Here is a 60,948-nt window from a genome sequence, read left to right as displayed (position 1 = left end):
CATATCATGATCTCATACCATTTCATCATTAATTCACATCACATATCATTTATCAATTCATATCATGCTTGTTTCTACTATATTTAATTCAATCCAATTCATGACATTAGATATTATCATGTATAACTGAGTCAAGAAGCAGTAATAAGCTTACCTCAATAGGTAAATTTGCAACAATGGCATATGTGTGTATATATATATGCATACGTATATGTATTTATGTATTGAACTTGAATCATAAAAGTACGAATTGCAATTTTCGTCACTCGTCTCTCTCTTCTCTCGAGATGATCTGGCGTCGTCTTTAGCTTCATTTGATAACTCAATTATAAAACAATGTTAGTTCACATCCCGATCACATTAAAATACATAGTCAACATATTTTTCATTTTATTCATTTCAGTCCCTATATTCAAAATACTTGTTTTTTTCCATATCTAACATCGGATTAAAAATTTGATTTCACGTTCTTTCATTAGAGACCTTATACTTTCTATCTATTGCATAATTTCATAGCTATTTTCAATTTATCCAATTTAGCCCCTAATGTCACAAAGTTATCTAACAAGCTTAACCTAATTTCTAACTTAGTCCTTATCAAAATCTAAGTCTACTAATTATCAATTTCTTCAAACCGAGTTCAAAATAATCAATTTCATTTTAACGGCAACTTACTAAATATTTAACAATTGAAGAAATTAATACATGAGTCAGCTAAATCAAGCTCTCATAATCATAAATCTATAAAAAAATTCAAGAAAATGTCTTGATTACCTTAAGAAATTTGAATGGTCGAATGCTTAGTTACTAGCTTGATGTTTCTTTCTTTCTTTGAACTTGAACGACAATAGTATGAAAGATGAAGCTTTCATCTTTTGCTCTCCACTATATTATATTCATACTAATATTAATTAACCAATTAATCTTATTTAACTAATTTAATTCAAAATTTAACCATTAATTTTATTTACTTAAGTGATTAACATTAATCATAAGTGGATTCCCATCAACATCCACTAACTCAATTCACCATAATGGTTAAGTAGCCATTTAGGCCCTTTGAATAATTGTTAACTAGGTCTATAAGCATTTTCTAAATTAAAACTTAATAGTAATTGAAATTTTATAATTTTGTTCTTGAACTTTAATTAATGATTTTTTCAATTAAATTACTTAACCGACCTGTAATACATTTTCATAATAAATGTGTGTCTTTCTATTTCATCCTTAAAAACTTGGTTACTGAAATGGGGTTCCGAAGTTGCATTTTTTGACACCGCCTAAAATCAAGTCGTTACTAAAAATGCTTATGATTAATTGAGAGTTTGAATGGAATTAGTGTCGGGTTAATTGAGAATTATTATTTGGTAGTTAATTAGTGTGATTATTAGACTTTAATTGGAGTTAATTTAGTGGAAAGAGATATTATGACTAAATTGTAAATTTTACAAAATTGTTGGGGGCAATTTTATAATTTTAAAAGTTGATTTTTTAAAGTTTGAGGGTTTTAAGAGGTAATTTCTCCAAGGGCCTAATAAAAATTAGACTCTTGGTAGGTTTTTTGGCAAAAGCACTTTTTCTCTACACTTTCTCTTTCGAAATTCTCTCAAATCTCGCTACAAATTTCTTCTTTCAAGTCTTTGATTTCTAATTATCAATCATGAAAGAAAAATTGATTTTCCAGTAAGATTCTTAATGCTTTCAATATCAATCTCACTTTTCTTTTCTATTTTCTTCATTTTTGTGTTTTTTTATTTATTTATAAATTGGGGGTGGGAAACGGAACTACTTGAGATTGAACCTAATTTCTCATGCTTACAATATAATACCCTTGCCACTAAACTAAAAGGTTGTTGCTAAGAATGATTTTTGTGTTTTAAAGTTATATTTAAGTTTATAAGAGTGAAACCAAGGTTAGATTTGAGGTGTGATAAGTTTTGGTTAGTGTTCTCGAGAATAGGCATTAAAGCGGGAAAATATATCACTTGGTCGCATTGCATGTTTTTGTTCGATTTTAGAGGCATTGATTGTTAAGTCTTGTTGTTCTAACTTGATTTATTATGTCAATGTTAATTTGAAGCAAAAAACAGTGGAGGGAATTCCAAAAGCAAAGGAAAGGGGAATATCATTGAGGCATGATGGTTTTCCGTTTGTGCTAGCTTAATTCACTTTTTTTATTTTTTTTTTATGTGTTTAAATTGCTTGATTTAGCTTAGAAATGTTGATAATTTAAATATGATTCATGCTTAGTTAGCGGATGTTTAGTGAAAAGTTTATATGGATGTGTGGTATTGATTCATGGTTGTGGTCAATGCGACATATTTTTATAATTCGTTAATAAATTGTGACTTACGTATCGACACATTACTTAAAGTATCAGTACATAGTATATATGTATAGATACATAACTCTTGATTTTGTATCATTGCACAATTAGTAATGTTTCAGCCCACCAAAGCTCATACTTAGGGTGTGTTCTCCATTGCTTTTGAGATAAATTTTTGCTAAAAAAAGTACTTTTCTCTTAAAAGCAATGAAGAATACATATCATTGAGGCAATTTTTTTAACTTTTGGGATGAACTTTTTTAGAGATGAAAAAGCAGTAAATTTTAGCTTTTTAGCCAAAAAGCACTTTTGACTGTTATTTTACCTTTTTAACCTTACTTTTTGATTTAAAATGTATTTGATGCTATTATTTTGTGTTCTCTTTCTTGGTTATTTAATATGAGTTTTACAAATGTGTTAAAAGCATTAATTAAAAATAAAAAATATTTTTTAAAATGATACAATTGTGCCAATATCTAATTACAAATATTTAATTATTATATTTAAATATTTAAATATAGTTTATATATTCAAATTAAATTTAATAAATAATTAATATTAATTACTTAGAAATATTTAAAATTAATATTATATATTAAAATATTAACAATAAGTTATAATAAATTATTTTTTATATTTTTACTAAAATATCATAATATTAACTAATTTGAACATTATTTAAATATATATTTATTACTTTATAATATCATGTCTAAAATGAACATTTTACTTTTCAAAAGTACTTTTTGACAGCAATATCAAACACTTAAATTTTTCTAAAACACTTCTTAAAAGTACTTCTCAAAAGTACTTTTCCACAGCACTTTTCCACAGCACTTTTCAAAAGCAATGAAGAACTGGCCCTTAATCTCGAACATTTCCAACCATCCACTAAATGTTTCTAAATAGTTTTATGGATCTAAATCCAATGGTTCTATTAAACTATTTCAAAGTTTGATTTCTTTAAAAAAAATTCAAGATTTGTTTTGCAATATATTTATGCTCTGATGGTATCTTCCATTTGGACTAGATGTCAAGATTGGTGAGGGATGTTATAGAAACTCTCCAATATTTGCAATCAAAGCAAATGCTATTCTCATGGTCTTGTAACTTTTATAAAATAGAAACCAAACTAGAAAAGAATACTAAAATCTTGAAAAATAAATTTACATAATACACATATTGTGACATCCAATATTTAACCTGATCGTCAAATCCAAATGTGTGACATCAAATTACTTGTCGAAGCAACTACAATTTTAACTCATCACTGAATAGAAATCATTCAACAACAATTTAGGTTTGGACCATGCATTCAATAGAACAAATTAGATTTAAAACCTTTTAGAAGCATTTATGCTTCTCATCCAGGTTCTATCTAAACTTACCAAAGTCGTCGCAAACCATTGGTAACAAATGAAAGTTAAAAAGGCAAAAATAGACGAAGCAGTGGCCATGGCTTATGCTGGAAGCGACTTTGGAGACAATTACTAAATATCGCAATTTCAACAGAGCAATATCGCAACATTGAGTTCAGGCTGCAAACCTTGTGGACCTCATGTATACTCAAATGATGCCTGACACTGGAGCCAACATTTCAGCGAACTATACATTACAGCTAACCATGGATAGCTGACAACCCACCAGCGGGCAGCGAACCTCAATTGACTTAAGTTTTTTTTAAAAAAAAAAAACAAAAACGTCAAGTGATAAATGAAGTGTACTTAAATTCTTCCGAGGGGCTTTAATTAACTACATGTCGCCTCCATTATCATAGCCTATAAATGAACCTTGTCGTTGTCAGCAAATTGTTGTAGCAACACCAAAAGTTTCCTGCCAAGCACAATAAAAATAAAACCATTAATTTCCTATAGGCTGCAATGGCAAGTTTGAAGGTTTATGGTACACTAGCAATTGTGGTCATAATGGCAAGTGGAGCAGTGAATGCAGGAGATGTTGATCCAAAACTAGGCAAATGATTGTTAGAATCAGAGCAAGATGAACTTGCATTGTATTATCCAAGTTTTCAATAGCATATTGAAAGTTGGGAACTGTCACGAATGAATGTTATCAGCTTGCGAATTTGGGTCTAGTATATCATGAAGCATTGGTGAAGAGAACTCTTGGACTCCCTTCCTTCAAAAATATTGATACATCGGTAATTTTATCAAAAAGTGCATAAAGTATGGAATCATTGCACTTTTGTTGGTGCTGTTTCACCCAATCCTTCTCCTTGAGCAGCTTGATTCTGATTTTGTGAATTTAAGATTTAATTATTTGTTTTAATTTGGCATAATTTTATCAAATTGATTTGCTTTAGACTTTTAAGTCTCCCATCACCAGCCTCTTCCTTTCGTCCTTCAACGTTGGCCTTTCCCTCCTTCCGCAAATTCCTCAGAACATGCTTCGTTACTTTTATTATTTGTAGCCTTAGGAGGTTTCATTGTAGTATTATTGCCTCTCCAAACACCCCTGTGTAGCCCTATAATAACAACTTCCTATAAATACTCCACCGTTGACATTTTCCTTACTCATGGCAGCTCATTCATTCCATCTATTTAGCTTTTTCCAATGTGAATCTGTCGGATTTTACTTCACAACATCGGCTCTTACAGTTGAAAAACGCAGCCCCATTCAAACTTTTAATATCCTCTCTTTCAAATTTTTACTCTATAGTTTGATCAAAAAAAAATAATGGACCATGACGAAACGTCGTATGGAACCATACTAGTTATTATTATTATTTGGGATCATACGCTCATACTCTTGCCATTACTTTGCATATAATTTTTTACAATTGAACGGCGAGTTGATGACCACTTTATTGGCTACTAATTCATGTACATATACTTCAATGTTTGTAGCTTTTGTCATCTATGAAGGTTTTGTTTGTATACAGACAATGGCTTAGTATCATCATACTCTATATACTTACAGTGACAAAGCAAGAGTCAAATGAGTTTAAAATTTAATCTGCACCCTTAATTTTATCAGTTTAAATTTGATATTCTAAAAGATATATCTCCGTCCAATATATTGAAAATGATAAATAAAATTACCAGCAATTACATTTAATGCAATGTAAATATATATCTATGTCTAATATGATAAACTGACAATGCCAATCTAACAGCAACAATTTAAAGGAAAAAGAGACAATCATAAGCCACCAAAATAGCGAACAATGCCTTGAAAAAGGTTCATTTCTTGTATATTTGAGCAGTCATTCAAAGAATTTAATATCTTATTTGGTTTCTGATAAGCATTTTCACCTATAAAAGGATGCTTTGATGAACACTTTAAGCATACAAAACGATTCCAATACTAGCAAAGAAAGATGGCTATTAAGTCTGCAATCTTACTTGCATTTGCCACCTCAGTGATTCTGGTGCTAGTTACCGGTATCGATGCTGGTGGCATTGCAATCTACTGGGGTCAGAACAGTGACGAGGGCACATTGGCAGAGACATGTGCAACCGGCAACTATGACTTTGTGAACTTAGCATTCCTTCCAACATTTGGCAATGGCCAGACTCCAATGATCAACCTTGCTGGTCATTGTGATCCTTATAGCAATGGATGCACTAATTTAAGCTCAGACATCAAATCATGTCAAGCACAAGGGATTAAAGTAATACTTTCACTAGGAGGAGGAGCAGGGAGCTATTTCCTTGCCTCATCCGACGATGCCAGACAGGTTGCGGCCTACTTGTGGAACAATTTCTTGAGGGGACAATCGGCCTCTCGACCTTTCGGTGATGCCATTTTGGACGGAATTGATTTTGATATTGAAGGTGGAACGAACCAACATTGGGATGATCTTGCGAAGTATCTCTCCGGGTATAGCCAACAAGGCAAGAAAGTATACTTGACAGCAGCCCCTCAGTGTCCATTCCCTGATGCTTGGGTTGGGGGTGCCCTTAAAACTGGCCTTTTTGACTATGTTTGGGTACAATTCTATAACAACCCTCAATGCCAATGCACAGATGGTGATATTACAAACCTTGAACAAGCATGGAAGCAATGGACTAACGATGTTCCGGCTACCAAAATTTTCTTAGGACTCCCAGCATCACCTGAGGCAGCTGGTAGCGGATTTATCCCTATATCCGATCTAACTTCTCAAGTACTCCCTGCCATCAAAGGTTCTGCCAAGTATGGAGGCGTGATGCTGTGGTCTAAGTACTATGATGATCAAACTGGATACAGTTCTGCCATTAAAAATGATGTCTAAGAAGAGTTTCTATCTGTTATATTTGTATTGATATCTATGTTTAACCATGTTGTTAAGGTAATGGAAGTATGTATGCGAGATGTTTGAACTTCGAATCTTTCTGTCTCTTATGATCCCACTTCTGAACTTGAAACTCATTCAGATTTGTGAGCTTCTCATATAATTAGGTTCTTCTCAACATCAACAACAACAACAACAAGGCCTGTGATTTCAGAAAAAGTTACCTGAAATTACAAACTTTTAATACATGGATCATACATCATGTTGGATCATCATGTTCCAAGTGCCCAAATATGTGCTGCTGCTACATCTTATTTTGCTAGAAGAATGCATATTTGACACTCATATCTGATATACATTCAAACATGGGTAAAGGGATATGATTCTCCAACTCCAAGAACACTCCAAATACATGGACAAACTTTTTAAGAAAATGATCTTATAGGTGTGAGACAAATATCATATTTGACACCGACATCCAACCCCTTAAACTTTTACATTCTTTGGTGGAGCAAACCATGTCCATGATGGTGTTGAATGTTAGAATTTATAAAATAAATCTACAATATAACTTAATAAACCAGGATCTGTCATGTCAAATCATTAAGAATAAATCAAGAACAAAACTAGATGCGGAATCATACCTGAATCCATGGATTCCTTGAAACTTTCTGGGACTTGGGGATTTGATCTTCCAAATTAGCACACAAGAAATTCAGAGAATATCTGCTCTCTATTTCCTATAATGAGATATTAGAGAAAATATCTTGTGTATAATTTGAGGACTATAACCTTAATATTTATAACCTTAGCATATTAGTTCTAATCAAATTCTAATTAACCCATCATTAATTAGAATTTGATTAGAAGAGTATCTATACATATTTGACCCATACTTTATTTAATAATTAAAATCCCAATAAAATTCTAACCAAATTAGATCACTTTTAATTTGGGCTAAACTATCATGATAGTAAATAATAACATGTAATTATCCTTATTATATATGTGATGTCCAAATTTTCCAACATTGAATCCACCAATTCTAAATTCTTACACCAAAAAAGCAAAATAAATTTGTATATATGGAAGTATAATCAAATCCATCAAGAAATAGATAAAATAGAATTAAAATATGTTGTGATAAATTTGCAACAACAAACACATTAGTTGGCAAGTCTGTGTAAGCACACAATTTATCTCATGAAGCTCTACAACGTCACGTTTGTACCAAACCTGTCAAGACACTATAAAAACATTTGTTTCAGCTAAAGCATCTTATTGACTCGTCTAGAGTGTCACTAGATCTTTTAACGTGAAAAAAGATGACAATCAAAACATCCATTTTAATTACTCAATTAGTCACAACTTTAGATGAATACTAGTTTATTATGATCAATGAAGTAAGTAAATTGCTTAGAATGTCAAGTTGATTTTTCGACATGATGATAGATGAAAACTCAAGCACCTCGTACTCGATGTTGGTCGTGCGAAAGTATTGTTGTATGCCCTATATGAAATTGTTGACTTCCTTTACGTCTTTTGAACCCTCGAACTCTTTTGGCTTTGTGATTCCCACGTGATGCCCTGGTACACCAAGCACACCATCCAAGGCTTTAACTCTTAGAGCTTCCCCTTGAGCTCCAAGATTTCGCTGCGCAAGGCCTCTACCAAAGCTGCCAAGGCTTTGTTCTGTAAAGCTAAGTCACCTATAATCTTGACAGCGCCATCCATAGGGCTATCGGTAGTCTCCAACCGAGTCTCCATATCTTAGTGCTTCGAAACTACTTTCTTGTCCTTTCATGACATCCCACACTCGACTTGGTCGTTAATTCCAAATGTGAGATGTCACATTAAGCAACTTAGACTATTACCGAGCATTCCATAAGAAATTAGATTTAATTCTAAAAATTTTACAAAATATTTGAAAATAGTTAAACTAGACTTTAAGATTTAAAATCATGTTGAAATCATTTAAAATTAGTTTTTAGGTGTTCAAAAGTATCTGAGATCAAAGGCAAAACTCAAGAGGTCAAAAGGGTTTAAAATAGTACAAGGACCTATGTCAGAAACTTTGGCATCAACACAAGCCCTTAGTTGTACCGATACAGGTCCCCTATATTGTAGCTTTTTGCATTCTGATTTGTTTTGATACAACTGACCCCTTATACCAAAAAAGGTGTCTAGACTCAAAATTTACCTTAAAATTCACCTATTTTAACCCTAAACATTACCAAATCAAATCCATGACTTGTGGTACTCAAAATTCATGTTTTAAAAACCACTTAAACTCACTTAATTACATTCAAACAATATAACACCAACTTGATCACAAGTTACCAATGTCCAACATCAATATTAACTTACTTGGCATGCAAGCAACTCATGTTTCATAGCATAATATTATATAAAGATCATGCATACCAACATGACCATATAATCATGCCATCACACACACACACACACGCATATATATATATATTGATAACTAGATTACAAATCCACTAATGTCATCAAAAGAGACTCCGAACTAATATTGGTCCTAGGTACATGCCAACTCAAAAATAACATTCGAAAGTTCATATTAACTTTGTTGAGTTGAAATTGAGTCCTGAATGTTGTCAACCTCCTTAAATCTTTGAGACCTAAATGTCACCTACATACAAAAATAAACGAATCCACATACTGAACAAAAGAGTGTAATTCATCACTACTTGATGTAATTCATTATACCATACAATCTCAATTTCATTTCCATGATACATTTAACATATTCACATTTACATTCATATATCATTTTTACCAATTGAATCCATTGATTCATTTGATAACATTATTGGCCTTTAAAGCTTTATTCATTTCATTTGTTTTTGTATTCAATTGATGTATTCAAGCATAAGTTACTCATTCACACATCAATTTTTATAATCAATCATATAAAACTTATTTTGAGGTCCTTATTAATCAAACACGAACTCAAAATAGATACATAGATTAACCTACCATCACATCAATATAAATTGCATACAATACATCATCGATACGTTCGAATTCTATGCGCTTTACCCCTTATTGTTATAAATCGAAGTAATGTGTGTCTAGCACTTCATCAATATATCTGAAACAATATATATTCTGCATCTCATCTGTATAAACTAAAAAAATTTCCATATAACTAATTTTATAACAAGTCAACTATACCCAAAATATCCAAAATCATTTCGTAACAGTTGATAATAGTTTCCTTACATTATCATTCTCTCATATATTTTTTCAAGCATTCCAATACATTTTCATCATAACAAATTATGAACTCAGAAGCACATATTCAAGACATTTCTAAGTTATTTATATATATATTTGAATTTTAATAGAGATAATTTATAAATTTTAAAAATTATTTTTTCAATTATGATTAAATTAATATATATCATAAAAATTGATGATTATATTAGATAAAAGAATATCGATTAATTAAAAAAAATTGACTAAAAATAAATGGACTTGGATATTTTTGGTGTATATTAAAGTGATTAGCCATTGATGTGATTAGCTGTGGTGTATATTAATAAAAGGGGTAAAACGTCATTACTTCTTAAATTACATTACCTTGTTCCCCCGCAAAGCCGCCTTTCAAAACAGTGAATCACACACTTCAACTCTGTCTCCAGATCTCTCTGTCTCCCCCTTCTCTTTCTATCTGAAACCAAATAAAAATAAATTCGTGAACACCATGTCAGTCTGCTCGTCTTCTTCTTCAACAGGTAAAGCTTGGATAGTTCACAGTATTTTAGCTGGCACAGCAATTGCGGTAGCCATTGGTGCCCATGCCTATCTGGGTCGGGCTAGGAAGTTTCGGACACGGGTCGTGGGAATTATACCCGCCAGATATGCATCTTCTCGGTTCGAAGGCAAGCCTTTGGTTCATATCCTTGGGAAACCCATGATCCAGGTACCCTTTTGGCTAAAGCCCTTGGATTATATCAGTTTCTTTGTTGCAGCGTTTGGGGACTGTGGTTTTCTAGGGAAATTGGTTTGGGTTTTTTTTTAATGTAATTCAGGAGAGTAAAGTGTTTTTTTTTTAAATTTCTAATACTAATATTTGGACCAAAATATTAGGCAAAAGGCAAAAGATCCAATTTTTTTTAATTATCTGCAAGCATGTTATAGTTGTTCAATGAAGCATTGTAATTAATATTTAGTACTTTGATTACTTTCCTAAGAACAAGAGGATCAATATTCTGCAAGTAGGAGAATGAATACTACAGATTATGCATTTGTTATCTACAGGGCTTTAGATTTCTTTGTGATCTTGTATAGGTTGATGAATATCTGAGAAGGAAGATGATCTATATTACATTTGGTTTAAGTTGAGCCATATTTGAACTTGGAAATTCCGGTTTGTTTGATAACAATGGATCTTGAGATATTGGTTTGGACAAAGATCTGGGTTTCATATTGTGAGATGGACTTTATAGGTTGAAAATTAGTTTCTACTGATTGAAGTATCTGTTTGCTTATGTCCAAAGCCATGACATGTATATGCCTGCATTTAACTTCGGTGAAGTTTAAACATGATCACCAGCTTTGCCTCCCTAGATTATGAAGAAGAAAACTTGTCAAAAACTTGGTTTTCAGAAATCAGTTTTTATTGCCGAATTTTAAGCACTTCTTGTCTTCTTGCTTCGCAAAATTTGACCATATTACATGTTTGTGTCTTGACATTTCTCTTGGTCTTAAATAGAGGACATGGGAGAGGTCAAAACTGGCGACCACACTGAACCATCTAGGTACGTTTGCTGCATGGTTCCCTTTCAATTTTGCTCATATCCAAGTATGTGCTTAAATAATTTGAGTTTTTTATTCACGTTAATGTCTATGGGCTAGAGCTGTTCATATTGCACGCTGGACAACTGGATGATATAATCCAAAAGAGTGAATTTAGGTTCAGGCAGTGATTGATGACTGAAATTTCATCTTGGTTCTGTCTTGTTTATCACGCATCATATTGGCAATGGAATCATGCAATATCCTTTACCTATGTGATTTGTACTTTAGGATTAGTGTTATGAACAAAATATGGGAGCATAAAAAATAGGGATGTAATAATGGTTGCCTTTGATCTTCAGGATGGATAGTTTAGCGTTTTGTCTGAAATTTTAATGTCCTCTTGACTTTTTTGTGTCTGAATTGCCTTCTTCATTCAGAGCATTTTATGGTGTTGACATATTTATTTTTCGGATGCAGTTGTGGCAACAGATGATGAAAAGATAGCAGAATGCTGTCGAGGATTTGGCGCTGATGTGATCATGACATCAGAGTCTTGTCAAAATGGTGGGTCCATGATTATCGTCATATTGCTAATTTGTCATTTATTCTTGGTTAGCTGAAGTCGTTGATCCGTTCTTTGGCACATTACAGGCACCGAAAGATGTAATGAAGCTCTTGAAAAGCTAGAGAAGAAGTATGACATTGTTGTGAATATTCAGGGAGATGAACCTCTTATTGAACCTGAGATAATAGATGGAATTGTTAAAGCTCTGCAGGTTTGTTATTCTGAGTTCTGTAAATTAGCATCTGCAGCTCTTTTTGTTTTATTTCAATGATATAACTTGTTCCTTGTACAAGTGCTTATCGTTTCATGGGGTGTCAAAATGGTCTTTGTGCTGCAGGCAGCACCAGATGCAGTGTTTAGCACTGCTGTGACTTCTTTGAAACCAGAAGATGATTTTGATCCAAATAGAGTGAAATGTGTGGTTGATAATCGTGGTTATGCTATTTATTTTTCTAGAGGACTAATACCATTTAACAAGTAAGATTATACATTTATATGTGCACGTCCGTGTGTATTTTAGTTGTGATATCTTTTGTTTTAATTGCATTTGCACTAATGTATTTGTGGATCAATTTGATGTAGATCTGCGAAAGTCAATCCACAGTTCCCTTACATGCTTCATCTTGGAATTCAGGTATTAAGAAGCAATTTTTTATACTTTAAAATTAAAAATAATTGTTTCTCCTGTAATTAGTACTGATTTATGTCCAAACAGAGCTATGATTCAAAGTTTCTGCAAATATATCCGAAGCTTCAGCCTACACCACTGCAACTAGAAGAGGATCTGGAACAACTTAAGGTCCTTGAGAATGGCTATAAGATGAAGGTATAGCAAGAATCTTATACTACTGTTTAATCCTTTTTCTGGTCACATAAAATTATAGAAACTGCGGATGCTGCTTTGCTGCATGTAATTTTTGTCTTCTTTACCACATTTGGACCATCATTTTCACTTTATCACGCTTGAGATAATGTGTTATGTGCTATTAAAACTTCAAAATTCACTTGTCTTTATCCCATAATTTCAGTTAACACCAATATAACCAGGTAATATACTCGAACATAAAAATGAACCAAGGTTCTAGGCTAAATCTTTGGTTATGTCAGCTATATCTATAATGTAGCTGTCCTCACACGGCAGATGAATGGATGCCTAAAATGACCTTAGTTGCATCAAATATATTAGTGTGGGGTGAGTTAATAGTGCAAACGAATCGGAAGTCAGAACCCCTCTCATTATTTCTTTTGGTACAAAGGAGTCTATTCTAGTGATAAAGGAAAGGGATTGATGTGGTTTAGAGGATATCAATAGAATTTGGGCTGAGCATACAAGTAAGAAAGAGGTTGAAACTCTAGAAATTGTATGGTTATAAAAACCTCTAGTTTCTTTCTGTTAATTCAAGAAAATAATAAGAATAGTACTGTTGGTTTTAAAGCTTACAACTTATTTTATAGCCTTTCTTTTTTGCTAGTAAAATTACTAGGCTTTCTTGCAAAGAAAGTTTTATTTTAACCCTAGATTTAAACCCTTAATAATCCTAGTAGCCCATAATATATAATACTTAATAAATAAAACTAAAATAATAAAATATTATAAAATAATTAAAAGCTCCTATGTCACTCTTAGAGGTGTGCACGGGTCTTCTGAGTCGGACTTAACTAAAAATTTAGGCTTGTTTGCTAGGCCCGGCCCGAAAAGTGGGTCTAAATTTTTGCCTAAATCCGACCTAGATAAAAATGCTAAAACTCGGGCCCAACTTGGCCCGCGCATATTAATTTTTATATTATTTATATAATTTTAAAATATATATAATACATCAAAAATACTAAAAGCTTCAAAATAAATATTTCTCAATAAATTGAAAATAAATTTTAAAAAATATTTATACTTAAATAACATTAAGATAGATGCAACTTAAAAAAGTAGATCTCTCTAAAATAACAAAATTAACAAATTTTTTAAAATAATAACAAAATTAATAATAAAATAAGTTTTATACAATATTCAAACAACAACAACAAAATAGTCGCAACATGATAGTAAAATGGTAGCAAAATAGGGAGAAAATAATAAAAAAATAATATTAAAAAAATAGAATTTTTTTGTCCTTTAGTGAATTCGGGCCGGGTTGGGTTGGGATCGGGCCAAAAATGCCTTACTTGGGGCTTGGCCCGTTTTTTAAATGGGTTTTGCTTTTTTATCCAAGCTCATTTTTCGGGCCTATATTTTTATCCCAACCCTCCTACATTTCGGGCGGGTCTCGAGTCGGGCTGGGTGGCCCGACCCATGATCAGGTCTCACTCTTCAGCTTGGAAAATCAACTCCAATAAGAAAACTTTTACCACTTTAGCATACATTTTTTGACCAGTTCTCTGCATCACTCGTTGCACCATCCAAGAACTTTGACTAGCTGTTTTGCCTAACCATTTCACCAAAAGTCCATTATATAGATTACGCCCTCTAGACCTAGCTTTTTTGACATTGACCACATCTTCAATAACCACTTTTTTGCCTTGGGAAGTTGCAGCATCTTATCTGAAATTTCATCATCATCTATGGTGATGTTATTTTCAGCAGTATTTGTTGCCAAAACAATTTTTTTGCTTCTTAGGTGGAGCATGGTTAAACTGTTCTTCTTGATTAATGGTGAGCACGGAACCATGTAGAGGAAAAATTAGAAAGCTTGCTAAGATTTCCTTGAAAATTGTTTGCTTTTAATCTTGTCACGGAGCTTAGAAGTGTCCTCCCAAACTCTGAGGGATACAAGAATAGTTCTATCAGCTTCATAATGGGAAATATGTTCAATTTTGATCCCCCGCAAACCCAAATCACTCTGTGAACCTGAATAAGTTCTAGTGAATGTCTTGTAGATGCACTGTAGTTCAGAATCAATGCCAATATCCTTTGCTTCAAAAATAAGAAACTTCCCCGAACCAGATTCCATGAACTTGGGTGAAGCAATAACAACACTTTCACTGTTGAAGTGTTGCTTGAACCTGTTAGAACTGGATGTTCTCTCCAACTGATCAGCTTTACCATTATGATATTTTTTACCTTAAAGTAACTTATGTTGTTTCAAACCATCCAACAAGACTTCCAGCATATCTACTTCTCTTAGGACTTTGTTCTATTGCTGGTCAAATGATAGGAACCTTACAAAAATTGAAAGGAGGGTGAGCTTTAACTGACGTAACTGGTTGATGTAATAGGCAACATAGAGACAACATTTCCTGTTTAGGAGCGCAATTCACTACTTTTGCAGTATATTCAAGGATTTTCAAGATTATCTCTTGCAACAAAGAAGGAAATCCAGCCATGTTTAAGGCCAAGAGAGGAACAGTCTTTCTTTGCTGACCTAACTTGTAGTTTCCAAGATGACTTGAAAATATATTAAACGATCTATTTAAAAGTTCTGGCTGCAGATCCCTGCTATTTGCCTTGAGAAAAATGTCTTGCAACATCTGGCAGCTTCAACGTCTTTATTTTGTTATTTTCCTGTTCCCAAATTTCATCACCAAGACTATCTAGTAAATGATGTTCGAATTCTACCATGGCCACTGACATTGGAGTGAGAATACTTAGATCTTTTGTCGTCAACAGGACTTGTTTGAGCTAGGTTAGCAAGAACATCAAGTAGCCTTCTCAAAGTGTGTGAGATATGTTCAAAAGAAGGGTCCTCTTTTCCTATGAAATCCATTTCCCCTAAATCATCCAAAACGTTAACACTATAGGAATCACTAGCTTTGTCAGCTTTATGTCTCAAATAAATTACTTCAATACATGGAAGTGATAACCATGGGCATCAACGTAGGAAAGGTCCCTAGAATCCAGATTAAAATCTTCGAAACAAGTAAAAGAACTATGAATGCATTTAATCAACTGGATGTTGGTTTGCAATGTCAAAACGTTGTTTACATACCTCACTCACGATCCGCATAAATTACATTAACACGAGTGTTTAAAAACAGTGGTCTTTGTATTTTATGCCTGTTCAGAAAATTTACATAATTGGATATTGTGCACGGATTTTAAAAAGAAAAAAAAAAGGATTAATTCACCAAGCGTTTATTATTGTGCAGGTGATAAAGGTTGAGCATGAGGCTCATGGAGTTGACACACCTGAAGATGTGGAGAAGATTGAATCATTAATGCGTGAGAGAAACCTGTCTTAAACAATGTCTCTTCGGAATAGGAAGGGTATACATTTTTCTACTATCTTTATTAATATAAGATTTGAGAATTAAAATTAATCAAATGTTTTCTGATAAATCTTAAATAATGCCGGGGGTGATTTTTTTTCAAAATTTTTTTACAGTACTTTTAATGGGTTAAATGTTAATTTGCATTTATTTATTGTTAATTATTAATAATTTTTTTTATAAATTTAAATTCTTGTTTATTTCACGAATTCATATTCAAATTTTATTCTTATTCAGTTTTTTATATGATTGAAAATGTTAAATTTGGAAGAAAATCATCACAACCCTTTTCTTGATATATATTTATTTATTTTTAATTATTTTCGTTGAGTTCATTTCCTTTAATTCATAACTAACTTTAGGAGTTTTAGTATTCGTGTAAACACTAAAGAAAAAATATCATATGATCTCATAATTATCACCGATAGTCATGTTTGTTTGGCTTCTTTTATTATTATTATTATTATCATCTTTTAAATTATATTTTTATACTATTTTCTGTATAAAATAAAAGTTGAAATAAGCAACCTAATTTGGTTAGATATTTAAATTTATTTTTTGTCAAAAAAAAATCTAAACTATAATTTCATAATTACTATGGCCTATACTATTATATTTGTTAGAATTCTTTTTTCAACTAATTAAAAGTTGATAGACAGAGAGTGAAGAACAAAGAGAATGAGAGAGTAAAGAGATCGACGTATTTTATTGATCAATTAAAATATTTACAATGTTTTTTTAAAGTCTATATTTATAGACATAAGAAGTATAAATGAAGTAGAGATTTAATTTAAATGACAATTAGAATTTAAAGTATATTAAAACTTATCTTGATCTTGATAAATATCCACGTAGTAAAATATTTATAACACTTCTCATTTGATATCAATTGATAGAAAATATATCTCGTTAAAACCTTATTAAGATAAAAATCTTGTGAGAAAAAAAAATTAATAAAGGAAAAATAGTACACATATGTATAATGCGCATAATATGTTAACTCATTAAAAACTTTACCAAGAAAATTTAATGGGACAAATTTTCGGTTAAGCAAAAAAGAGTATAATGCGTATTTACTCCCCCTTATGAAAACATCACATACTTTCTCATATTCTATATATTCAATTTTGAGTACTAGTTTGATTATTTGAATGCATTGTTAAGCATTTATATCATCAGTTTTTTGAAAGTCATGAGTGAGAAAATTTTAGAAAATATATGTTAATCTCTTCAAAGTTTCAATAATAATTATATCAAACTTTAATAATGATTCTTCTATAAAAAACAAATAGATATTTTAGATCATTTTATAATCTTCCTTCAACTACTATTAACTTAGTCAAATTTGCATGTAACATCCCAGAATTTAGGGTTAAAAGTTTTGAGGTTTGTGGTTAAGGTTAGTGAGTAGGTTGAACATTTGGGTTCAATTTCGCGTTTTAATGTTAGAATGGGCCTACTGGTTTGGTGGTTGCTTGTGTGCTAGTGTGACTCTAGGTTTCGAGTTCGAATCCCTATGAGTGTTTTGATATTTATCTGTTTTATGTTTTTTTAAAGAGGAAGTTACTTTTTAAAGAGAAAAGAAAAGTTTACGTTCTTCATCTTTTGTTTTTATTTTTTTCTTTCCTATTGTTCCCATTGTTCTTTTTATTTCTGTTCTTTCCAAATTTATTTCTTTTGATTTCTTGTTTCTTTTGTTTTATACTCACGTTACGTGTTGTCTGTCAAGACTGATCATCTTTGTGTGTTTTGTTTTACCGTAGACGAAGCGGGTAAGTTTTGTTCATGAGAGTTGTGGTAGAATTGTTGTCTCTATTATTTATTAATTGAAGTTCTTATAGTTTAAGTTATGTGTGAATTGAGATTTCAGAACAGTTGGTGAGGGCGAATTGATTGATCTTTGCTGCTTGGTATCGCGTTCTAAGGTGTGTATTTTGAAATGGTTTAACTTCGGTATCGAATTGCGATGAAATTCGATAATGTCTTGTGTGTTTATGAGATTGGTTATTTGAAGTAACATATTGTTTTTGAAGTGCATGAAATTCTATATGTTTTGGTATATTTCTGGGTTACCAATGGTTAGAGATCGTTTCGGCATCAAAAGCATGAATTTCGGGCTGTTTTGGTGTGGTTTCGTGACCACATAGGTGGCCATACGAGCGTGTGCCCTACATAGGTAGCTCACATGGCTATGTGAAATTGGGAATTAGGGTTTTTGGGTGAATTTTGGTGCCACACGGACATGTTATCCACACGGACATGTTATTGATCAATTAAAATATTTACAATGTTTTTTTAAAGTCTATATTTATAGACATAAGAAGTATAAATGAAGTAGAGATTTAATTTAAATGACAATTAGAATTTAAAGTATATTAAAACTTATCTTGATCTTGATAAATATCCACGTAGTAAAATATTTATAACACTTCTCATTTGATATCAATTGATAGAAAATATATCTCGTTAAAACCTTATTAAGATAAAAATCTTGTGAGAAAAAAAAATTAATAAAGGAAAAATAGTACACATATGTATAATGCGCATAATATGTTAACTCATTAAAAACTTTACCAAGAAAATTTAATGGGACAAATTTTCGGTTAAGCAAAAAAGAGTATAATGCGTATTTACTCCCCCTTATGAAAACATCACATACTTTCTCATATTCTATATATTCAATTTTGAGTACTAGTTTGATTATTTGAATGCATTGTTAAGCATTTATATCATCAGTTTTTTGAAAGTCATGAGTGAGAAAATTTTAGAAAATATATGTTAATCTCTTCAAAGTTTCAATAATAATTATATCAAACTTTAATAATGATTCTTCTATAAAAAAACAAATAGATATTTTAGATCATTTTATAATCTTCCTTCAACTACTATTAACTTAGTCAAATTTGCATGTAACATCCCAGAATTTAGGGTTAAAAGTTTTGAGGTTTGTGGTTAAGGTTAGTGAGTAGGTTGAACATTTGGGTTCAATTTCGCGTTTTAATGTTAGAATGGGCCTACTGGTTTGGTGGTTGCTTGTGTGCTAGTGTGACTCTAGGTTTCGAGTTCGAATCCCTATGAGTGTTTTGATATTTATCTGTTTTATGTTTTTTTAAAGAGGAAGTTACTTTTTAAAGAGAAAAGAAAAGTTTACGTTCTTCATCTTTTGTTTTTATTTTTTTCTTTCCTATTGTTCCCATTGTTCTTTTTATTTCTGTTCTTTCCAAATTTATTTCTTTTGATTTCTTGTTTCTTTTGTTTTATACTCACGTTACGTGTTGTCTGTCAAGACTGATCATCTTTGTGTGTTTTGTTTTACCGTAGACGAAGCGGGTAAGTTTTGTTCATGAGAGTTGTGGTAGAATTGTTGTCTCTATTATTTATTAATTGAAGTTCTTATAGTTTAAGTTATGTGTGAATTGAGATTTCAGAACAGTTGGTGAGGGCGAATTGATTGATCTTTGCTGCTTGGTATCGCGTTCTAAGGTGTGTATTTTGAAATGGTTTAACTTCGGTATCGAATTGCGATGAAATTCGATAATGTCTTGTGTGTTTATGAGATTGGTTATTTGAAGTAACATATTGTTTTTGAAGTGCATGAAATTCTATATGTTTTGGTATATTTCTGGGTTACCAATGGTTAGAGATCGTTTCGGCATCAAAAGCATGAATTTCGGGCTGTTTTGGTGTGGTTTCGTGACCACATAGGTGGCCATACGAGCGTGTGCCCTACATAGGTAGCTCACATGGCTATGTGAAATTGGGAATTAGGGTTTTTGGGTGAATTTTGGTGCCACACGGACATGTTATCCACACGGACATGTTATTGATCAATTAAAATATTTACAATGTTTTTTAAAGTCTATATTTATAGACATAAGAAGTATAAATGAAGTAGAGATTTAATTTAAATGACAATTAGAATTTAAAGTATATTAAAACTTATCTTGATCTTGATAAATATCCACGTAGTAAAATATTTATAACACTTCTCATTTGATATCAATTGATAGAAAATATATCTCGTTAAAACCTTATTAAGATAAAAATCTTGTGAGAAAAAAAAATTAATAAAGGAAAAATAGTACACATATGTATAATGCGCATAATATGTTAACTCATTAAAAACTTTACCAAGAAAATTTAATGGGACAAATTTTCGGTTAAGCAAAAAAGAGTATAATGCGTATTTACTCCCCCTTATGAAAACATCACATACTTTCTCATATTCTATATATTCAATTTTGAGTACTAGTTTGATTATTTGAATGCATTGTTAAGCATTTATATCATCAGTTTTTTGAAAGTCATGAGTGAGAAAATTTTAGAAAATATATGTTAATCTCTTCAAAGTTTCAATAATAATTATATCAAACTTTAATAATGATTCTTCTATAAAAAAACAAATAGATATTTTAGATCATTTTATAATCTTCCTTCAACTACTATTAACTTAGTCAAATTTGCATGTAACATCCCAGAATTTAGGGTTAAAAGTTTTGAGGTTTGTGGTTAAGGTTAGTGAGTAGGTTGAACATTTGGGTTCAATTTCGCGTTTTAATGTTAGAATGGGCCTACTGGTTTGGTGGTTGCTTGTGTGCTAGTGTGACTCTAGGTTTCGAGTTCGAATCCCTATGAGTGTTTTGATATTTATCTGTTTTATGTTTTTTTAAAGAGGAAGTTACTTTTTAAAGAGAAAAGAAAAGTTTACGTTCTTCATCTTTTGTTTTATTTTTTTCTTTCCTATTGTTCCCATTGTTCTTTTTATTTCTGTTCTTTCCAAATTTATTTCTTTTGATTTCTTGTTTCTTTTGTTTTATACTCACGTTACGTGTTGTCTGTCAAGACTGATCATCTTTGTGTGTTTTGTTTTACCGTAGACGAAGCGGGTAAGTTTTGTTCATGAGAGTTGTGGTAGAATTGTTGTCTCTATTATTTATTAATTGAAGTTCTTATAGTTTAAGTTATGTGTGAATTGAGATTTCAGAACAGTTGGTGAGGGCGAATTGATTGATCTTTGCTGCTTGGTATCGCGTTCTAAGGTGTGTATTTTGAAATGGTTTAACTTCGGTATCGAATTGCGATGAAATTCGATAATGTCTTGTGTGTTTATGAGATTGGTTATTTGAAGTAACATATTGTTTTTGAAGTGCATGAAATTCTATATGTTTTGGTATATTTCTGGGTTACCAATGGTTAGAGATCGTTTCGGCATCAAAAGCATGAATTTCGGGCTGTTTTGGTGTGGTTTCGTGACCACATAGGTGGCCATACGAGCGTGTGCCCTACATAGGTAGCTCACATGGCTATGTGAAATTGGGAATTAGGGTTTTTGGGTGAATTTTGGTGCCACACGGACATGTTATCCACACGGACATGTTATTGATCAATTAAAATATTTACAATGTTTTTTTAAAGTCTATATTTATAGACATAAGAAGTATAAATGAAGTAGAGATTTAATTTAAATGACAATTAGAATTTAAAGTATATTAAAACTTATCTTGATCTTGATAAATATCCACGTAGTAAAATATTTATAACACTTCTCATTTGATATCAATTGATAGAAAATATATCTCGTTAAAACCTTATTAAGATAAAAATCTTGTGAGAAAAAAAATTAATAAAGGAAAAATAGTACACATATGTATAATGCGCATAATATGTTAACTCATTAAAAACTTTACCAAGAAAATTTAATGGGACAAATTTTCGGTTAAGCAAAAAAGAGTATAATGCGTATTTACTCCCCCTTATGAAAACATCACATACTTTCTCATATTCTATATATTCAATTTTGAGTACTAGTTTGATTATTTGAATGCATTGTTAAGCATTTATATCATCAGTTTTTTGAAAGTCATGAGTGAGAAAATTTTAGAAAATATATGTTAATCTCTTCAAAGTTTCAATAATAATTATATCAAACTTTAATAATGATTCTTCTATAAAAAAACAAATAGATATTTTAGATCATTTTATAATCTTCCTTCAACTACTATTAACTTAGTCAAATTTGCATGTAACATCCCAGAATTTAGGGTTAAAAGTTTTGAGGTTTGTGGTTAAGGTTAGTGAGTAGGTTGAACATTTGGGTTCAATTTCGCGTTTTAATGTTAGAATGGGCCTACTGGTTTGGTGGTTGCTTGTGTGCTAGTGTGACTCTAGGTTTCGAGTTCGAATCCCTATGAGTGTTTTGATATTTATCTGTTTTATGTTTTTTTAAAGAGGAAGTTACTTTTTAAAGAGAAAAGAAAAGTTTACGTTCTTCATCTTTTGTTTTTATTTTTTTTCTTTCCTATTGTTCCCATTGTTCTTTTTATTTCTGTTCTTTCCAAATTTATTTCTTTTGATTTCTTGTTTCTTTTGTTTTATACTCACGTTACGTGTTGTCTGTCAAGACTGATCATCTTTGTGTGTTTTGTTTTACCGTAGACGAAGCGGGTAAGTTTTGTTCATGAGAGTTGTGGTAGAATTGTTGTCTCTATTATTTATTAATTGAAGTTCTTATAGTTTAAGTTATGTGTGAATTGAGATTTCAGAACAGTTGGTGAGGGCGAATTGATTGATCTTTGCTGCTTGGTATCGCGTTCTAAGGTGTGTATTTTGAAATGGTTTAACTTCGGTATCGAATTGCGATGAAATTCGATAATGTCTTGTGTGTTTATGAGATTGGTTATTTGAAGTAACATATTGTTTTTGAAGTGCATGAAATTCTATATGTTTTGGTATATTTCTGGGTTACCAATGGTTAGAGATCGTTTCGGCATCAAAAGCATGAATTTCGGGCTGTTTTGGTGTGGTTTCGTGACCACATAGGTGGCCATACGAGCGTGTGCCCTACATAGGTAGCTCACATGGCTATGTGAAATTGGGAATTAGGGTTTTTGGGTGAATTTTGGTGCCACACGGACATGTTATCCACACGGACATGTTATTGATCAATTAAAATATTTACAATGTTTTTTTAAAGTCTATATTTATAGACATAAGAAGTATAAATGAAGTAGAGATTTAATTTAAATGACAATTAGAATTTAAAGTATATTAAAACTTATCTTGATCTTGATAAATATCCACGTAGTAAAATATTTATAACACTTCTCATTTGATATCAATTGATAGAAAATATATCTCGTTAAAACCTTATTAAGATAAAAATCTTGTGAGAAAAAAAAATTAATAAAGGAAAAATAGTACACATATGTATAATGCGCATAATATGTTAACTCATTAAAAACTTTACCAAGAAAATTTAATGGGACAAATTTTCGGTTAAGCAAAAAAGAGTATAATGCGTATTTACTCCCCCTTATGAAAACATCACATACTTTCTCATATTCTATATATTCAATTTTGAGTACTAGTTTGATTATTTGAATGCATTGTTAAGCATTTATATCATCAGTTTTTTGAAAGTCATGAGTGAGAAAATTTTAGAAAATATATGTTAATCTCTTCAAAGTTTCAATAATAATTATATCAAACTTTAATAATGATTCTTCTATAAAAAAACAAATAGATATTTTAGATCATTTTATAATCTTCCTTCAACTACTATTAACTTAGTCAAATTTGCATGTAACATCCCAGAATTTAGGGTTAAAAGTTTTGAGGTTTGTGGTTAAGGTTAGTGAGTAGGTTGAACATTTGGGTTCAATTTCGCGTTTTAATGTTAGAATGGGCCTACTGGTTTGGTGGTTGCTTGTGTGCTAGTGTGACTCTAGGTTTCGAGTTCGAATCCCTATGAGTGTTTTGATATTTATCTGTTTTATGTTTTTTTAAAGAGGAAGTTACTTTTTAAAGAGAAAAGAAAAGTTTACGTTCTTCATCTTTTGTTTTTATTTTTTTTCTTTCCTATTGTTCCCATTGTTCTTTTTATTTCTGTTCTTTCCAAATTTATTTCTTTTGATTTCTTGTTTCTTTTGTTTTATACTCACGTTACGTGTTGTCTGTCAAGACTGATCATCTTTGTGTGTTTTGTTTTACCGTAGACGAAGCGGGTAAGTTTTGTTCATGAGAGTTGTGGTAGAATTGTTGTCTCTATTATTTATTAATTGAAGTTCTTATAGTTTAAGTTATGTGTGAATTGAGATTTCAGAACAGTTGGTGAGGGCGAATTGATTGATCTTTGCTGCTTGGTATCGCGTTCTAAGGTGTGTATTTTGAAATGGTTTAACTTCGGTATCGAATTGCGATGAAATTCGATAATGTCTTGTGTGTTTATGAGATTGGTTATTTGAAGTAACATATTGTTTTTGAAGTGCATGAAATTCTATATGTTTTGGTATATTTCTGGGTTACCAATGGTTAGAGATCGTTTCGGCATCAAAAGCATGAATTTCGGGATGTTTTGGTGTGGTTTCGTGACCACATAGGTGGCCATACGAGCGTGTGCCCTACATAGGTAGCTCACATGGCTATGTGAAATTGGGAATTAGGGTTTTTGGGTGAATTTTGGTGCCACACGGACATGTTATCCACAAAGATGTATGAGATCTCCACACAGCTGTGTCACTTTTACTCTTTATTTTTGGCATTTTTGGACAGTCTGTTACACGGGCGGCTCACACAGGCGTGTGTCCCTTTCACACGGACATGTGGGGCCTCCACATGGGCGTGTAGACCCCCACATGGCCTGGGCACATCCACATGGCCGGGGCACACAACCATGTGGCCCTATTTTGCAGAATTTTTGTTTTGAGTCATAAATTACCTGTTTTATGTTTTTATGTAATCTGACCATCAGTCAAGCCTCGGTAAGTGTATTTGGGACTCGGTTTAGTTGATTCATATATATATACGTGCGTTTATGGGCTTTACTTTTATTGCTCATTTTTGTAGCGAATAAGTATGAGTTTATTAGTTTTGTCATAATTGAACATTTGAATACAAGTATGATTAAATCTGAATCTGTTCAACTGGAAATTTTAATGTCCGTTTTTGTATAATATCTGCATAATGTGTGCATTGTTGCATAACATAAAAATTTTGGGATCTGACTATGAAGAAAAGGAAGATAGAATTAGCAGTTTTAATTGCGATACTTTTATATAGCGGTTTGCCGCACTATATTATAAGTATATCAGCTCAGCTGTATACAGTTACTTAAGTGGCATAGTTTCACGTTGTGGTGTGTATTATGGTTCTATGTGGTGTGCATGGTGGATGGGCCTACCATAGCCTTTATGTAGTGTGATGGATGGACGAAGTGGTTTTTGGTTGGTGGGGTAGGATTTTGACTTGTGCATCTGTTCGCATTTGAATATACGTCTGTTTGTCAAAACATTCTTTCTATTTGTATGAACTTCTGGTTCTTGACAACATATTTAATGTCATGTGATTTGATTTGATGATTGCATATGACTGAAAGTCATTTCTGTGGTTTGATATTGTATTTGATACACTGATTGAGACTTTCGTAAGTGATTTTTTATGCATATGCTTGTCTGAAGTATTCATTGTGTCACTCTGTTTGTTGTCGTCTGTTCATGTTTCGGACTCACACTGAGCTTGCATAGGTCATCTCCGTAGTGTCTTTCCTTTTAGGTACTTTCCGTGTTTTAAAGCTGGATTCGGCATACTGGAGGTCTTAGACAGATATGGTTTGATTCGCTTTAAGTAAAATTTTACTAGTTTTATATGATAAACTTTAAGTTGGTTTGTAAGATGATTATACAAACTGTGGACTGAACTTTAGAAATTGTGGATTTATTTCTGAATGTTTGACGCCAATTTAATATTGTTTCAAACATAATGAACAAATAAAGTTTTCTTGGTTTAAATTAAAGTTTGTTTCCGATCACTTCGGTGATCAATGTAACCTCCGAGATTCGGTCTAAACTTCTAGGCCGGGTTTTGGGGTGTTACATATCACACATGCTCAAATTATTTCAATTCATATAAATGAACAATTTCTTGAGAATTTTAATATGCGTCTAGCATTCTAAATCATTCAAGAATTTTAACATAAACTTTACTGTACAGTAATTCATAAAAGGTTGTAATAACAACCATTAGACACACATTAAATCTTTTATGAACTGCCAATTTAATAATATATCCAAAGGTTATTGTATTCACCACAAAAGAATATTATATCTTTTCATAATTAATGTCCGGACTTAGCGAAAAACTTCATATTTTTATTTTGCTTTTGCAAAGCTACTTCATTTGTACCCTTACCGGCTTTATACCTTCAGATATTTGGACTATTGGTCCAAAAACTCCATGAATTTAATTGTACTTGAGTTGTGTCTTTTTATTTTGAACAATCTACTCTATATCTATATTTCTCAATAGATGTATTTAAGATTCTCCTTTTATTTCATTATTTCAACAATAATATTGCATGCAAAATCATTGCCGACCACTTTTATTATCGATTAGACATTTTTTAGAATTGACATAACTTATCAAGATATCATATTTTCATTATTTTAATCTTCAGTTTTAAGTACATAGAGCTTTTTTGGAGTTTTACTTATTAGTTATGTCTTGGGACTCTTTTGAAGCACTTTCTTTTACTATATGACAATCTAGATTTATTACTTTCTTTTATGAGAATTTTCATATTTGGAACTTGTAATAAGTTATCCTTGTTGAACTTTTGATTCAAATTACTCTCCCCTTAACTCATTACAAGTGATTATTTCTCTCCCCCTAATGTCGGTAAAACTATCGCATCAAAATAGTAATCATAAATCATATCATAATTGAATCTCCAATATATTCAAAATATATAATAATACAAGGAGACTTATAATTAATATATATTTCTAGTTTTCCTTGAGAAATTGCTCATCTTTGTGTGTTGTGGTGGAGCAATTGGAATATATGCACATACGAAAGTTCAAAGACTAGAAATATTTAGCTCTTGACCAAAACTAATTGTAATGAAGAGTATTTATAACTTATTGTCTTAATGCGTACAACACATAAATCAACATAATCTTGTGTTGAAATAGGAAGTTTAGTTCTCATTGTAACACCCAAACTCGGCCTAAAAGTTATGGCCAAATCTAGAGTTGCTACATAGAATGGTTGTCAATTTAATTTTCATATATTTTGAAAACCAACAGAAACTCTTAAAAATCCTGGTTCATTCGAAAACATATCTTCTTTAACCAATTTAATTGAAAAGGTTGTTTGCTTACATTTTCTAAAAACTTATGGTTTTGGAGCGGAACTCTTTAAAAGTTATATTTTTAAAAACACAATTTGATATTTGAAACATCTGGTTTTTGTACAAAACAGTTGTTATTGATAAATCATTTAAACAGTATAATACAAAAACGGTAAATAATGTCAAAAACCCCAAACAGTCCAAAAAGTCTAAAATTTACAGAACACTTAAATTCCAAATTAAAATTATTAAAATAAATACAAAACTTATAACCGAATTCCTATTGTATCGACCCGCCTAAGTTTGAGGATTACTTGAAAATATTAGTCAAACAGAAAGTGAGTTTTCGAAACTTAGTTTATAACAAATAACTTTAAACAGTTAATGCATAATAGACAGATTTAACAGAAATAGAATCATATTAGAGTAATACAGACACAAACATATAACCTGCCCCTATCCGCTACACACCAACTCCGACCATCCCAACACACCATGTGGAGAATGAAACACCTACCCAACTTTACACACTGCTTAGTGTCAATATGACACTTTACAAAATATTTGCAATTGCGCTGCCAAACAATTAGGCGAATTATTGCCTTTTACAGAACACTTCCTCCACATATTAAAACTCATCCCGGAAACAAATATAATCAGAACAGAAATCATACATGCTACAGTTTACATGCATGACATATCAAATACAAATCACATACATAACATTTTTCAAGATTACTTATCATATGACATCTCAAACATACTTCCAAATAGCAGAATTTATACTAGTAGATAACTAGATTTTATTTTTTTGGTACATATAATAATATACCGATCTACGGAAGGCCCACAGTCGATCGAAATGACGTGTACGAAAAATTCAAAATTTTGAGACTACACACCCATGTAGCCCAGACAACCCAAATAGCCCAGACCGTGTCTAATACACAGCTTGTCACATGGCTGTGTGTCATACACAGCCTGCCACACGGCTGTGTGTCGTTAATAGTATCCAGTTTCGACTTTCGTCATTTGTTGTTTTTCGAGTTTCTCGTTAGATACCTGGTTCGATTTTGATGCGAAAACAATCGCGCAATATCCAACACCTAAAATCAACAATTAATTGCCCCCAAATCAGTTCCAATTCCTCAATTTACCAAAACAACCCACTCAACTACAATGTAACATAAACAATTCTAACACAAAAATTAAACTCTCAGACGTTCGAAACTTACCCGACATCCACAACAGCTTCAACGAAACGATCATACATTTTTTCCTCCTATGAACAAATTTCCTCCACTTAAAACGAGTTCATTTCGACTCCGTAATGGATAAGGGACGTCCGATTGCACTGATCATTGTAGAACCTTCCAGAATATAAAAACTGTTGGTCCTTTTACCTTTTAACAAAACGAGAGCCCTACAAGACACCTTAATGCCACTCGACTCGATGTTGATTTTGCAACTTTAGAGTCTAAAATACTCAAGGAGATGAGATTCTTTTGTAAATCAGGTACATACATGACATCTGAGAGTGTCATAATTGTCCCATCATGCATCCTAATTTTAATAGTACCAATACTGATTACCTTACTGGATGAATTGTTTACCATGTGCACAACTTCACCTTAATCCGAATTGTATGTGGAAAACCATTCTTTGTTGGGACACATGTGAAAATAACATCTTGAATTTTAGGATCCATTTGAACGTAAGCTCGGAGCTATCACTAGTTGGTACTAACAAGAAACCATCACCGCTTTTATCGGCCAAATTAGCACTAGCTACATCTTCCTCGTTACTCTCAACAACCCTTTTATTTCGCAGTTTATAACAATCTACTTTCAGGTGACCTAACTTATAACAATAGTGACACCTTTTGTTTCACTTCTTTGATGCTCCAAAACGAAAGCTTGTCTATCTGCCTTACTATCGGAACCAAACTCATTGTTGAGTTTGTCTTTACTCAACAAATGACATTTCACATCCCCGAATAAGAGTTTGTCTCTGCCATAAATCAGGGTCTCCCTGAAAGACTTGTATTGTAACACCCCAAACCTAACCTAGATGTTATGGTTGAATCTGGAGAAATTACATTAGTTTGTTTAAAAACCCAAAAGTTTTAATCCAACTTTAGAAATCGTGAATTCTGAAAATATTAACTTTTAACAAAACACTTACATGTTATTTTCGAAATTACGCATAAAACCTATTTATTTTATAGAAAAACTCTTAACTTGATCTCGTTTGAAAATTTTTGATTTCAGTGTGTATTTCAAAAATATAAAGATGTCAAAGCTCTTACATATTTTGCAAAGGGTTTAATATTGTGCAGGTAATAAAGGTTGAACATGAGGCTCAAGGAGTTGACACACCTGAAGATGTGAGAAGATTGAATCGTTAATGCGTGAGAGAAACTTGTCTTAACAATTTCTCTGATCAAATCTTTTGTGGAATAGAAAGATGTTGGGGATCAACCCAATTAAGTAACGAACAAGTAAAAATAATGGAAGATATTGAGAATTTAAACATGCAAATTTAACGTGGAAAAAACCCATCCAAAGAGGATAAGAACCATGGGCAAAAATAATTTTACTATAATGACAAAAGAACGAAGAGTATAAAAGATAGAGATAAAACTAAATCCCGAAACTCAAAAACAAAGAACCCTCAAAACGTAAACACATAACTCTACAAAAGTATTATGAGTTTTAATCTTTAATGAGTGCATTTTCTAATGTTATAAAAGAACCTATTGATAGGCTAAATCGTTAAGTCAAATAATAATAAAATAATCTAAACTAATTAGATTTCAACTAAAATAAATAAACATAATTTAACTAAAAAATTATCTCTTAAATTTAACTGAAATATGAGTTATACTCAACATATGGTTATACAATATTTCTACTATCTTTATTAACGTAGGACCTTAAAAACTGATTATACTTTACACAAATTAATCAATGTTATATATAAAAGCATAATAATATTTTTAAAATTAATTATAATAATTTTTAAACATATTATTCTCTTAAATTTTATTTAGTTGATCTCGACTCATATTCTTTTGCATTCATAAACTTAAACAAATAATAAGACGTACGGTATCATTGAAATCCATACATTTGTGTTTATTAATTTATTATTTGATCAACTTTAAATTAATTAATTAAAATTACTTTAAACATAAAAATAATTAATATTTATACCATTAAAATAAATATTATACTTAATATGAATTTATTTTATAATATGAGATATAATTATATTTAATACATATTATATTACAAAAAATAGTATTCATGTATATTTAAACTACGTATAATATATCATTTGTTATATATAAGTAAATATAGCATGCATAATAAATATTATACAATTAAGATATTATAATGCACTTTCTTTTATTAATGATATGCAACGTAAATATTAAATATGGAACTAATTTTTTGGTAAATTATACTATATAAATTAACATTATATACTTAGGATATTATAACGTACATTTTTATATTAATGATAGGTAATCTCAAATCTTAAATGTACAATTAACTTTATGGTAAATTATAATATATACAATTAGTACGAGTTAAGTAATTAAACTACTTCAGATTGTTATGGAACTTTGAATTTGTTTGAAATTTTTATGTTGAAGTTGTTAGGTATATTCATGTTGTTGTGGAATTGTTATGTTCGATTTGTTTGGATGTTGAAGATAGGAAAAATGGTATAATTTAGGTTGTGGGTTAAGAATAAAAATAAACAAGATTTTCAATATTTTATGGAAAACATGGTTATAATTTTGATATTTTTTTATTTCAATCAATATATTTTTCCTTTTTATTAGCTAAAATTACTTTTGATGGAAAAGAAATATACAAATCAAATATAAGATAAAACATATTACAAGAGAATCAAAGAAAGCCATCACAAATTTCTTAATATATAGAAATTAGAAATCATCAAAAAGACAAACATGTATTACTTTATAAACTTTTTTATTAAGATTTTCTCAGGTGCAGGAAAAATCACCTTCAGTTGCAGTTCTAATCAGACCTGAAAAGCAATCATATAGAACTTTGTTAATTAGTTAAGGATATATTTCTCAACATTGAAAGAACTTTGTTAAGGAGTGAAGAAAGTAAATCTATTACCTTGTGCAACTTGTTGAAGGAGCTTTGGTTCTCCTCACTAACCTTGCTTTCAGCAGAACAAATGAAACATAAACCCAATCCTTTGCATTATCCAGGTATGAATGCATCCATGAACGCTTGAAGAACACAACACTGCAAAAACCCCAGAAACCCACAGCAAATCCAAGTCCCATGCCAGTGTAAAACTATTTCATGAACTCATCACAATCTTCTTCACCTCCTACTGCAGGTTTGCTAGGAGGTGGTTCCACCATCGAGCAACTCGGTGAAACAGGAGGACCACAAAGTCCTCTATTATGGGAAAATGATGAAGGATCAAAGCTCTGTAGTTGAGTGCTGGTTGGAATTTTTCCAGACAAGTCATTGTAAGACAAGTCCAAGGTACTTAGAAATGTTAATTCTGACAAGCTCGTTGGGATATTTCCTGAAAACTTGTTTCTTGACAGGTCAAGCACCTCTAGTTGTCTTAGATGCCCAATCTTTTGAAGCATTTTTCCGGTAAAAAAGTTTCTTGACAAGTTCAATGCAACCAGTTCTTGAAGACGATTTAATTCTTTAGGAATCTCTCCTGTTAATTTGTTACAAGAGAGATCAATGGCTAGTAGCAGTCCAAGTTGTGGATAGCGTTGCTTTGTTCCCTTCCATGTAAACAATGCCTCGTCAACATACCTAAGCCGAGTGAAGGATACAAAAATCCCTTCATCTGAGAGGTGATGTTCAATCCTTCGATCTAAACTCACTTTTTCTGCCATGGAAGTGAAATTATTGATGCATGGTGGTATGGTATCAGAGATTTTATTTACAGAGAGGTCCAAGATTTGTAAATATTTCAATCCACAAAGTCGATGGGGAATCCTTCCCCTGAATTGGTTCCTTTGAAGGCTAAGAAAAACTAACCGTGAAAGCCTTTGGCCGATCCACATAGGAACTTCTCCTGACAATTATTGAAGAAATGGTCAGCATGCAGCAACCAAGACCATCGAAGGCTCAACATGCAGAAGTTGCTGGTTCATCTAGTCAGCAAGCTGTTTATGTTTCATTTTTTAATTTTAAGTTAAAGTAATGTAACTTAGTTGCTTTATAACTATGTTAGGTTTATGCTTGATGTAATTTTGATGTTGATTGAGCTGATAAATCAGCTTTGTTTATTTGTTCAAGCTAATTAGCACAAGTTACTATGTGTATTAGTGGTAGTAGGTGAAGTTTAGGTCAACCTACTGTTTTGTCAAGATTGTAAACTTGTTTATGTATTGGCTTTGTGCCATTTTTAAGTTAAGGAATGAATTCAACAAGTTTTCATCCATATGCTCTCCATTTTTAGTTTTACTTAAAAATCCATTTGAGTTTTTCTGCTTTGTTTCTCCTACAAGTCACGAGACTTGCCAAACAAGCATTCTGCTGAAGCTTGCTGCTGCTGCCTCTTGCTCCAACAATTGGTATCTAGAGCCGTATTCTTAGAGGACCTGTTGTAGCTCAACATCAAAACGATGGCATCATCAGGTTTTTCACCAGCTTCACCACCTGTCTTCAATGGAGAGGGCTTCAACATTTGGGCAGTTAAGATGAGGACTTACCTGCAGGCATTCGACCTATGGGAAGTTGTCAACTCAGATGCTGAGCCAGCACCTCTTCGAGCTAATCCAACAGTTGCTCAAATAAGGCAACACACTGATGAAAGAACAAAAAGGCACAAGGCCATGTCATGCATACAGAATTGTGTGACAGATGTGATCTTTATGAGGATCATGGCCTGTGAAACACCAAAGGAGGCTTGGGACAAGCTGAAAGAAGAATTTCAGGGGACTGAGAAAACAAGGCAACAACAGCTGCTCAATTTGAGAAGAGATTTCGAAAATCTCAAAATGAAAGAGGAAGAAACAGTTAAGCAGTACTCAGACCGGATTATGGCTGTTGTAAACAGCATAAGGCTCCTAGGAGAGCAATTCAGTGAAGCTAGAATGGTTGAGAAAGTCATGTCCACTCTACCAGAGAGGTATGAAGCTAAAATTTCATCCCTCGAAGACTCAAGGGACTTGACAACTATCTCTTTAACTGAGCTAATCAATGCCTTGTATGCACAAGAGCAAAGAAGAGCCAGCAGACAAGAGGAGCACCAGGAAGGGGCTTTTCAAGCCAAAGAAGCCTCGAGCATCAAAACTCATAAAGGCAAAAAGTTCTGGAAAAACAGGCCTAAGCCTGATGCTGCTAGGAGCAGTGACCAACTCTGTAGACATTGTAAAAGAGCTGGTCATCCAGAAGATAGATGCTGGTTTAGACCAGATGCAGTATGCCAACACTGCAAGAAAAAGGGCCATGTTGAAAAAGTTTGCAAGAATAGAAGCAAACCAAGACAGAATCAATTTCAGCAACAAAAAGAAGAAGCTCGAGTAGCTGAAGAAAGCAGTGATCAAGAAGAACATGTTTTTGCTGTGTCATGTGCAGCAAATCAGAAAAAGGGTTCAAAGGGCTGGCTTCTAGACAGTGGGTGCACAAACCACATGTCACCAGATGCAACTATCTTCAAAACCGTGGACAGAACCTGCAAAACCAAAGTAAAAATTGGAAATGGTCAGTTAATTAATGCTGAAGGAAGAGGAGATGTGCTGATTCATACCTCTACAGGTGGCAAAATCATTTCAAATGTACTTTTGGTACCTGAAATCGATAGGAACCTTCTCAGTATAACTCAACTACTTGAGAAAGGTTACTTAGTTGTTTTCAAGGAGAAAGAATGTCAAATTTTTGATCCAAGTGGATCAAACCTCATAACAGTCACCATGACTGATAAATGTTTTGAAGTAGACTGGCCAAATGACTCACATTCAGCCTGCATAGCCTCCACTGATGACTCAAGACTCTGGCACCAGAGGCTTGGACATGCAAACTACAAATCCATAGCCCGCATGGTCAATGAAGGTCTGGCAGAAAATTTCATCGATTCAGTGAAGAATGATGAGCTTTGTGAGATATGTCAGCAAGGAAAATTGGCAAGATTGCCATTTCCAACAAGCACAACATGGAGAGCATCCGAGAAGCTTCAGCTTGTGCATACAGATGTGTGTGGACCAATGAAGACTGAGTCTCTCAAAGGAAGCAGGTACTTTATTCTATTTATTGATGACTTAACAAGATACTGCTGGATTTATTTTCTAAAACAGAAATCAGAAGTTCTATCTGTGTTCCTGAAGTATAAAGCTGCTGTTGAAACTGAGTCTGGTTGCAAACTTAGAGCAATGAGGTCAGATAATGGAACTGAGTACACCTCAGCTCAGTTCCAAGTCTACTGTGAAGAAGCAGGTATCAAACACCAGTTGACTAATGTGTATACACCCCAACAGAATGGGGTCAGTGAAAGGAAAAACAGAAGCTTGATGAACATGGCAAGATGTCTTCTGTTTGAGAAGAATTTGCCCAAAACTCTGTGGGCTGAAGCTGTTAACACAGCAATCTATCTCCAAAACAGGCTCCCAACCAAGGCTCTGGCTGAAAAGACTCCATTTGAAGCCTGGTTTGGGTTTAAGCCATCACTGGCTCATCTCAGAACCTTTGGTTGTCTGTGCTATACTCAAGTTCCAGCTGAGAAGAGAAGCAAGCTAGATAAAAGAGCTCAAGCAGGGATCCTGATCGGCTACAGCTTGGTTAAGAAGGGCTACAGAATTCTAGAACCTGCTACAAACAAGATATTGGTTAGCAGGGATGTTGTTTTCAATGAAAAAGGACACTGGAATTGGGAGAAGGCTGAACCAGAGGCAGTGGCTGAAGATCTGGCAGTGGACCAAGTTGAAAATGATGAAAACACACCTGAAATGGATGTAGATGATGTTCCAATCAGAGGCACTCGATCACTGGCTGATGTTTATGAAAGAGCACAAGTGGCTACTGTTGAACCAAGTTGCTTTGAAGAAGCAGAAAACCAGGAGGACTGGAAGCAAGCAATGATTGAAGAAATCAGAATGATTGAAAAGAATCAGACCTGGAGTCTGGTTGATAAACCAACAAACAGGAAGATTATTGGTGTCAAATGGGTTTATCGAGTAAAGAACAATGCTGATGGTAGCCTAAACAAGTTAAAGGCTAGATTGGTTGTGAAAGGTTTCAGTCAAAGGTATGGGTCAGACTACCTGGAAACCTTTGCACCAGTGGCCAGGCTAGACACTATCAGACTGCTAGTTGCCTTAGCAGCACAAAAACAGTGGCTGATACACCAACTTGATGTAAAATCAGCATTTCTGAATGGATTCCTTGAAGAGGAGATTTATGTGGATCAACCTCAAGGTTTCAAGGTGTCTGGCAAGGAAGAAATGGTGTACAAGCTCAACAAAGCCTTGTATGGCTTGAAACAGGCTCCAAGGGCCTGGTATAGCAGAATAGATGGCTATCTGACCAGTCAAGGATTTGAAAGAAGTCTTAGCGAGCCAACTCTGTATGTTAAATCAACTAGTGCTGAAACTCAGCTCATTGTCTCAATATATGTCGATGACCTACTGGTGACAGGAGGAGATCATGAGATGCTAAGCAGTTTTAAAGTCAAAATGCAACAGCACTTTGAAATGTCAGACTTGGGATTGATGTCTTACTTCTTAGGCATGGAAGTAACTCAAGCTAAGAATGGGATTTGGCTAAGTCAAAAGACCTTTGCTATGAAGGTTCTCAACAAATTCTCAATGGAGAATTGCAAAGCAACCAGCACACCAGTTGCTGTTGGAGAAAAACTCTCGAGCCAAGACAAGCATGAAAAGGTTTGTGAAACAACCTATCGAAGTCTAGTTGGATGTTTGTTGTATTTGACTGCTACTAGACCTGACATAATGTATGCTGTGAGTCTACTCTCGAGGTTTATGCATTGCTCAAATGAAAGTCATTTTAGAGCTGCAAAAAGGGTTCTAAGATACATCAAAGGAACTTTGTCCTATGGAATGCAGTTTACCAAGGCTGAGAACTTGAAGCTAGTTGGATATTGTGACAGTGATTGGGCTGGTTCCTTGGATGACATGAAGAGCACTACAGGTTATGCATTTAACATAGGCTCTGCTATGATTTGCTGGAGCTCAAAGAAGCAGGGTGTAGTGGCTCAGTCGACTGCAGAAGCAGAATATGTGGCTGCTGCTGCAGCAGTCAATCAAGCCATATGGCTTAGAAAAATTTTGAAAGATATAAATCATGAGCAAAAGGAAGCAACTGAGATAATGTGTGACAACCAATCAGCAGTTGCTATTGCAAAGAATCCTGTTTTTCATGGAAGGACCAAGCACTTCAACATCAAACTTCATGCAGTTCGAGAAATGGAGCAAGCTCATGTTGTTAAGCTGATACATTGCAATTCTGAAGAGCAAATTGCTGATATTTTAACAAAAGCACTAAGTGTTTCCAAGTTTCAACATCTGAGAGCTAATATGGGAGTTTGCAACATGCTAACCAAGGAGGAGTATTGAAGAAATGGTCAGCATGCAGCAACCAAGACCATCGAAGGCTCAACATGCAGAAGTTGCTGGTTCATCTAGTCAGCAAGCTGTTTATGTTTCATTTTTTAATTTTAAGTTAAAGTAATGTAACTTAGTTGCTTTATAACTATGTTAGGTTTATGCTTGATGTAATTTTGATGTTGATTGAGCTGATAAATCAGCTTTGTTTATTTGTTCAAGCTAATTAGCACAAGTTACTATGTGTATTAGTGGTAGTAGGTGAAGTTTAGGTCAACCTACTGTTTTGTCAAGATTGTAAACTTGTTTATGTATTGGCTTTGTGCCATTTTTAAGTTAAGGAATGAATTCAACAAGTTTTCATCCATATGCTCTCCATTTTTAGTTTTACTTAAAAATCCATTTGAGTTTTTCTGCTTTGTTTCTCCTACAAGTCACGAGACTTGCCAAACAAGCATTCTGCTGAAGCTTGCTGCTGCTGCCTCTTGCTCCAACAACAATTCATTATCACTCAAGTCCAAAAATTTTAACTTGGTACAATTCTGTAAAGATGAAGGTAATTCTCCAGAGAATTTATTACCACGTAAACTGAGCATTTCAAGAGGAGTCAGAAATCCTAAGGAGCTTGGAAGTGAGCCTGTGAAACTATTATCAGCCAAATTCAAAGCTGTTAAAGACCATAATCTTTTAAAACAATCAGGAACCAGTCCAGAAAATAGATTATTTGAGAGATCAAGCAATTCCAAAAGTTCGGCTGTAATATTGCAAATTTGAGATACTGAACCAGTAAACTTGTTTTTCGAAAGGTTAATGCTCTCCATGAAGATTGAAGAAAAACTTGGCAATGGTCCTGAGAAATTATTAGAGCTTAGATCTAGATGTCTTACGGCGATAGATTTATTTAGAAAAGTACCACTGATTTGATTGAAAGACATGTTTATGAAATTTAATCCATGTAATGAGTCCCAAAACCAGTAGGGAAGAGAATCCGAAATTCCTGAAGCAGAAATATCAAGGTATTCCAAAACCAGTAGGAAGTCCATTTGAGTCCGAAGCCAATCTGGGAAACGTGGCCCTAACTTGCAAGAGCAAAGCTTTATTTGACTCAATTGAAAAGGAGGAATCCATCCGGTGTTGAATTTTAAAGTCAAAGAAGTGTACGATAAATCCAACTCCTGTAAATTCGGAAATTTTGAGAAATGAGCTTCGGAAATCACATCACCATCAAAAGAATTCCCTGCAAGCCGCAAGACTTGCAGGTTGGAAAGTTGTCCAATGCTTTTGCTTATGGATCCATTTAAAAGGTTGTACCCAAGATCTAGAACCCTAAAATCTGGTAGATTTCCGATTTCATTCTACCCAGAATCGCCCCTAACTTGATTTTCTGCTAATATAAAAAGATTATCACTCAGATAAAGTTCTTGAATAGCCATCATGTTCCCGAAAGCATCTGGAATTGGACCTTTCAACTGGTTACTTGAGAGGTCAAGAGAAACAAGGTTGCTGCTAACATTAAACAACCATGGATATATGGCAGAAGAAGGGAGATTATTATCAGAGAGATCGAGAGTGTTGAGAGATGTTGAAGAGTTGGTAAGGGAAACAGAAGAAGATGAGATGCTTGGAAGATCACAATCTCTCAGATTTAGTTTTTGAAGCAAAGGAAGATGGTTAATGATTTGGGACCAATCATTGGCATTGCTCAGGTAAGTGAAACTGAGATCAACCTCTTTCAAACGAGAAAGATGGGAAAGCCACTCAAGTTTTCCAACATTGAAAACTCTACTATTGCCACCCAATCTAAGAGTCTCCAACATTGAAAGATTTCCAAGTTGAGAAGGAATTGGACCTCTAAAATTAGCATTAGAGAGATCCAGTAATATCAAATTTTTCAAAGAACCAAAAAACTCTGGGATGAGACTTCCATTAAAATCATTACTGCTGAAATTTAAAGAAGTCAAATGATGTAGTTTAAGCAGTGAAGGGCTAACTGTACCTGCTACAACCAGGGATTGGTAGCCAAAATCGAGCATTTCAACGTATCCTGTAAAGCTGCTGCAATAAACGCCATCCCAAAGACAGCACTCCTCACTTATCCATGAAGAAAGGGCGTCGTCGCCTAAAAAATCCATAGCTTGAAGGCTGTGCTTAAATTCAAGTAGCGCTTTTCTCTCACTCTCGTTGCACTGGCTAGCATCGGTGCATTTCTCCTGAAGAAGAAGACAATATATTGCAAAAAATAAAACAAGTTTATGAGACCTCATACTTGACATAGTAATCATGAAATATGAAGCAAGAGCAAATGAGATTGTGTTTTGTTGTTGTAATTCTGAATGCTAATAGCTGAGGAAAGGCCTCTTTATAAAGACCCAACTTGAATGGAATATGAGCATTCATACCATATGGATGTTTTTAATTATTTAAGATTGTTTTACATGAAGCAAGAAAATAAGAAAAGTAATTGTAGCAAATCAATTATGGGTGTTCATACCATTATCTGTCTAATTAAGGATTAGGCCTCTTTTGCTTTCATTCTTTTTTTTTTTTATTCCTTAATCAATGAGTTTTTTTTTTTCTGAAACTACATCGATGGGAAATTTTAAAATAATATAAAAAATTAGTAAAAAGTTAATTTTTTAATAATAAAACTAATATGAAGAATACTTAAACAATTAAGATCAGCTATGCAGATAAAAACAAACTCCAACGACAAAGCCAGTCCAGATATATAAAATTAGTACATGAATTTATTCATTTCTCTAATACTGATACTTATGATTTTTTTTAATCCCAGATTGATATCTAACGCCGTTAATTTTTTGCTGATGTGGTACTACTAACCAATTGCACGCCGCCACATAACGTCCTCTTGGACCTCTTTTTCTTTCTTCTTTTATTTTATATTTTTCTTATTTCCCTTTTTCTTTCTTTTTCTGGATTTACTTCTACACTTCGATCTTTTTTCTTTCATTCTTTTGTTAACCCCCTTTCAATTTTCCCTCACTTTCTCAGTATCTCATCACCACCATCAACCAACCCCACATCTCTTAAACCCTTTTTGTTTTCCTCCTCCCACCTCTTAATTTTTAACTTCATATATGCTATATCCTCAATCATGGTTTAATTTTTCAGTTTAATTTATAATTTAATGGGAGACGATGAGTTTACTGTACAAGACATGAGCTTTTACGATACTAGTCCATTGATGAATAATTTCAGTTTATATGTTAATGTTAAATAAAATCCAAGTTTAACCCAAAGTGTAATATATTTTTTACACTCAAACTCATTTTTTTTGAAAAAATTGTATATATTTATATAATTCTTTTTTGTACAGAATGGTTTTTGGAATGAACTGGGAAGATTATTTGAACTAGAAAATCAAAAGCTTTTGAAAATTATCATTGATGGACACTGTGGAGAACAGAGATTAATGAAGGAGATGAAGGCTAAAAATTTCAATAATGCAAAGATGTTGTCTAGGGAAATTATTTCACAATATTTTTATATACCAATAACAAAAGTTGTTAAAGAGCTTAATGTAGGGCTAACATTATTGAAAAAAGGTGTAGGAAACTTGGATTACATCTTAATAGTTTACAAACCCTAATTCAACTATTATTTTTTTCTAATATTTTCTTGGAAAATAAAGAGAAAAATCGAAAACTGAGGAAAAAAATTTGAATGCGAAAATCAATTAAAAATTAAATGTTTTTAATGATTTAACTTTTTTATATACCTCTGATAATTCAAGATAATCGATAGGATTTTTTTATTAAAAAATGTGAAAATGGTACGTATTTAAGAACGAAATATGGAAAATGACTTCAATTAATTCTATTTTATTTAATTCAACATTATGATATGTTTAAATTTTTATTTTTTAAAATAAAATAAAATAAAATATTTAAAAATTAAAAATAAAGATATAAAATAATTTTTTTTTCATAATTTAAAATCTATATTAATCAAACAATCTAATTATTAACAAAATAATAAAATATTTTAAAGATATGTAAAATTCATATGATAAAAAAATTAATTATCATTACGTCAATTATTGCTTTTGATAAATAACTTGACTTTGTAAAAAAATTAATTGTTACTTATTTAATAATTCAAATATTATAATAAAAAATTTTAAATCATAATCCAAGTATTTTTAATATATTCGATATAACATTAAATATAATCGCTCGGAGGAGGTAGCGTCACTAATTAAACGGGAGAGCCTTGGAAAGGGGCACCGGGGCCAAGCTGAGCTTATAAGGGTATGCGGCATGGTTAAATAAATAAAGGAGAGCATTCAACTTGTGTGTTTGCCGTGGATCATAGAGGCAGATTTTTCGTGGGATGGATTCACAATGGTTCTTATGACCTTGCCCGGGAGTAGTATGCTTAGCGTGGGAAAGATTACGGCGAAGTAATTTTACTTCATCTAATTAAAGGAAAGCAACATTACACAAATTAATAATTAATTAACATAATTAAAATCTATTAATTGTTTTAATAATTGAAATATGATACTAATAAAAAATTTCTAATAGTTTTTAAAGCATTTGTGAAAACTAGAAAAAAATTGATATAATGTAAATTAATTTAACCTACCACACCCGACCTGGACATTAGGCTGAATCTTGAGGTATTACAAAATCTTGTTTTAGAATTCCAGATTTTTAACTAGAAAAAAGTGAGTTTCGACAATATTAACTTGGCAAATCTCTTCCAAGTTTTTAGAAAAATATTCTCGTTGAAGTTATTTATTTTATAAAAAAAACACTTAAGTGATTACTTTATTTTGCAACGGAAATTTCTAAGTTTTTAACTTTGAAAATTGTGGTTTCAGTTTGTGAAAACACATAATTTACATTTTAGAAATGCTAATTATATCAAAAAGTCAAACGAAATAAACCAAAAATCGAAAAACAAGTCCAAAAGTACCAACAGTCCAAAAAGTCCATATTAGACAATAAGTCTCTTAAAAACCGTTTTACTATTGAAAATCCAATCCGAGCTCCCGCACATCATCCAATCCTAAGTTTGCTGATTACCTAAGAAAATAAAAATATATGGTAAGCTAATAAAGTTCAGTGTGCAACTTAGCCCATACATACAGATTAGATTGCAAACAATCATACATAAGTCATGGATCGAATAGATACAAAACATGATATATCTTGCGATGCAATAAGGCAGATAGATCAAATATAGATGCAACATATTACACATATTAGATATAGATACTATAACATCCCAAAAATCGGGTTAGAAGAAACTGAGTTTTGAAACCAACATTTGTCATCCATCGATTTTGAGTTATATTTTGGAAATTTTTAATAGGTGAATTGAGTTGGTTCAATGGTTAAGTGTTCTGGTTATGTATGAAAGGTTCTAGGTTCGAATTTTATCTCTTGAAATTTTGCTACTTTTGATTAAACTTTATTTTTGGACATGTGAGTTATAAATTAAATTCAGTCAATTGATGATAAGAATGAGTCTATTGATTCAATGGTTAAGCTTCTGTGTATCCTTTAGTTTTGTGTTCGAATCCCCACGAAAATAATAGGGAATGTTTTATTTTTGAATTACTTGGCATGGTAGTTATTTTTGGTTCAGTAATTAAACTTCCAAAAACCTCCTGGGCACTTAGTTTTTCCCATTTCTGTTTCCTTCTTTCCCCGCTATTTCTTCAATTTTTCTTCGTTATGATTTCTTTTCTTCAAACTTCCTTTCTTTTTGCTATGTTACATTACACTGATTCTGCACGGGGTCTGACTTCTCCTTTCTAGTTCTTGTTGACTGGTAAGTTTGATTTAAACTTTTGGTGTTGAAAGTTCTTTGAAGTAACTTCAATTTTGGAATGTTAGTTTTTAGCGATATGACAGCGAATTTAGTTTTTAGCGATATGACAGCGAATTCATCACTTGTTTGGAAATTACTTGTCCTTTAGGGACGGGAATTCATCATTGTTGATTCTACATTGAATCTGTTTTAGGTGGGTACCGAAAACCCAATTTTCATTTCAAGTTTAGTCATAAAAAATAAACTGTTGACACCATATGACCGTATGGCAGGCCGTGTAACTTACTATTCACAAGAATTTGAGGCACACAGGCATGTGCCCAGACCGTGTGTGGCTATGTGTTGTGTAGAGTTAACACAGGCCAATCACACGGATGTGTGTCCAGGCTGTGTAACTCACTGTTTGCGAATTAGAACCACACAAATAGGTGACACGGGCATGTGTCAAGCCGTATAGGACATACGAGCAAGCACACGGGCGTGTGCCAGACTGTGTAGAGTCACACGGGTAAGCCGTGTGAAACTATACGGGCGTGTGGACAAATATTCTAAAATTTTCCTTTCGGCCGTGAACGTCATCCGATATGAACATATGCCTTCCGTAAGATTTGTATGATCTGTATTAAACTATAAAACTCTCTATTTGTTGATTTTATAATGTAGAATTTGCTATCCGTACGCTTGTCTATTTTGATATAAGCTAGAAATGGTGATTGGCTAATGTATAGTATACCTTTGTTTGGATACGTTAAGGTATGCGATTCATCCAGGTACGATCTGTATTCTATTAAGTCTGATGGTACGCCCTGTGTTACTTTGTAACTTAGAATATGGTATATCTGAATATGTTAAATTGACTGGTATTGATTCTAACTTATAATCATACATATGATTTCATGGCAATCTGATATGATCTGTTGAGATTTGGTAAATCTATTTTATAAGCATGAACTCCCATGCCTCCTAATTCTATTATTGTACGATAACATGACCTATATGGTTACCACCTTGACTCTATATCTGCATGCCATGGCATATTGCATGAGATTGAGATGATGTGAAAAAAGGAAGTTTCTAGATTTTTACTAATTTACATTATTTGGTGGTTTGTCCATAACACTATTATGACAGCTTGACTGTAATATAGTGGCTTGACCACATGTCTCTGATCTTTCAGATTCACTGTAAATTTAGGTGGCATTATCTACAGTTATCTGTTGGTGTGATTTGGTTGGACGGGTTCTGGAGAACTCTATTTTGGTGTGTAACTGATTGATTTCGAAAAACAATATTGGATCGACATCGACATACAATTTCTGTTTTGTTTTGCACTGTTCTGTACTATTATGTCCGGTTTTGCTCTATTTTGAATTGTTTATTTTGCTCTGTTCAGTTTTGTTCTACTATGCTACCATTGTTGAAATCTCTATGATACTCTGGAACTATTCCATACTGGTTATACAACTGTTCTTAAGTTCTCTGCATTATTGTGAATTATATGTTACGATGTGTTTATTTGTATTTGAGTTTGGTTATGCGCGATACTTGTAGCTTATATTTTGTTTTATCTTTGTCTATGCAGGTAAACATCTAACTTAGGATTGGACGGTGTATTGGAGCTCGGGTCATTTTTACGCTAATGTAAATATGATTTGATCTTTTGGAATTGTAATATGTTTTTGAACTTGTTCTAGTTTTGGCTAATTTCGTCAGTAATTGATAATCTCTAACACAGAGTTACAGAATCATCTAAATCAATTAAAATGAATTTTTTATTTTCAAAGTTAATTCTGAAAAGATTTCTGCTACAAATCAAGTAAAGTTTTGAATGGTTTTTGAATACTCAACAAAATCAATTTTCAGTACGTTGGTGTAACCCTTCTAAATTCGGCTTAAACTTCTAGGTTGAGTTTTGGGTGTTACAGATGCAGATCTTACCCTCATCTACTACACACCATCTTCATCCATCTCTATACACCAATTAGGGTAATAAATTCCCATCCAACCCCACACACTAGATAAGTGACCATATGTCACTATACAGAATGTGCAGACAAGGCTGCCAGAAATAATGCAGCAGATATAGCAGATTATTAAACTGCCAACACTTCCTCCATCACATAATTATCCCGCCCCAGTGCATATGCTAAAACATAATACATACTCAGACACATACAGATGAATCATGCTTTAACAGATTTCTTAAATTTACAGATCAAATGCAAAATTTATACTGTAGCATGCTTTCAGATGTTACACATATAATATCAATACCATAGATTTCATATACCAGAGTCCTACATAACACATAACAGACCCCTACGAATTAGCTAAACTCGAAACACACTTCAAATACGACCATAATTGAATTTATTGAAAATGGGTCCACACGGCCTACTTAGCCCAGCCCGTGTGGCCTACATGATTGTGTGGCATCAATAATAAGCTTTCTGGTTTTAGGCCTTCATATATTTTTAGGATTAAAGTTACACACTTACTGTTTTTTGAATTATTGTCACAATAGCAGCACCAAAGTCTGTAGACAATAATCACCACACAAACAATTAATCAAATTGCACAATATTCGAATCAAAATCTTCGATCCAAACTAAATCGGGGCATTAGATCAAATGAATGACTCCAACGAAACAACCCCTAAACTAAGGTATTCAGATGCTTACCCAATGCTAAGTCAATTCCTAAAACACTTCAAATTGCCGGAGAAGTATTTATCATACGATTTTCTCATAAATGGATTTGAAATAATTAAACCGAAACTCCACACCAACTCACATACTTCACATAATAACACTTAAAAGAATATGAATAGAAAATTGTTGGTGCTATGAATAATAACTAGCCTTTAGACAGAGGTTTGAACAGCAAGGCTCGTGACTTGCAGAAGAAACAAAACAGAAGTCAAGACTAAGAACAAAAAACAAAGATAAAATGGAGAGTATATAGAGGGAAAATCTGATGAATTTCATTCAACCATGAATAATGGCATAATGCCAATACAAATATCAGACATTTTGCTGATCAAAGTAAGGCTTACATTACCTAAACGTTACCTAACTCCACTAATTACATAGAAACTTGAAAAACAAAACTTGCTCACTTAGTAAAGCTGATTTGTCAGCTCAAATGTCAACAAAATACATTAAGTACATTAACAACTTAGTTATAATTCAACTAAGTTAAAAAATATCATTTAAAGTAACAAAAAAAAGAATGAAATGGACAACAACATTGAGCTTCAGCTACTGCATGTTGGTCTCGAGTGTGCATGTGCTGCTCCTTGGCTGCTTGTGTAGCATGGAAGCCAACTTCAACACTCATCATTGGTTTCGATACTGTAAACTCCCATTTTCCTTCTTAATTTGATGAACTTCGACACACTAAGGGGCTTTGTCAAGATGTCAGCAACTTGATCTTCAGAATTGCAATGAATCAGCGCCACCTCTCTAGCTTGCTCTATCTCCTTAACAAAATGAAACTTAATTTTAAAGTGTTTTGTTCTCCCATGGAAGACAGAATTCTTTGCAATTGCAATAGCAGATTGATTGTACTTATGATCCCTGTTGCTTCCCTTTGGTGCAGATTCAAATCAGCTAAAATTTTTCTCAGCCAAATGGCTTGGTTGACAACTCCAGCAACTGCCACATATTTTGCCTTAGCAGTTGACTGAGCAACAACACTTTGTTTCCTTAAACTCCAGCAAAATATGGCCGAACCAAGGGTAAAAACATACCCTGAGGTGTTTTTCATGTGATCCATTGAGCCAGGCTAGTCACTGTCAATATAGCCAAACAATTTCAAGCACTCAGCCTTTCTAAACAACATTCCATAGTAGAGAGTGCCTTTGATGTACCTGAGGACTCTCTTGGCAACTTTAAAGTGACTTGCATTGCAACAATGCATAAATCATGAGAGTAAACTAACAGCAAACATTATATCTGGCCTTGTGGCAGTCAAGTATAGCAAACAACCGACTAGACTCCTATAGACAGATTTATTAACTTGTTCAAAATTGCCTTGGCTTGATAGTTTTTCTCCAACAGCAACTGGTGTGCTTGTTGCTTTACAATTCTACATTGAAAATTTGTTTTGGATCCTCATAGCAAAAGCCCTCTGACTTAGAAAGATTCCCTGCTGAGATTGTTTCACTTCCATGCCTAGAAAGTAGGGCATTTATCCCAAGTTAGACATCTCAAACTTCTGCTCCAATTTTGCTTTGAAGTCTGCCAACATTGCTTGGTCTCTTTCTGTCACCAACAGGTCATCAACATATAGAGATACAATGAGCTGAGTTTCAGCTCCTTCCTTTTTAACATACAACGTTGGCTCACTAATGCTTTTTTCAAACCCTAAACTGATCAAGTAGCTATCGATTCTTCTATACCAAGCTCTAGGTGCTTACTTCAAGCCATGCAAGACTTTCTTTAGCCTATACACCATGTGTTATTTGCCTGCCACTTCGAAGCCTTGTAGCTGGTTAACATAAATTTCTTCTTCAAGAAAACCATTGAGGAAGGTAGATTTAACATCAAACTGGTGAATGTTCCATTATAACTGTGCTGCTAAGGCAACCGGCAGTCTGATGGTGTCTAGCCTGACCACTAGTGCAAAAGTCTCTAGGTAATCCAAGCCATACTTCTGGCTAAACCCTTTTATAACTAGCCTAGCTTTAAGTTTGTTCAAACTGCCATCAGCATTATGTTTGGCTCGATAGACCCATTTCACCCTAATGATCTTTCTATCAGCTGGTCTTTCAACTAATTCCCAAGTCTGATTTTTCTCAATCATTCTGATTTCTTCAGCCATTGTCTGTTTCCATCCTTCCTCAACTTCAGCTTCTTCAAAACAATATGGTTCTACTGTGGCTACTTGTGCTCGTTCATAGATTTCAGCCAAAGGTCTAGTCCCTCTGAATGGTTCATAACATTCACCTCAGGACCATTTTGATCAGACTCAATTTGATCAGCCATAGGTTCTTCAGAAACTGCATCTGGCTCACTCTTCTCCAAATTCCAACAAGCTTTCTCGTCAAAAACCACATCTCTGCTTACTAACACCTTGTTTGTTGAAGGATCCAAGATCCTATAGCCCTTTTTGACTGTGCTATAGCCTACCAGAATACCAGGTTGAGCCTTCTTGGATAATTTGTCCCTCTTTACAGCTGGGACATGTGCATAGCATATGCAGCCAAAGACCTTTAGGTGAGTTAGTGATGGCTTGAACCCAATCCAGGCATCAAATGGAGTTTTGTGACTCAATGCCTTGGTTGGGAGCCTGTTTTGAATGTAAACACCAATGTTAACTGCCTCAACCTACAAAGTTTTGGGCAAATTCTTCTCAAACAGTAGACACTTGGCCATATCCATCAAGTTTCTATTTTTTCTTTCACTAACACCATTTTCTTGAGGTGTATAGATGTTGGTGAGCTGGTGTTTGATGCCTGCTTCATCACAAAAGGCTTGAAACTGAGCTGAGGTGTACTCAGTTCCATTATTAGACTTTAAATTCTTTAGTTTGCAACCTGTCTCAGTCTCTGCAGCAGCCTTAAACTTCCAAAACACTGATGCCACTTCTGATTTGTGCTTCGAGAAATAAATCCAGCAAAATCTCGAATGATCATCAATGAAAAGAATGAAATACTTGTTGCCATTCAATGACCGAGTCTTCATAGGGCCACACACATTAGTGTGCACAAGCTGCAACTTTTCTGACGCTCTCCAGGCCTTGTTTGAAGGAAATGGCAGCCTGGCCTACTTTCCTAGCTGACATACAAACCTCCTCCTTCTCAACTGAGTTGATAAAGTTTTCAACCAGATCCTGTTTGGTTAGCTGGTCCATCGATCTATAGTTGGCATGACCAAGTCTTTGGTGCCAAAGCTTGGAATCTTCTACAGAGGCTGTGTAGGCTGAGTCTAAATCATTAGTCTAGTCAACAACAAAACTTTTATTAGCCATAGTGACTGCCATAAACTTGGATCCACTTGGATCAGTAATTTGACACTCATTACCCTTGAACACAATAGAATAGCCTTTTTCTAGTAGTTGAGCAATGCTAAGAAGATTTCTGTCAATTTCAGGCACTAATAACACATTTGAAATGAGTTTGTTACCTGTAGGAGTGCATATCAACACATTTCCTTTACCTTCTGCATTGATAAAGTGGCCATTACCAACTTTTACCTTGGTTTTGTATCTTTTGTCTAATGACTTAAAGATACCATCATCTGGTGTCATATGGTTGGTGCAACCACTATCTAGGAGCCATCCATTTGAGACTTTTTTCTGAGCAGCTAAGCAAGAAACTGCAAAGACCTGCTCCTCTTGGTTACTGTATTCTTTAGCTACTCGAGCTTCAACCTTTGGCTGTTGTGCCTGACCTTGCCTTGGTTTGCCTTTGCTTTTGCAAACCCTTTCAACATGGCCCATCTTTTTGCAGTATTGGCACTCCACATCTGGCCTAAACTAGTAGTTGGCCTCTAGATGACCAGGCCTCTTACAATGCCTGCAGGGTTGGTCCCTTCTTCTTGTGGTTTCTAAATTAGACTTGTCCCTCCAAGTCTTTTTGCCTTTATAGGCAGTGGTGCTCGAATTTGGTTTGGTTTTGGCTTGGAAGGCACCTTCTTAGTGCTCCTCCAGTCTGCTAGCTCTTCTTTGCTCTTGTGCATAGAGAGCATTGATCAGCTCTGCCAGTGAGATGCTGGTCAGGTCCCTTGAATCTTTGAAGGAAGAAATTTTTACCTCATACCTCTCAAGTAAGGTTGAGATCCCCTTCTCCACTATCCTTGCTTCACTAAACTACTCTCCAAAGAGCCTTATGTTGTTTACCACAGCCATAATCCTGTCTGAATACTGCTTGACAGTTTCTTCATCTTTCATTTTCAAATTCTTGAAGTCCTTTCTCAAGTTTAGAAGCTGTTGCTGCCTTGTCCTCTCTGTCCCTTGAAACTCCTCTTTTAATCTGTCCTATGCCTGCTTTGGTGTCTCACAAGCCATGATCCTTGTGAAGATCACATCTGATACACAGTTCTGAATGCAGGATATGGCTTTGTGCCTCTTGGTCCTTTCATCAGTGTGGTGCCTGATCTGAGCCACTATTGGGTTGGCTCTAAGTAGCGCTGGTTCAACATCTGAGTTGACCACCTCCCATAGGTCAAATGCCTACAGGTAGGTCTTCATTTTGACCACCCATATGTGATAACCCTCTCCATTAAAGACTGGTGATGCAGCTGGTGAGAAGCCTGATGAAGCCATTTGTTTTGAAGCTTGACTAGAACAGGTCCACTGAGATTATAGCTCTAGATACCAATTGTTGGTGCTATGAACAATAAACAAACTTTGGACAGAGGCTTGAGCAGCAAGGCTCGTGACTTGCAGAAGAAACAAAACAGAATTCAAGACTAAGAACAAAAAACAAAGATAAAATGGAGAGTATATAGAAGAAAAATCTGATGAATTTCATTCAACCATGAATAATAGCATAATGCCAATACAAATATCAGACATTTTGCTGATCAAAGTAAGGCTTACATTACCTAAATGTTACCTAACTCCACTAATTACATAGAAACTTGAAAAACAAAACTTGCACACTTAGTAAAGTTAATTTGTCAACTCAAATGTCAACAAAATACATCAAGTACATTAACAACTTAGTTATAATTCAACTAAGTTACAAAATATCATTTAAAATAACAAAAAAAGAATGAAATGGACAACAACATTGAGCTTTAGCTACTGCATGTTGGTCTCGAGTGTGCATGTGCTACTCCTTGGGTGCTTGTGTAGCATTGAAGCCAACTTTAACAAAAATACTTTCTAACCAAACGTCGCACTAAACCAATATATCCTAATCACGCACAACCCATATAAAAGGAAACAAAATAGAACGATGGCAACAAATCAACAAGGATGATAATCAGAATTAAGAAAAGAAACAAAGAAAATAGAAAATCAAAAACAAAAGAAAATGGGGAAGAAAAAAAAGAAGAATATCAGAGAAATTTTGATAGAAGAAGAAAGTAACGTGAAATCACAAAATGGGGAAAGAGGGGAAGTGGGAGAGATAGATGACAATTAGTGGGGAGATTTTTAGTATTTTTTTTATAATTTCAAAAAGAATAACGCAAACAAAAATCCTATCTAATCTAAATAGTAACCACCTATTAGATAACTCAACAGTAGAATTTGACTGAAACTTTGACTTGTATGGACAACAACAGTAGAGTCTAAACAAAAAATTATTTCTCTTTTGCACACATGGGATCTAAACACAAGACATTTGAGTAAGATGAAGTCTTACCATTGAGCCAACATGCTCATTCTTGTCAATTGTTGAACAAAAATAATAGATAAGCTAGATATTCAAGGTTAGGGGTTGGAACAAATAATAATAATAATTCAAAGGTAAGGATTTAAACACAGGACCTTAGACACATAAACATCACTTAACCATTGAACCAAACCAATTCACTTGATATAATTTCACAAATATAAAACAGAAGATTTTGAGGCCTTACAATTAAGCTGTTCACAACTCAATTTTTAATTTGGGTAAACCCATTAGTCACTCTAAACTTGTTTTATTTATTTATTTATTTATAATTTGGACACCAAAAAAGAAATTGATTAAATTAGTCACTCCACTATAAATTGATAACGGAATGCTGATTATACATTTCTTATTTTGTTCACATTAAAATTACGACAACTACCCTGTTAGTCACTTTAAGTAGGAATGATTCTTATTTTTGACATTCCAAAAGAATACATGTAAATGTAGAGTTAGTCTTCTATTACCATTTTAATGGTAGATTGACCAATTTGATCAATTTCTTTTTTAAGTGACCAAATTAACAAAAGACAAATGTGACCGAAATAGGAATAACCCATATTTAGTGTAATTAATAGAATAATTTATCCTTCTATTTTTTTAACGGTAAAAAAATTCAACATAATAATTCTTAAATAATATATAATTAATTTAAATAATAGATTATATTATTTATAAAATTATTAATTTAAAGACCAAAGTCTTTACATGACCCTATATCATATCCTTATGTTATATAAATAGACTAATATATTTAAAATAATACTTATATATTAATTGACAGTATTGGGATTTAACTGTCAGCCTTTTTCATTAGTGCTTGAATTCTTTAATATAAAAATAAGATGACCATAAAATATATTGTGATTGTTAGCACTAATTAAGGATTATGGATGTTTATGCTTTCAATTTTCTCTTTTAACCTCCATTGTTTTCATCTTTAGTTAATCACATCACTATAGGGTGAAATTTGTTAGGCCTACTAAACGTTTAATTGATGACTTAGACTTGCTTTTTGTTTCAATTAATGTAATTTACTCACAATCTCTTCTTAGTTTTGTTTCATATGAAGCAAAAAGAGATATGGGTCTTGAATTCTTCAATAATATGAATCAGAAAATGCCTATTACTTTTTGACAATAATCACTAATTAAGGAGCAAATACTAGCCCTGTTTTGCTTTTGTTTTTATTTCCATTTCACCTTTAAAATGTTTCTTCACTTTTTCTTACCAATAAACTTTTTAAACACTACTTAGACGTACTTTTTGTGTTAATAGTTTCAACTAGTTTCCACTTAGTTATTTATATGGTAAGAGAGATTATTTACTAAGCGTAACGTTAACAAATATAGTTAATTTATTAAATATGTATCAATGATCAAACTCATGAATCAAAAGAAAATTTTACTTTTTTTTAGATTTTCATGGTATTGGGTTTTTTTTATATTTTATTTTACGATTTTTGTTACATAGTTTTAAGTTTAGTTTTAGTTTTTAATTTTAATCCTCCTTTGTTTTTATTTTCTTTTATTAAAGAAATAGAATTATCATCCGCCTATGTGGATTCGACCCTATTCATTGTTATATTGTAATGCGCCAAAGATTTGTGTTTTGAATTGTTAGAATTAAATTAGTCTCTATATATTAGATCAAATAGAAAAATGATTCTTCTATTAAAAATTTAACCCATTTCTTTTGTTAAAAAGTTGTTCCTTTACATCAGCATGAGGTACATATGGTACATCACATATTATTGTCTAGTTATTCTGTTAGTTACACTAATTTTTAACAGTACAAATAGATGAAAATTTTAAGAGAGATGACCAATTTACTCTTTAATCTAATGTATAGGAACTAATTTATTTTTTTAGTAGAAAAGACAAAATACAATCTAACTTTTAGTACAAAAATCACCATTATACTTTCACCTATTTCAAGCATATATTAAATTAAGATTAGTAGTTATACTTATATTCAACCATCATCTTCAATCTCAAAAATCACAGGTAAACCCTAGTATGCTATCCCGTAATAATTTATAAATATGTACACTTTTATATTAGGAAAGAGTTGTATTATTGTCATGAAACAATGAATGGAAACTTGTGATGGAGACATTTGCATAAATTATAGATATATAAGAGGGAGGGAATGGTAAAAGGAAGATGATTGAAACTGTGCAGGTCAAAGTATTGTATGTATATATAATTAATGAAGGGACCCCATTGAAGCATAGAGTGTAGCAAGGGTGACCCATTTCTTGTGAGTGTTGTATGAGTTACTGGGAATTTATGGGAAATTTTGCTTGGCCTTAATAGGGAAAATTTTCTCTTATACAATTAACAGTAAGGTTCAAATGTGCTATTTAGTTTAAAAAGGTTATATTAGACTCCAAATTTTAGGAAATATGATTGTATCAAAATTTTTATATAATTAATTATTTACATGGATCAAAATTAATTACAAGAAATCACATTTGGAGCGGTGAATACCCTAACCATTAAGCCAACATGGGTTCACAAGTTTCTTAATTCAGCATTAGTAAACTATTGGCTTTGAGTTATTTAATATAGTTCATACCATGTAATTGTTAAGTTGAACTACTTTAAATAGGAGTCATTCCTATTGTTGACACTAAAAAAAATACATGTAAATGCACAATTAGGCTATGTTTAGTAGTGCTTTTTAGAAGCACTTTTGACATAAAAATCACTTTCGAATAAAAGGAATGCTAAACAAGCAACTTTTGAAAGAATTTTTTTTGCTTTCAAAAGCACTTTTTTCCAAATGGAGAAGTTAAAATTTTTAGTTTTTCTCTCCCAAAAGCATTTTTTTTACACTTTTTAAAAGTATTTCTTAAAAGCAATACTAAATTAGCCCTTAGTCTTCTATTACCATTTAAATGATAGAATGACAAATTTGATTAATTTCCTTTTCGAGTGACCAAATAAATAAAAGAAAAATGTGACCAAAATAAGAATGACCCTTATTTAGGGCAAAGCACCAAATATGAATACAAGACAACCATTGCAACTATTCTTTTTTCGTTGATGTTTTCTGTTTTAATTACAAATATTTAAATTAGTTGAATATTGATATCACATTCAATTGCATAAAATAATTTGGTTTATCAATTAGAATAATTAAATCTATAATTGTTTAATTAATTATAATACTTGCGTTGAATAGCATGATTGGATATAAGTTACATATGCAATTCATGTTACATGAACATATAATCTATTCTAAATGAACCTCGTTTAATGCTACCGGTAAACTAAATCTTAGACTCGAATTGGTGGTTTATTAATAAGGGAAATAATTTCAATGAGTTTCGTCTTTATTATCAACAAAGTAAGAAGAAATTGGTTGCTAAGCGAAACAGAAATAATCATAATTAATCTATTAAAAAATTATAAAACTAACTATAAAACTATCTTTATATCGATGGTTAAACTCATGAATCAAACAACGGTTTTAGCTTTTGTTAGATTTTTGTCGTATTAGTTTTTCTCATATTTTAGAAAGCCTTCCTTAAATAAAGACCAAAGTCTTTCCTTTGTGCCATATCTTATTTTATAAATATAAAAAAAATGTGTTTTTTTTTCATATATTTAAAAATCATACTTTTTTTATCTCATATAAATATTTGAGTGATATCCAACTGGAGCATTTATTGAAAAAGTACAAAAAAAAAAAAACAACCTCACAGCAACATTCTCAAACCTAAGGAACAAAACGAATAAAACGGTCATTTATTGAAAACGTATCTAGTTAGACACATGTTTCAACGATTATTTTTTTGAACGTTGGTAACGATAAAAATTTTTAAGGGCCCTAATAATAATTTTTTCTCTATAAATATCAAGTTGTTTTTTATTATTTTCACTCAAATTCAACTCTCTTTATTTTTTCTAAACTCTCAACTCTCTCAATTTTCTGAAGTTTTATTCTAAATTTTGCGAAACTCTTATTTGAGGAATTAATTTCAGGAAATTACCTTTTCACCATTTCTACTTTGCCTTTGAGTTTTCATCTCCACTTTTTTCTTCTTTAATCAATTACTTTACAATATCCCAATTATAAAATTGTGATTTTAATTATAATTAAATATATTAGATTTTGATTTTGATTTTGATTTGTTAATTTAAAAAAATTATGAATGTACTTTTAATTTAATAACCTTACTTTAATTGTTTTCACTTTAATCATAGAAATTAATAAAACTAACAGTTGAATAAAACCTCTTTCTCACATTATTCACTTAAACACCCATAATTAATCCCATTTTAATCTTGTTGAATTTTGCAATGCAAGAAAATTTCGTGTTAAATGACTAAAAACTATAGAATTTATAAATTATTAATCAAAGGAAATTAAAAAAAAAAGTCTTTGTCTGGTTAAAGAATTTGGTGTCATTAAAAATAAAAATAAATAAATATTTTCCCCAAAAATGAAAAAAAACTAAAAATTACTATCTTTTTATTATTTAACCGAATAAATCGAGTGATTGATTAAAAACTAAAATTAACTAAATTAATTAACTAACAAACACGACAAAGAACAAAGCAAGAAAATAAACGATTAACAATCAATAAGTAAAATAATACCTAGGAAAGAATTCACCTAGATTTCATCTATCACTATCAATCTAAATTACGCAATTTCCTTACTTGGTAACTTGATCCATAAAAATCCATAAGTTATGCTAATATCTCTTTTGAGAGTAAGAGCAATTAACTTTAGGTCGATTAATTGAAATTTCTTTCTAATTAAAACCCCTATGATCACATTAACTCATGTTATGGATTCTTATTTTAGCTTTGACTCTAATTTGACAGATTTATATTATCCTATATCTAGGATTACGTGCAACTCCACTCAATTATACAATACCTACTTTTAAACAATGTCTATTCCTCCTCTGATTTAAGCATATCAAATATGGATCAATAATCTAGAATTATCAAACCTGTAACACCCCAAACCCAGCCTAGAAGTTAGGCCCGAATTCGGCGTGTCACATTGAAGTATTTTTCGAAAACCTTGTTTTCATTGAAAACCCTTCTTACTTATTTAAAACTTAAGTCTCAATTTGTGTTCGTTAATTCTGAAATATGGCTTATTGAAAAGTTGTATACTTTTAAAACCTTAATTGTTGTTATAAACGAAAACCAAGTAAGTTGCGGAAGCTTTATAAAAGTTCGTAGTTTGCGAAAACGTGTTGATAAAAAAAACAATTAATGTTTTTAGAAAACCGAGTTCTACTTAAAGCAGACAATAAACGTAACAACTAAAAATCCCCAAACTAAAACAAAATCCAAAGAGGCCTTATTACAAAATTTAAAACCCAAATTAGAATTTAAAACAGAATTAGAGTCCAAGTAATCGTATGGCCATCTCCGAGTCTCTCGCAGCACCGATCCACTAACGTTGGGGATTACCTAAAAAAAATAAAAGACGGGGTGAGTTTGGAAAACTCAGTGTGTAAAGTATCCCAACCAGAGCCCAAATCAGTTCAAGCTTTACTGGGCCTAACCCCTATTCAGAAATCAGAGTTAACTGAGCCTTAGCCCATATCAATTTTAATCTGGTTAACTGAGCCTTAGCCCATATCAATTTTAATCTGGGCCATAGCCCCTTACAGATCAGAGTATACTGGGCCTAGCCCATATCAGTATCAATCTGGGTCGTAGCTCTATTACAATTCGAGATATATTGGGCCTTGCCCATATCAACATAGTTGGGCCCATTTCAAAACAGTCTCATATGATTAACGCAAGATAACCCCATCTAACCCTGCACTTGCCTCCGTCCATCCCTACACTTCCTGTGGGGGAATAAATCACCCACGCCATCCCTATACTTACAGTGTTAGCACCGGTTGCGGCACTAACTATAATCCGCAGCAAAGCTACTTATATCAGAATATGTGGCACAGCCACCAGAACAGGTTCTTCCTCCATAACAAAACCCAACCCCATGTAGTATGACATGTATGCAGAATATATATAATTAACAAGGCATGCTTCAGAAAGGCAGTCAGATTATTATGTAAGAAAAGTTATTTCAGTAATTTTATCAATCTTTTTAAGGTTTCATGCTCATTACAGTTATTAACGTGTCTTCAGAATACTTACCGAACATTTTTACCGAAATGGGCCCGTTAGCCTATTACCCAATTTTGGCCCATCGAAGCCCAAATTCACCATGGTGCACGAAATTGCTCACTTTGCAATCTTACCGTTGAATTTACAAAAATTATCAATACAAACAATCCCATGAGCGCTCGCATGCTCGCAAGTTCTCAAAATGCCGACTTTTTGACATTTCGACTTTTCGACTTTTGCTAATCTAGTCTACTAGTGGGTGTCGTTTACACACCTGTTTTACGATGATCGCTTGGCAAAATCTACCATGTACCTATCATACAATTGATTACTTAAAAAGTTAGATCCAAAACCATACGATTACTAATGATATCTTCCTGACCAAAACCGGCCGACACCCTTAACAGCCTTAGATTGCTTACTTTTGTCGCAAATAATAATAAGTCTAGATCTAGTCGTTTCGATGTCCTCCTTCCCACTGCTCCTTGATCGACAGCCTTTATTCCACCTTACTCAAAATAGAACGATAAACAAACCCAATAAACCCTTAGTCCAAAACGATAGCCTCCCTAAGCGATTAGGGATTACTCGACTTTTTCCAGAACCACAAGATACGAATGGAAAGAGGATTGCGAATACTTACCATGAGATCTATTCGATGAAGAACGTTTCCAATACTTTCCTACCCCTAACACAAGCTAAAGATGAGTCCAAGAGATCTAAAGGTGTTCGACTTCCAACCTCTTAAAGTATGGTGACCTCGGCTTTTCAACAAACAAGGGAGGAAGAAAAAATGAAAGTTCGATGATGAGAGATATGGATGAAGAGGAGAGGAAGAAAAAAAAATAGAAGAGAGGAGATAACAGTAGAGATTCGGCTTTGAAGGAAATCAAGGAAGGAAGAGATGAGAAAAAGAAAGAGAGAAAAGAAGAGAAAGAATTTGGCAAACGGCAAAATAAAAGAATGAAAAGAATGAAAGCAACCAACAGAATTCAGTTCCTAAAGAACCTACACCTATTTGGCAACTCAACAATCGGTACAATTCCTTCCTGACCTCCTCCTGTCCCTGCGTTCCACATCCTGCTGTTGGCCACTGCACCAAGCTTTCTTCTACACCATAATAAGGTCACAATTAATCTTAATCTATTCCTATTGAAGCCTCGGTTACTTGAGAAATAAAAAGAAAATTTTGCCTGCTATACATCTCGAACCTGCAACCTTCTGGACACACACATACGCTGCCTGCCACGGCACCGAAGTTCCTTTCATGACATAATCTTCTCACAATTAATTTTAAGGCTTAACTGCTATAGCCACGGCTACTTAAAAAGAAATCAAAATTTCACCTTCCCCTGGAATCGAACCCACTTCCTCTCAGCATGCCTAGCACGCTGCTGCCACTGCGCCACAGGCGCTCCTTGTGGCATACTCCGTTCGCCAATTCTTTTAAAGCCTAGTTTACTTAAAAATAGTAAACGTCTCGCCCCGTGTCTCGAACTGGGGTCCCCTTCAGCCTTCTAACGTCCCTTGCCACTAGGCTGAGCTCCTTATTGTGACATGTGTTAGCCCTAACAACTCCTAAGTCCTGCCTGCGATAGCCCTTGACTTAAAAACATGTTTGCACACGCTGGGAATGGAACCCCAGCCTTCCTTCCTGTTGTTCAGCGTGCCTAACCACTAGGCCAGGCGCTCCTTTATGCCCAGTTTCTGCCCAACCTATTTTTAAGGCCTTATGCCCAGATTTCCTTAAGAGGCAAAATTTAAGAATTTTGCTAAAGCTATGGGCCAAGCCCCAGACTTTTTCCCACACCATAAACCATTCGTAATTTATTTAATTACTAAACTAATCATACTTACTAATAATAATAAAAATTAAATCATCCCATTTATTCGGGCCGTCTCCTACCCGAACCCAGACTCAAGGCCCAATACTTCTAGGCCCAAAAATCGGGGCGTTACAAAGCCGAGAATTAAGCATACATAATTGAGAACAAGATCTAAGTATTTGTTGCATAAAATAAAAATTAAAAGACAGAATCAATCATAGGTAGAGGTATGCATGGGCCGGGCTACCCGGCCCGGCCTGAAGGCCCGCCCGAAATGTTGGAGGGTTTGGGCATAAATATAGGCCCGAAAAATGGGCTTGGAGAAAAAATAAGGCCCGTTTAAAAAATGGGCCGGGCCTCGGGTAAGGTATTTTTAGCCCGGGCCTGACTCGGCCCGACCTGAATTCACTAAAGGACAAAAAAAATCTGCATATTTTTTTTTTTGAATGTTATTTTCTTGTTGTTTTCTCCATATTTTGCTACCATTTTACTATTATGTTGCTATTATTTTGTTGTTATTGTTTGGATATTGTATAAAATTTATTTTATTGTTCATTTTTTTATTATTTTAAAGGTATTTGTTAATTTTATTATTATTTTAGAATCATTTGCTTATTAAGTTGCATTTATCTTAGTATTATTTAAGTCTACATATTTTTCAAAATTTATTTTTAATTTGTTGGGAAATATTTATTTTGATATTTTTAGTATTTTTGATGTATTATATATATTTAAAAATAAAAAAAATAATATAAAAAATTAATACGGGCCGGGCCCGGGTTTTAGTATTTTTATTCGGGTTGGGTTTGGGCAAAATTTTAGGCCCATTTTTTAAGCCCGGCCCGGCCCGAGCCCAATAAATGGGCATATTTTTTTAGTTGAGCCCAACCCGAACCCGGCCCGGCCCATGAACACCTCTAATCATAGGGTTCATCTCCCCTAAGTTTTTAGAAAATTAGTTCATAATTGAAAATAACAACATCCAAGATACAGTATAACTGAAAGAAATAAAGAAGCTCTTGATAATCTCCTAAGAAATCAATTGGGAATCTTCAATCTTGATGGAAATCTACTTTAGAATCGGTTTGAATGGTGTTTTCTAAGTTGTTTTCCTGTGTATTCTATGATTTTCCCTCTTATGTTCTTATCTTTGTCATATATACGTCTTAGAATGCTTGAAAAATCGAAAAAAATCTATTTTCTCACAATTGAAGTTACAAATCTGTGAAATTGACAAAGCTTACCACATGGCTATGTGGTAGGCCATCTAGGTCACATGGTCGTGTAGCTAGGCTGTGTTGAAGGGGTCAGTTTCTGTGGCTATTGTAACTTGCTTCGATTTTCTAATTTTCGCTTATTTTAGGAGAGCATTTTGCTCCCAAATGCTCTCCTAAGTATAAAAACATGAATTTAAAAGATTAAGAGCATAAAATTCATCATTAAAATCAAATAATCACCCAAAAACGCATTAAGAATGAGGTTAAAACATGTTACTTTTAGCACTTATCAAAACATAATAAAATAATGCATATATACTGTCGGTGCTTCCTCCGTTTATAACGTTCCACCCCATGCAATGCAATATGTATGCTCAAAACAAATCAATCCAATAGCGTTTAATATAGCTTTAACGAAACAATGCAGTAGCAAACAATATACTTACTACAGTTTGATTTAGTAGCAATTGATATTCTTGTGACAAGTCAACTTAGTATTTGAAAGCATACTTCTTGTGTGTTCGGTTTAACGGTATAAGGGATACTATACTTACAATCACAAATACAATACAACAGACATATGAGTTATTCACAATTCAAGCAAGTATATTTCATTAACATATGAATTTAGTTCATCAAATCATATATTCCAACATAACTTAGACTATCAGGGACTTAATTGAATAAAATTAAATGTTAAAAATAGTTCAAGGATCAATTAGGGACTAAACTGGGCAAATTACAAAATTCTAGGCAAAACTATAAAAATTTGAAAAACAAGGGCACATGGCCGTGTGAGATAGCTCAGGTTGTATGGAAGGGTTACAGGGTCGTATGGTTAAACCA

The 60,948-nt window shown here is 33.1% G+C and overlaps 5 protein-coding genes across 5 annotated transcripts; 2 read left to right on the top strand and 3 right to left on the bottom strand.

Moving 5' to 3' along the window:
- The first annotated feature begins 5,508 nt into the window (after nt 1-5,508).
- On the top strand, nt 5,509-7,217 carry LOC107949334 (acidic endochitinase). Its single transcript, XM_016884041.2, has one exon. It carries the CDS (start codon nt 5,664-5,666, stop codon nt 6,558-6,560), a length of 897 nt encoding a protein of 298 aa, XP_016739530.2. The 5' UTR covers nt 5,509-5,663; the 3' UTR covers nt 6,561-7,217.
- Nucleotides 7,218-10,118: 2,901 nt separating this feature from the next.
- Nucleotides 10,119-16,279, top strand: LOC107948647 (3-deoxy-manno-octulosonate cytidylyltransferase, mitochondrial). The gene is made up of 8 exons (XM_016883269.2): nt 10,119-10,512; nt 11,305-11,350; nt 11,808-11,894; nt 11,982-12,106; nt 12,233-12,372; nt 12,478-12,529; nt 12,611-12,721; nt 15,976-16,279. The coding sequence occupies exons 1-8, from the start codon at nt 10,294-10,296 to the stop codon at nt 16,066-16,068; spliced, it is 873 nt and encodes a 290-aa protein (XP_016738758.2). The 5' UTR covers nt 10,119-10,293; the 3' UTR covers nt 16,069-16,279.
- Nucleotides 16,280-31,095: 14,816 nt separating this feature from the next.
- Nucleotides 31,096-32,502, bottom strand: LOC107947948 (receptor-like protein EIX2). The gene is made up of 2 exons (XM_016882446.2): nt 31,381-32,502; nt 31,096-31,282 (listed from the first exon to the last, which is right to left on the bottom strand). The coding sequence occupies exon 1, from the start codon at nt 32,301-32,303 to the stop codon at nt 31,566-31,568; it is 738 nt and encodes a 245-aa protein (XP_016737935.2). The 5' UTR covers nt 32,304-32,502; the 3' UTR covers nt 31,096-31,282; nt 31,381-31,565.
- A 4,732-nt stretch (nt 32,503-37,234) lies between these two features.
- On the bottom strand, nt 37,235-47,426 carry LOC107947947 (receptor-like protein EIX2). Its single transcript, XM_016882445.2, has 3 exons — nt 47,193-47,426; nt 38,160-39,010; nt 37,235-38,084 (listed from the first exon to the last, which is right to left on the bottom strand). The coding sequence occupies exons 1-3, from the start codon at nt 47,424-47,426 to the stop codon at nt 37,235-37,237; spliced, it is 1,935 nt and encodes a 644-aa protein (XP_016737934.2).
- Nucleotides 47,427-56,178: 8,752 nt separating this feature from the next.
- On the bottom strand, nt 56,179-58,486 carry LOC121228029 (uncharacterized). Its single transcript, XM_041111141.1, has 7 exons — nt 58,406-58,486; nt 58,271-58,301; nt 58,114-58,169; nt 57,703-57,757; nt 57,482-57,567; nt 57,334-57,372; nt 56,179-56,393 (listed from the first exon to the last, which is right to left on the bottom strand). Exons 1-7 carry the CDS (start codon nt 58,484-58,486, stop codon nt 56,214-56,216), a joined length of 528 nt encoding a protein of 175 aa, XP_040967075.1. The 3' UTR covers nt 56,179-56,213.
- Between the last annotated feature and the right edge of the window lie 2,462 nt (nt 58,487-60,948).

This window comes from Gossypium hirsutum, chromosome A04 (assembly GCF_007990345.1).
Source record: "Gossypium hirsutum isolate 1008001.06 chromosome A04, Gossypium_hirsutum_v2.1, whole genome shotgun sequence".
Lineage (NCBI taxonomy): Eukaryota > Viridiplantae > Streptophyta > Magnoliopsida > Malvales > Malvaceae > Gossypium > Gossypium hirsutum.
Note: the sequence above shows the minus strand (reverse complement) of the source record. Positions and strands in the feature narration are given on the sequence as shown.

Coding starts and splice junctions, on each gene's coding strand:
- LOC107949334 (XM_016884041.2), top strand. CDS start 5,664: ATGGCTATTAAGTCTGCAATCTTACTTGCATTTGCCACCTCAGTGATT.
- LOC107948647 (XM_016883269.2), top strand. CDS start 10,294: ATGTCAGTCTGCTCGTCTTCTTCTTCAACAGGTAAAGCTTGGATAGTT. Junction 12,107..12,232: donor GAATTGTTAAAGCTCTGCAG/GTTTGTTATTCT, acceptor TTTGTGCTGCAG/GCAGCACCAGATGCAGTGTT. Junction 12,373..12,477: donor GGACTAATACCATTTAACAA/GTAAGATTATAC, acceptor AATTTGATGTAG/ATCTGCGAAAGTCAATCCAC.
- LOC107947948 (XM_016882446.2), bottom strand. CDS start 32,303: ATGTGGATCGGCCAAAGGCTTTCACGGTTAGTTTTTCTTAGCCTTCAA.
- LOC107947947 (XM_016882445.2), bottom strand. CDS start 47,426: ATGGCTGAAGAAATCAGAATGATTGAGAAAAATCAGACTTGGGAATTA. Junction 39,011..47,192: donor TAGACACCATCAGACTGCCG/GTTGCCTTAGCA, acceptor CTTCTTCTTCAG/GAGAAATGCACCGATGCTAG. Junction 38,085..38,159: donor CAAGTTAGGGGCGATTCTGG/GTAGAATGAAAT, acceptor TGGATCCATAAG/CAAAAGCATTGGACAACTTT.
- LOC121228029 (XM_041111141.1), bottom strand. CDS start 58,486: ATGCCACAAGGAGCGCCTGTGGCGCAGTGGCAGCAGCGTGCTAGGCAT. Junction 58,170..58,270: donor GTGTGTCCAGAAGGTTGCAG/GTTCGAGATGTA, acceptor ATTATGGTGTAG/AAGAAAGCTTGGTGCAGTGG. Junction 56,394..57,333: donor AAGCGATCATCGTAAAACAG/GTGTGTAAACGA, acceptor TATTTTTTTTAG/GTAATCCCCAACGTTAGTGG.